The following is a 72,089-nucleotide window of genomic DNA, read 5'->3' on the forward strand; positions in this document are numbered from 1 at the left end:
ATCTTCCAACACTCCTTTAACATACTAAACTATTATGCTAGAACAAATCAGGGAAGGTGAAGTGCAGTACTCACATCGACATTAACTCAGCTCACGGGGCACACATGGAGGACCATTTATCCCAAATCAGCCGCTTGAGGAGCTGATGTTTCTTTGGGGACTGAAACCTTGTGTTTTCCATCTTCTCTGAATTAAGATTAGAAAATGAAAATGAGAGTTTTCAGGACTTCATTTAAAACATAATTTAACATTGTCAAGACGTTTGGCTGACCTCTGATTTTCTACCAGTATTTAAAGGAGAGTATTAAGCTAGAAATCATCTTTAGGCGAATTTAAAGACCATGTCAGAAAACAGGACTTTTTATGTTTTATATTTGTAATGGGATGATTTAATTTTTGACTATGACTAGTTTCCACAATATATTTCTATAAACTAAGAGAGAAAATATTTAACTTAAAAGGGTAAATCTAGCTTTTCATATTTTTAAGCTAAGACATTGAGCAGAACAGACTTGTATATACAATTTAACATTTGATTTACTTTGTTTTTTTTTCAGCATTTTTTCTAAAGATGTTTATTTTTAAATTGTCCAAATACTTTAGAATGGCTTCAATATTCTGGAAACTATGCATGCTGATTTGGGAACCGCTAAAATGCTTCTGAAACTCAAAATTGTATGTACATTTGCCAGTGTGAGAATGGGCATAGCCAAAATATTCCTAAACCAGTAGTTCTCAACCAGTGGGTCATGACCCTTTGGGGTCAAATGATCCTTTCACAGGGGTGGCTTAAGACTATTGGAAAACACAGATATTTACATTACAACTCACAACAGTACCAAAATTACAGTTATGAATTAGCACTGAAAATAACTTTATGTTTGGGAGTCACTACAACATAAGGAACTGTATTAAAGGGTCACATCATTAGGAAGTTTGAGAACCACTACCCTAAATTCTACACTTTTCCATTGAGACAAAAACGTCATTTATAGCCAGTGAATTATAAACCAATGTGATTTGTATTATGTGAGAACAGTTTGAGTAGCTATACAGAATATACCTTAGAGTTATCCTATTGAGAGACGGCTGACTCTCTTGTCTCTCATTGTGTTAACTATACACTTCCAGATTTATATGTAACTCAAAAATAGCTGAGCTGGTTCCCGCAAATGTTGTAGCAAAAATTCCCTAATGTAGAAAACAAAACTTCATTGTCATGGAAACAAGTCCTGTCACGTTACACATTTGCACAGCTGGTTGTCAGAGCAACAACTGGGCTAGAACTACAGAATAGAGGTGCCTAACCACAGTCTTATGATGTTTAGGAAAAGAAAACATGACATGATGAATAGATGTGGTTACCTGCAAATAGACCGCTAAGGTGATACAGGAATAATTACAATGTGTCAAAGTGACCCTAAGATTGGCTAACTCCAATGAATGGTACTGTGTTGGAGTGAAGAAAAGCTAGGCTATAGCTAATCTTGGTAGTGTTAAAGACTGGCTACAGGCTTTTGGGCAAATTCTTTAAGAATATAATGAGTATCTACCATACATCAGAGATGCTTTTCTTGGCAATGAACAGTGGTGAATGAGGAGATGCATGGTTGCTCAAGGTGCTGGGAATACATGATTGTTGTTTGCCTAGCTGTAAACAAGACATTTATACCACCTTCTCTAAGCCTCAGATAACACAGTGGTAGAGCGGCGGAAAGAATGTAAGGGCTGGGAGGTGGTAGGGAGAAGTGGTGTGAAATGTTATCTTCTGGGCATGACATAGCTACTGTAATAAAATCACCAGAGATGCTGCTGCTCACGCTGGCCTCCCTCCAACAAAATTGGTCCTGTTAGCAGTCATGGATGGAGGCAAGGCTCACGAGGGGGGGGGGGCTTACCCTCCCCTACTGAAATACTGGCTATTGATGAATTTTTTGCAGCAGTATCATCATTATCTTTAGTTGTGTACCCACTGGTGAGTATACTAAGCTCCACTGGATAGTTCCAAAACCTTGATTACACAGATGGCTTTGGTTAAACTTAGTGGGTCACAAAACAAAACAAAAATCCAGGCTAATAAGATGTCCCTGTGCATAAAAGCACTCGCTGCTAAGCCTGACTAAGTTTTATCAGTGGTACCCACATGGTATAAGGAGAGAACTGTCTCCCACAAACTGCCCTCTGTTCTCCTTATAGACTTCATGGCATGCATGCTTCTCCTCACTCCCATAAAGAACTGTATTTTAAAATACATGAATAGAAAGACATGACCAATGGAAGTTCATGTTGTAGTGAGGAACATGGTTTGACAGGGATAGGAGGGGATGAGAAAGGTGGGGATATGAGTAGCCAGTGTTATATGCTTGTATGAAACTGTCAGAGAACAAATTCAATTAATAAAAAGCAATGTATCAAGGATGGATGTGACAGGGAAGCCAAGATTATATAACAAGAAAATAATCATAGTAAGTTCTAGTATGAAAAGCTTTTCAGCAAAAAGTTCTAGTGGAATACCAAATGGCTTGAAAGGAGCAGAGGGGCTGGTTCTTCTTGGCTCTGTGGATAAGAAGAAGGAGGTTTGAGAAGCAATATAGTTTTTAATTAGTAGAAGAAAAAAAGTGTTTGTAAAAAGGTTCAGTACCATAGCTTGGCTAATTTGAGAGCAGAAGTGACTCTCGAAAGGGCTGAAAGCCAAATGATTAACTTTTGATTCTAACATGGTGAAGCTGTGTGTCCCTCTTCAGTTAAACCACCTCTCCAGTGGGAGGACCCTTCAGAGACTGGAGACAAAGGAGATCGCAAACGCATTTGGTAAACATAAATTAATAAAAACTTCAGCCAATGTCTCTGAAGTAAGTGATGTGTTTTGTGTGAAACCTCATAGAGGGGTTTCTTGATACATTAACATGTTTTTTTCTTATTAGCTAGGGTTCCATGGTTGGGTTGATTCACTTGATATCGATGATCTACACCGTAATAAAATTTAAGCAGAGAAACTTAATACTGTCTGAATTAGGACCCGTGGCTTCACTGAGACCTAACGTATCAGATTGCAGTACAGCATTCTAATATACATAGTTTCCTAAATCACGCATTGACTTTGGGGAGTACTTAAATATTCAGCTCACTTCTCTCAGAGTGTCCAGAACACACTTAACAACATAATGTCCTGCATGTGAATGTTAGAAAAGCTTCCACACACAGATTTTTCCAGTAGAGACAGAAAATAAAGCAATGTGTATACACACACACACACACACACACACACACACACACACTAGCTTGCTGGCAGAACTCTTTCCAGACCCTTGTGACATTACACAAAAACAAGAAGAGAACGTTTCTTGATGTTAACCTGGGTAGTATTTTGATGCATTTAACCATTAAAATTTATCTGCCAGTATAGGTATGTCTTACTGTCATGATACTTTTAAAGAAGATAGGCTCAGAGAAGGTATTAAAGTTAACACAGCTGGTGATGGAATTGAGAATGGAACACAGTCTAGTCTTGGGTCTATTTACACATGTCTGGTGCTCGTGTCTAGTATAAATGCAGAAGGCTGTCCAACAGCAAGAACTTTGGTATCATTCCTTCCCCCGACAATTCTTTGGGTGCTGCCAAAGAAGGCATGCATTCTCGAAACGACCACATCATGGCTGCTTTCTGAAAGGCATGAAGGGGATTATCAAACCAATGTTTGTTCTTGCTGGCATTGACAGAGACTCCAGGAGCCAAGTGATAACTTGCTCACTGTAAACTCCTGAAGAGCAGAGGTCATGATCTGGGCTTTCAATATCCTCTTTATACCTGCCTTAAATGAATGTTACCCTAAAGCCAAGCCACAGTAGTAGGTTAGGTTTTGTTTGGGGGAATTTTTGCTTTCTCTAAGGCAAATATTGAAGCCCCCAAATTACTTCCGTCATGCATGAAATAAACCAATGCCCATGTTAATACAGTTCTTTATTTACTTGATATTTGACAATTGCTCATTTCTACAGTGAAACTGGGTTTGGCTTGCCGACTATGTGGCAAAGGATTTGGACACGAATATTTTCAGTTGGCTGCAGGGAGGAGAAGGTTTTCCATTTTTTCTTTGACATTATAAGTTTAAGGAGTTTTTTGTGCTGTTATGCTGACAGCCTTAGAAATCAAAACAAAGAAGAAATTATAACTTGCTACTTTCCGTGGAAGACAAAGTGGGAAATGATGAATATATTTTCATTCTCAAAAGTCTGAAATCTGTCAAAGGACAGAAGCCTGTTATTTTTAGGCTGAAGTACAAGCTTCACATACTTTCCCAGGCAGTTTGGAATTAATGTAAATTTCACGAGGGAGTCACTGACTACATGTTAAAATGAAGGCGACTGCTCCGATTAATAATCAAGGAAGTATTGTGCAAAGCAGTGTTTTGGATGCAACGTCTAGAACAGCCCCAATGGACCGAGACTGCTGCTGCTGTTGTCCTTGTGTGAGCCACTTCACTGCCTATGGGCTAGACTTAGTTAACGGAGTAGAATAAGGCTGAAGACATGGTGTGTAATATACAAAGGATAACGTATTCTCCTTTGTTCCTCTACTCCTCCTACATTCCCACTTCCCTCTCCTTTCTTGTCTCCTGACCCACCCCTTGCCCCGTCTTTTCTCCTACGCTCCCTACTTCCTTCCTTCTCCAAAGTGTGTCATTCTTGTTTTAAACTTTTAAAATTTATTCTTTGTGGCTTTCACATCATGCACCCCATCCCACCTATCTCCCCTCCTCTTGCATCTGCCCTCTACCCCTGCAACCTCCCCCCACCAAAAAAAACCCCTCAAAATAAAATTTAAGAGAAAAAGGGGGGAGATATCTTATCATGAAAGCTGTAGTGTGACACAGTGAGTCATGCAGCAATTCCCTTTATCCATACATATTTTCATGCAGGTGTTCATCCCAAAAATTCATTGTTCTGGTCCAAAGCCCCTGGTCTCTGCTACACCATCAATATTGGGTCCTCACTGGGACTCTTCCTGGACTTCCCATTACTGTCCATTACTGTTGTGGAGATCCTAAGCCCTGGGTCTGAGTTGCCATGCTCCAGCAGGTGTGGATATTGGGATGGGCCAACATATAGCCCTGGTACTAGGCCTGGGTAGTTGCAGGGTTGATCAGCCTGCCAGCTCTCCCCTGTCTTCGCCAACAGGGTGAGCTCTCCAGCCTTGCATTGGCTAGTTTACCCTTGCAGAGATGAGCAAGGGGTGGGGCCAGCTCTCCAGCTTTCACATCCTCAGGGTCAGCTCTCCCACACCTACACCTTCGGGGGCCAGCTCTACTATGCTGCCCAGGTGAGATGTAAGGGCCACTCTCCCAAGTGCTGCAGCTGATGAGGGGCAGGGACAGCTCTCCTGCTCTTATGACCTCAGGCATTGATGGGCAGGGAGGGCATCTCTCCCCAACTCATGTCATCACGTGACAGATGAGTAATGGGAACAGGTCTTCCATGCTCACAACATCAGGGCTGGCTTACCCACACCTCCAACAGGTCAGCTGTACTGTGCTGCCCAGGTGAGGTGCAGGGTCCACTTTCCCAAGTATTACACCTGGTAAGGGAGATCAGCTCCCTCACCCACCACAGGTGTTAGGGTCAAGGGGAGGGGAGCATCTTTCCCTTGCCCTCACCACCACATGGCAGATAAGGAGAGTGTGGCCAGCTATCCCACGTTCACACCCTCAGGACTATCTTACCACCCATGCCTCTGTCAACAGGATCAGCTCTACTGTGCTGCCTAGGTGAGAAACAGGGCCTGGTTTCCTGAGTGCTGCAGCTGGTAAGGGGGAGGGTCAGCTGTTGTAGTAGGTGAGGTGTGAGGGGTAAGGATGGGTATCTCTCCCCCACCCACACTGCCACATACAGACAAATAATGGAGACAGCTCTCCCACACTCACAACTTCGGGGTTGGCTCACCTCCACCTCCACCAACAGGAGAGGTGCAGGGCCTGCTCTTCCACGTGTCGCAGTTAGTTGGGCACAGGGACAGCTCTCCTACTCTTAGGACCCCAGGGCCAGCTCTCCCACCTGCCTCAGATATTTATGGGTGTGGGTATGGCAGGCATCTCTCCCACACCCATGCCACCATATGGCAGCTGAGGGGTGGCAAAATGTGTCATTCTTGGGGAATCCAGTGGCTAGATCACATGCAGAGACTCATGTGGTGAGAAACTGAGTTGACTAGCCAATACCCATGTAAATAAGCTCAGAAGTGGGTCCTCCAGTCCCATTTATACTTTTAGGATGACTACAACACCAGCTTATTGTCTGCCTACAGTCTCCTGAGAGACTGAACTGAAAGAACACAGCCACAATCTTCTCAGACTATTGATCCTGAGAAACTATGTAAGAAAATAATTATTGGGGATTTCAGGGAGACTTAATGTGCTGCAATACAAAACTAATACAAAGGCATGAACCTCACAACATGCTAGTTTAGTCTGGAAAATATGGCTGAGAATTCATTTCTCTGGGAGGAGAAACATGAACAGTACTGTGGCAAGGGAGGTCTGTTAATGTGTTGATCAAACGGTCAGGAACGAGCACACTGCAGCCAAGTTGGTACCTAACTATTTAATCCTGAAGGTTAGTAGAGGATGCAAAGTGAATTGGACCCTAATGGACACAGCTGGAAAGAAGTTATAATTACCTCACAGATTTGTGCAAGTCTTAAGACATTTCGTGTACGTTGTCAGAATTAACACTTTAACCAATTAAACAGGCATAGTTTTTAGTCATTGCAAATTTGTGTTTTAGTGGCTAAATCGACATTGGAAAGCACATAAAAGAATGTAACTACAGATTCTAAATGGATGTTATTTTCCATTTCATTCACTCTTCTACCATCACAGTTTAAGCTTTGAGTCCTTAATAACTAGTACTTAATTCCTGTCAGGTTTTTTCCTGTTCCTTAGTCTTGCCTCCTCAGCAAGACTGTAGGCTGCTTACAAAAAGGAGCATGTCTCCTTCAATAATCCCCTTCCAACCAGAAGTTCTTCTCTTCTCAAATGTGATTACATGTGGATTTACTTCTGTATACCTTCTCTGCGGCCATAAGAATCTTGGAACTCTGTATAGCAATCATTTCAAGTAGCCACTGTTTTTATCTCTAGTGAGATCCAGGGTCCTTTGGGTTATTTACTTCCATCACATTCTGCCTCTCTATTTTATTACCTTTGTTATTTAAAGACTCCTTGTTATTTCTTTTGTATGAGTCATTCCCACATAGAGCAAAGAATGGTGCTAGGTGTTGAAAGGACATGTGTCACTGGACAAGGTAGACTGGACTCCACAATCCTGTCATTTACTTCTCATGAAATTTGCCTGTTACAGAAAAGGTAATTAAACAGTAATGTATTTATGCTGTGGCAGGTCCTAGGAACACTTGCAGTCAGTGCCTATGATGTGTTGTGATATTCCACAACTGAATATCCAGATTTAGATCTAACCTTATCCACTAAGTGATACTTCCTTCCAAAGAAGAATTTTTAGGATGGAAAAGTTCACTTGAATTAAAGAATACAAAGCACATGGATGCTGGGAAGACAGGAAAATGCAATATCTTTAATGACAGCAGCTGACAGTTGTCAGAGTGCATTAGAGGGAAGGAAGGCTTTAGAGAAGACTCCTAAGGGCTGGAGCTATAGATCAGTCAGTAAAGTCTGCCTTGCAAATACAAGGACCTGAGTTTGATCCTCTAGAAACCACATTTTTAAAAGTTAGGTATGGTGGTGTGTGTTTATAATCTCAGAGCAGGAAGGCAGAAACAGGAGAATCCCAGGGACTGTCTCATCAGCCCAACTGCCCTACTAAGTAAACTACAGGCCAACAAAAGACTCAGTCTCAAGAACAAAGTGGATAACATATGAGAAATGATAGCTGAGGTTATCATTTGGCCTCCACATCCATGCACACATATGTCATCTGCACAGACACATACACACATGTATGAAAAGTAAAGAAAATAGTTCCTAAAACTTTGAGATATAAAGCTTTAAATTTGAACAAGTGGGTTTATTATTAAAAATAAAAAAATGTTTTTCAGAGACCTTGTTATAATGCATATTAAATGATTATATAAAAGAACTAATTTTGAATTTAATAGGTACCTATTTAAATTTACTTCTAGAAATTCCTACTGTATAGTCAGATGGCATCTTGTTTGGTTCTTAGTACAATTTGAAGTCTCTTTATATGTAATTATTTGTTTCCACTAATAAATTCTGGCTTTTAATAAAAACAGAGATCTTTCTTTGTACTGCCTATACCCAGCACATAAAAAGTGGTATAAGAGTATTTGTTGAGTGAGTAGAGGAAATACAATATCAGTAAAACATTCTATACTTCTTTTTTTTAATTTTATTTATTTTATTTTACAATACCATTCAGTTCTACATATCAGCCATGGGTTCCCCTATTCTCCTCCCTCCCACCCCCTTCCCTTTCCCCCAGCCCACTCCCCATTCCCACCTCCTCCAGGGCAAATCCTCCCCCAGGACTGCGATCAACCTGGTAGACTCAGTCCAGGCAGGTCCAGTCCCTTCCTCCCAGCCTGAGCCAAGTATCCCTGCATAAGCTCCAGGTTTCAAACAGCCAACTCATGCAATGAGCACAGGACTTGGTCCCACTGCCTAGTTGCCTCCCAATCTGATCAAGCCAATCAACTGTCACACCTATTCAGAGGGCCTGATCCAGCTGGGGGCCCCTCAGCCTTTGGTTCATAGTTCATGTGTTTCCATTCATTTGGCTATTTTTTTTCAATAATTGAGTAAAACCGAAATTTATTATAAGCAACAGTCGTCCTAGGGACCTCCATGCTATATATATAGCCTTCATGGTTCTATGGGTTGTGGTCTGATTGTTCTTTATTTTATATCTAGAATCCACTTATGAGTGAGTACATACCATGACTGTCTTTCTGGGTTTGGGTTACCTCACTCAGGATGATTTTTTCTAGTTCCATCCATTTGCCTGCAAATTTCATGCTTTCATTGTTTTTCTCTGCTGAGTAGTACTCCATTGTATATATGTACCACAATTTTTTCATCCATTCTTCAGTTGAAGGGCATCTAGGTTGGTTCCAGGTTCTGGCTATTACAAATAGTGCTGCTATGAACATAGCTGAGCATGTATCTTTATGGTATGAATCAGCATTCCTTGGGTATATGCCCAAGAGTGGGATGTCTGGGTCTTGAGGTAGTTCGATTCCTAATTTTCTGAGAAACTGCCATACTGATTTCCACAGTGGTTGTACAAGTTTACATTCCCACCAACAGTGGAGGAGTGTTCCCTTTGCTCCACATCCTCTCCAACATTGACTGTCATTGGTGTTTTTGATTGTAGCCATTCTGACAGGTGTAAGGTGGTATCTTAGAGTCGTTTTGATTTGCATTTCTCTGATGATTAAGGATGTTGAGCATTTCTTTAAATGTCTTTCAGCCATTTGTGTTAGCTCTTTAGCCCATTTTTTAATTGGACTGTTCAGTATTTTGATGTCTAGTTTCTTGAGTTCTTTATATACTGTGGAGATCAATCCTGTCAGATGTGGGGTTGGTGAAGATCTTTTCCCATTCTGCTGGCTGTCTTTTTGTCTTATTGGCTGTGTCTTTTGCCCTGCAAAAGCTTCTCAGTTTTGAGAGGTCCCATTTATTAATTGTTGTGCTCAGGGCCTGTGTTGTTGGTGTTTTATTTAGGAAATGGTCTCTGGTGCCAATGTGTTCAAGAGTGCTTCCTACTTTCTTTTCTATTAAGTTTAGTGTAACTGGATTTATGTTCAGGTCTTTGATCCACTTGGACTTGAGTTTTGTGCATGGTGACAGATATGGATCTATTTGTAATCTTTTACATATTGACATCCAGTTATGCCAGCACCATTTGTTGAAGATACTTTCTTTTTTCCATTGTATAGTTTTGGCTCCTTTGTCAAAAACCAGGTGTTCATATGTGCATGGATTAATGTCAGGGTCTTCAATTCGATTCCATTGGTCCATATGTCGGTTTTTATACCAGTACCAAGCGGTTTTTATTACTATAGCTCTATAGTAGAGTTTGAGGTCAGGGATGGTGATGCCTCCAAAGGTTGCTTTATCGTATAGGATTCTTTTAGCTATCCTGGGCCTTTTGTTTTTCCATATGAAGTTGAGTATTTTTCTTTCCAAGTCTGTGAAGAATTGTGTTGGGATTTTGATGGGGATTGCATTGAATCTGTAGATTGATTTTGGTAAGATTGCCATTTTTACTATGTTAATCCTACCTATACATGAGCATGGGAGATCCTTCCATTTTCTGATATCTTCTTCAATTTCTTTCTTTAGAGATTTAAAGTTCTTGTCAAAAAGGTCCTTCACTTGTTTAGTTAGTGTTATCCCAAGGTATTTTATATTATTTGTGGCTATTATAAAGGGTGATGTTTTTCTGACTTCTTTCTCAGCCCTTTTATCATTTGTGTATAGGAGGGCTACTGATTTTTTTTTTTAGTTGATCTTGTATCCTGCCACTTTACTGAAGGAGTTTATCAGCTGTAGGAGTTCCCTGGTAGAGTTTTTGGGGTCACTTATGTATACTATCATATCATCTGCAAATAGTGAAAGTTTGACTTCTTCCTTGCCAATTTGTATCCTTTTGATCTCCTTTTGTTGTCTTATTGCTCTAGCTAGAACTTCTAGTACTATATTGAATAAATATGGGGAGAGTGGACAGCCATGTCTTGTTCCTGAATTTAGTGGTATCGTTTTGAGTTTCTCTCTGTTTAATTTGATGTTTGCTGTTGGCTTGCTATAAATTGCTTTTATTATGTTTGGAAATGTTCCTTGTATTGCTGATCTTTCTAAGACCTTTATCATGAAGGAGTGTTGGATTTTGTCAAAGGCTTTTTCAGCATCTAAGGAGATGATCATGTGGTTTTTTCTTTCAGTTTGTTTATATGGTGTATTACATTGACTGATTTTCATATGTTGAACCATCTTTGCATCCCTGGGATGAATCCTACTTTGTCGTGATGGATAATTGTTTTGATGTATTCTTGGATTCGGTTTGCCAATATTTTGTTGAGTATTTTTGCATCAATGTTCATGAGGGAGATTGGTCTGTAGTTCTCTTTCTTTGTTGCATCTTTGTGTGGTTTGGGTATCAGGGTAATTGTAGCCTCATAAAAAGAGTTTGATAGTGTTCCTTCTGTTTCTATTGTGTGGAACACTTTGAAGAGTATTGGTATTAGTTCTTCTTTGAAAGTCTGGTAGAATTCTGCACTAAACCATCTGGTCCTGCCTGGGCTTTTTATGGTTGGGAGACTTTTGATGACTGTTTCTATTTCTTTAGGGGTTATTGGTTTATTTAAATGGTTTATCTGGTCTTGATTTAATTTTGGTATGTGGTATTTATCCAGAAAATTGTCCATTTCTTCCTGGTTTTCCATTTTTGTGGAGTACAGGTTTTTGAAGTATGATCTGAAGATTCTCTGGATTTCCTCATTGTCTGTTGTTATGTCTCCCTTTTAATTTCTGATTTTGTTAATTTGGGTGCTCTCTCTTTGCCTTTTGGTTAATTTGGCTAGGGGTTTGTCTATCTTGTTGATTTTTTCAAAGAACCAACTCTCTGTTTCATTGATTTTTTTGTATTTTTCTCTTGTTTCCTATTTCATTGATTTCAGCCCTCAATTTGATTATTTCCTGGCATCTATTTCTCCTGGGAGAGTTTGTTTCTTTTCGTTCTAGAGCTTTCAGTTGTGCTGTTAATTCATTGGTATGGGATTGCTCCATCTTCTTATGTGTGCATTTAGAGCTATGAATTTTCCTCTTAGTACTGCTTTCATAGTGTCCCATAAGTTTGGGTATGTTGTACTTTCATTTTCATTGAATTCTAGGAACTCTTTAATTTCTTTCTTTATTTCTTCCTTGATCCATTGATGTTTCAGGTGGGCATTATTCAGTTTCCATGAGTCTGTGGGTTTTCTATAATTTTTGTTGTTGTTGAGGTCTAACTTTAAGGCATGGTGGTCTGATAAGATACAGGAGGTTATTCCATTTTTTTTTTTTATCTGTTGAGATTTGTTTTGTGGCCAAGCATGTGGTCAATTTTTGAGAAGTTTCCATGGGGTGCTGAGAAGAAGGTATGTTCTTTTGTGTTAGGATGGAATGTTCTGTAGATATCTATTAAGTCCATTTGAGTCATAGCATCTGTTAGATCCCTTATTTCTCTGTTAAGTTTCTGTCGGCAGACCTAGCCATTGGTGAGAGTGGGGTGTTGAAGTCTCCCACTATTAGTGTGTGGGGTTTGATGTGCGTTTTAAACTTTAGTAGTGTTTCTTTTATGAATGTGGGTGCTTTTGTATTTGGAGCATAAATGTTTAGAATTGAGACTTCATCTTGGTGGATTTTTCCCATGATAAATATGTAATGTCCATCCTGATCTCTTTTGATTGATTTTAGTTTGAAATCTATTTTATTAGATATTAGGATAGCTACACCAGCTTGTTTCTTAGGTCCATTTGCTTGGAAAGCCTTTTCCTAGCCCTTTACTCAGAGGTAGTGTCTGTCTTTGAAGTTAAGGTGTGTTTCTTGTATGCAGCAGATGGATGGGTCCTGTTTTCTTATCCATTCTGTTAGCCTGTGTCTTTTTATAGGTGAGTTGAGACCATTGGTATTGATGGATATTAATGGCCAGTGATTGTTAATTCCTGTTATGTTTTGTGGTTGTGCTGTGTTGTCCTTCTTTGGTGTATGTTGGTGTGGGATTATCTATTGCTTGATTTTTCATGGATGTGTTTAGCTTCTTTGGGTTGGATTTTCCCTTCTAGTGCTTTCTGTAGGGCTGGGTTTGTGGACAGGTATTGATTAAATCTGGTTTTATCCTGGAATATTTTGTTTACTCCGCCTATGGTAATTGAGAGTTTTGCTGGGTATAATAGTCTGGGTTGGCATCCATGGTCTCTTAGTGTCTGCATAAGATTTGTTCATGATCTTCTAGCTTTCATAGTCTCTATTGAGAAGTCTGGTGTTATTCTGATGGGTTTGCCTTTATATGTTACTTGGTCTTTTTCCTTTGCAGCTCTTAATATTTTTTCTTTGTTCTGTGTGTTTAGTGTTTTGATTATTATGTGGCAAGGGGATTTTTTTTTTTTTTTCCGGATCCAGCCTATTCAGTGTTCTGTAAGCTTCTTGTATCTTCATAGGTATTTCTTTCTTTAGGTTAGGAAAGTTTTCTTCTATGATTTTGTTGAATATATTTTCTGTGCCTTTGAGTTGGTATTCTTCTCCTTCTTCTATCCCTATTACTCTTAGGTTTGGTCTTTTCATGGTGTCCCAAATTTCCTGGATGTTTTGTGTTACGACTTTTTTGTCTTTAGTGTTTTCTTTGACTGACGAATCTATTTTCTCTATTGTGTCTTCAGTGTCAGAGATTCTCTGTTCCATCTCTTGCAATCGGTTGGTTATGCTTGTTTCTGTAGTTCCTGTTCATTTAGTCAGGATTTCTATTTCCAGCATTCCCTCAGCATGTGTTTTCTTTATTGTCTCAAATTCATTTTTCAGATCTTGGAATGTTTCTTTCATCTGTTTAATTGCTTTTTCTTGGCTTTCTTTGATTTCTTCCCATTTTTTGTTCGTTTTTTCTTCCATTTCATTAAGGGAGTTTTTTATTTCCTCTTTAATGGTGTTTTTCATTACCTCTTTAAGGGAATTTTTTATTTCTTCTTTAAGGTAATGTTTTATTTCTTCTTTAAGAGCCTTTATCATCTTCTTAAAGTCGTTTTTAGGTTTGATTTCTTCTGTTTCTTCTGTCTTGTTATGTTCAGGTCTTGCAGGTGTAGAATCACTAGGTTCTGATGTTGCCATATAGGTCTTTATGTTGTTGCCTGTATTTTTGCTCTGGCGTCTACTCATCTCTTCCTCTGCTTGGTGCAGGTGGTGTCTGTGTCTGAGAGTGCTTCCCTTGTTCTAATTTTTAGTCTTGGTTCAGTAGGAGTTCTTGGTTAAATTGGTACTATTGGGCTGTTTCTTCAGGGGCAGCTAATCAGTCGGTGAAATATATACTTATTCTGGTGATCTGGTTTGGAGGCTGGGCAGCGCCTTCTGTGTTCCCAGGTCATGTTTTGTTCATTCGTCAACTCCTCAGCTGATCTTGTTTCTTCAGACTTCAAACTGTAGGGATCTGAATCCTCTTCTGGGTAGATTTCAGCTGAGTGAGGTAGTCTCACCAACACTTCCAAGTTGTTGGGTTTTGCAGGATCAGCAGCTGGGCCCTGGGTTGCCCTCAGACGGAGTGTTCAGATTCGTTCTGGTTCCGTCCCATGGAGATAGTTTCTTCCCCCGGGTGTTGGGGTTAGAGGCATTCCTGCCTCTGCTTGTCGCTGCTGCCAGGCCCGTCTACCTCTGTGGCCCGCCGCCGGGCCTGTATGTCTCTGCTGGCTGATGCGGCAGGCCTACCTGCCTCTGCTTGTCGCTGCTGCCAGGGCCCATCTACCTCTGCGGACTGCAGCCAGGCCTGTATCGGCCTGGTTCTTTTGTCTCTATACTTTTTAAAATCTGGTAATTAGCCTGGCAGTGGTTGTGCACGCCTTTAATCCCAGCACTTGGGAGGCAGAAGCAGGCGGATCTCTGTGAGTTCGAGGCCAACCTGGGCTACCAAGTGAGTTCCAGGAAAGGCACAAAGCTACACAGAGAAACCCTGTCTCGAAAAACCAAAAAAAAAAAAAAAAAAAAAAAAATCTGGTAATTATATACATGCATTCTTAAAACCACGTAATTGCAAGAAATACAGCCAACATAAATGGATGTTCAAGAATCTCTGTTGATATTTCTAGGACCACAAGCATTCATAACTATTTTTCAGTCATTTAATAGTTTATTAATAACTTTCACACTCATTGAAGCCAGATTTTTCCTCTCTCTCTCTCTCTCTCTCTCTCTCTCTCTCTCTCTTAAGCCTCTGGCACTTGCCCTGAGAACTCTTTTTCGGATTGGTCCTGGAAGAGAGTCCTAGTCATGGGACTCTTTTTCTTATCATTTGCTCTACAGAGTCTGATGTTAAACAATCCATCTTGCTCAATTACAACAGGTCAACATGTCTGAACTTTATTTCATGTAGCAGTTCTTGTCATAAAAGGCATATAGAAAGGAATCAACTTCCTAAGCAAGGTTCAAGAAGATGCTTCTTATTGAGAAATGCAAAATGGCTGTAGCAGTGGTTCTCAATCTTGAGTTCAGATTTGAGGGTTTGGTAGTTTGAATGAAAATGGCCCTATAGGTTCATAGTGACTGGCACTATAGGGCAGTATGACCTTGGGTGTGGCTTTGTGGGAGGAGGTGTGGCATTTGCAGTGGGCTTTGAGGTCTCAGAAGCTCAAGATGTCTGAGTCTGTCCCTACTGCCTATAGATCTAGCTCCTTCTCCAGCACCACATCTACCTCCATGCCATCATGCTTCCCACCATGATAATAATGGACTGAACCCCTTAACTGTAAGTCAACCCCAATTAAATGTCTTTCTTTATAAGAATTGCCATGGTCATAGAGTCTCTTCACAGCAACAGAAACCCTAAGACAAGGGGTTCAGTAAAATGCAATTTTATGTGATTTCTCAAATGCCCTCCACCCAAAGTTGTTGAAGTCTGATTTTTTTATTAACTTCAAATAGAGAAACTACACACTATTGGAGAACAATGAAGTATCTCACTAAAAGGATGCTATAAAGGACTTAAATTTGTATTACATGGCTTGGTGAGAGTCTAAGGAAACAGGGCTGTCCCCTGGATTAGACGTTGCCAGGAACCAGGGGTAATTCTATGAATGGGTCCCTTAATATCTAGTAAGTGGAAGAACACAGTAATATTAAAACTGTAACTGACAAAGGAGAATCATACTGCCAAGAATGGAAGCTATATGACATTTCTAGTGGTATGGTCCTAGACTTACACATTTATACTTGATTGCAGATTGGCTATCACAACCTCTGAGTGACTGATGTAGGCCTTTTGTGGGATTGCTTGTACTTAACAGGAGAATACCACAGCCTAGCTGTGAGTGCCAGGTCAGCTCTTGGGTGTCCAGGGCTGTTTTCCAGGTTCTCAGATGCATGCTTCATGCTTATTCACTGGTAGACCAGAGATTCTTATCTCTAATAAGATACCCATTGACTCCCAGTGAAGGAATCTGAAGGAATGCTTGAGAGGCATGACTATGCAGGAAACAAGGCTGCAAAAGGAGACATAGATTATAGAGTCTAATAGGTCTGAACACGGTTCCTCCAGCAATAATCACTCCTTCAAATATAAACTAATGGGTCTGAACATGGTGCCTCTAGCACCAGGCAACATTAAAGTCACATGAACAAAGACCAACATGGCAGAGTAAAACTTGGAAGGACCCATTGTTGGTAGTGAATAGGAAGGTTAGGTAGGGCCTCAGAAATGGAACAGGCCTGGTGTGAGCAGAGAGGAAGAAGAGGCAGGCCACCAGATTGGGACTTCTGTTTGACAGGACAATAAAATGAATATATTGGAAGTGGGAATGGAAAGTATTAGATGTGAAAGACAGTAAATAAGAGTCTGAAATCCAGTCACAGTGAGACTAAGAGGCAAGACTTATTTGGATATTCCTAACTGCCAGATCTAGCCTTGGAAGCATAGAGAATAACCCATAAATATTTAAGGACTACATTAATTAACCAGTGATTAAGAATACAAAACTGACAGGATGTGGAGGAAGAGAGAGAAAAAGAATCCACAGCAACTTTGATGCCGTATGGAAAGGAAAAATATTTCAGAAGAGGCAGCCCAATTTGGTCATGTGATGATATAACATTAAGGAGAAGACATCTAGCCAGAAGTCAGCAATGTGGTTTGGAATTTGTGTGCCAGATAGAGGTCAAGGTAAGGCCTCATGATGAATAAATGGGAAGATGGAAGTCATTAGAGCATATAGAATTTCCAAGGCTGGGTAAATGAAGAAAGGGTAGAGGGAAGAGGCAGCTTCCTGCTGATTTGCATGGCCGTTCTTGTTTTCTAGGAGGTGAGCCGGCATTAAGGGAAAAAAGCAGAAACACTTAAGTTCATTATAGGAATGCAATAGAGGTCTTATGAACATGAGTTCTAGAAGTATCTAACAGCCTACTGGGCTTGCAACTTTTACATGTGTTTAAACTTTCTAAGCTGAGTTTTCATTATCTGTAAAATATTGATAACTAATGTGAAGCTAACTCCTAAAGAGGGTCCAGAAATTAAAATACAAAACTTGGGCTGATAAGATGGCCCAGTGCATAAAAGCACCTGCCTCTGTACAGTCCTGATAACCTGAGTTTGATTCTCAAAACATAAAAATACCAGATGTGATGTCTTATGTCTGTCATCCCAGTCCAGTCCTCCTAGGGGAGATGGGAAGTGGAGATGGGGCAACAGCAGAAATAACAAGAGAGAGCCTACCTCAAAAACAAGGTGGAGGGAGATAACTGATTCCCGAGAAGTTATCCTCTGACTTACACACACACACACACACACACACACACACACACACACACACACACACACACACACACTGCACATGCATACGCACACACACACAAACAGAGAGGACGCACACTGAATAAACAAAACTAAATATTAAAAGCTTCACAAAACTCATATGGGAGTGATATTTAATAAAATATAATATGTATGGTGAAGCTTTAGTTTGCTGTTTAAATATTTGTTTCCCCAAAGCATGATCTTTCAAGCAGAAGTGTGTAGCAGCAGTGTAATGTGCCCCTTGCAGACACCTCATTCCCGCCATACTGCAGGTCAAGCGTGCATTCCAGGAACCTGCCATAGTAGCTCAAACCCACAGGCTGCTGCTAACTTGAGAGAGACAACTAAGAAGTTGTTTTTAGCTCTGTTTTAGAATCTTCTTTCTCAGGTTTTAGGTGGAAACTCTTGCCAACCCGTTGGGTGCCATTTATAGCTGGAGTTTTCTCCATTCCTGCCCAGCACCACAGACCCTGAAACCACTTATAAAATAATCACTCAGAAACTTATATTAATTAAACTGCTGGGCCATTAGCTCAGGCCTACCACTGACTAGCTCTTGCATTTTAACTCAGCCCATTTCTGTTAATCTATATGTTGCCACGTGTTCCATGGCTTTACCTGCTGTCTTTACATGTTGCTCCCTGGACAGGCTGGCGTCTCTTCCTGCTTCCACCTCCCAGCCTCTCCTCTCTGTTTGTCCTGCCTATCCTATACTTCCTACCTGGCTACTGGCCAATCAGTGTTTTATTTATCAATCAATCATAGCAACATATATTTACAACATACAGGACATCCCACAACAGAAGTGGCCATCTTCAGTGGTAATAGTCCTCCAGGTCACAGGACAGAGCCTGAGCATTTAAAAAGTGACAGTCATGGAATATCTTTCATAAAACAGGAAAGCAGAACATAGGAGAGAAAATTGTTGTGACTTGACTAGATACCACTCTCTAAAAACTAATGGATGTGTTAAACAAAAATACAGTTCAGTTAGCTTTTTCATAATCTATCCTCTGAGTTTTATAAAAAAAAAATATTTATTTTCAGACAGAGCAATGAAAGCATATGCCTTTCTCCTTAAAATCCAACCAAAAGGCTGCCGGGCGGTGGTGGCGCACGCCTTTAATCCCAGCACTCGGGAGGCAGAGCCAGGCGGATCTCTGTGAGTTCGAGGCCAGCCTGGGCTACCAAGTGAGTTCCAGGAAAGGCGCAAAGCTACACAGAAAAACCCTGTCTCGAAAAACAAAACAAAACAAAACAAAACAAAAATCCAACCAAAAGGCAATGATATTCTACAGAAGTGCCCACCAGTCATTTAACTATGTAAATATGTAAATTTATTTTCCTTATGTAAAATAAATGTTGCAACAATATATTGAAAATCTAATTACTAAGGACTAGAAAAAAGTTATGAGGCTTCATTAGGAAAATTTGAGATTAGACAAAACAAAATCTTTAAAATCGATACTAAACCCAACAGTGTATTAAAACACTGTGTATTTGCCAAAGTTCCCATGATACACTAGTGTCAGACATTCAGGGGGCTGTAGCATCATTTCTTCAATATATGTTTGGGCTCTTGTTCACCCAGCTGTTCATCTAACTTTCTGGAAATAAGGCTTCTTTTCATTTAGATACATCTTTATTTCCTAGACTTTTCACAGTAGCCCCCATCTTATTTAAAACTGTGTCATCTATGGGAAAACTATTCGTCTTTATTTAATAAATTCAAATTATAGTTAATCTTAATCATAAAGTGAAAAAGGTAAAAATCTACCAGGCACCAACTTAAAATATACATAATCTTGGAAGTGGTAAAGGAGGCTTAAAGAGTAAACATTCCACTTCATGGACAAAGGAAAACTGAGGCTTCAGAGAAGCTAATTAACATTGACTGATAACTAGGATGTAAATATTCATACTGCTTTTGAAATACCCAGTTCTTTCTATTATATCAATTTCTCTGTCTTGCTTTTGCTTATTGTTTGATACTGCAATGGGGGAAAAACTGTTACAAGTCACAAACACTTTCCAGGATTCTGGGTGTCTTTAATGATATTTTTAAGAGTTCATAGGATGAGTCAGCCATGAAGCATAAAGATCCTAATTAGCATGTTTTAATTACACTGGTATAAACTGGCTATATTGTGACATTGCTCTTTGTCAATGAAAATTCAACTGATGTGTCACAATGGGTTGATATTTTTTTCCCTTTAACTTTTCTTTGCAAGAATCTTATTTCTCTGGAATATTTAAAAAAAAAACTGTTCTAAGCACTTCCTGTTGGGTGGGATATTTTTGGTCATGTTGTTTGCTTACACTATGAAGCCATTTCATGGAGACATGTTTTATCATCTCCTTTCTCCCTTCAGAGGCACCTCCCTACAATTTAAGGTTGTTAATAACCTCACCAAAGTGACATTTCTAATTATTTATTTTCCTCATCGGAAACACTGAAGGAAGGGCAGTGGCTTTCAACAGTTCTAACTCCAACCCACTGCAAAGTTGTAATGAAAGGTGATTATGTACTCTCTCAATGAAATTATATTACAGAGGGAGTTACTTACAAATACATATAAAAAGCTAATGGTCTTTTAAATACATATTCTTTATTAACTCATTGAGAATTTGTACATACCATGTATTTTGATCATCTTTACCACTTAACTTCCCCCATTCATATCCCATCCTTGTGTCACTTCATAAATCCTGTCTCCTCCTCCTCTTCCTCCTTCTCATCCTTCTTTTCATAAAGCACTCAGTCCAGTAGTTGCTGCTCATATACACATGGGTGTGGGGCCATGCACAGAAGAGTGATTGACTTGCCAGGAACCACACCCCTAAAGAAAATAGACTCTCCCTCTACTAGCTGCCGTCAACTGTCCATAGCTCCTCAGCTAAGTGTGTGGGTTCGTAAGACTCTCGCACCTCTATGCTGGAAGTTTGACCAGATTGATCTTGTACAGGCAGTGACAGCTGCTGTGTGTTCATGAGTTCAGTGGTCATGTCACATCCAGAAGATCTTGTTTTACCTCAGTCTTCTCCAACCTTTAGCTTTTAGAATCCTTCCGCTCCCATTTCTGCAATGTTCCCTGAGCCCGAGGGAGAGGGAATGTGATATAAATGCCCCATTTGTAGCTGAGCACCCCATAGTCATTTGTTCTCTCTACTTTGACCAGTTGTGGGTCATGGCTGGGCACTCTCTACCACACAAAGAAACTTCTCTGGTGAGTTCTAAGAATGGTCTTATCTATACATAAAGAGACACATGTTTATAGGACAGTTTGATACCATGTCCTCTTGGTGAAATAATAGTATGTTCATTCATAAAGCCCATGAGATCCCCAGCCATGAATTTTTGGTCAGATTTATAGCACCACACATGTGGAGTGGGCTTTAAATCTGAATAGAAAGTGGTCAATTACTCCATAATATTCATATTTCTATTACACCAATGGACATATCTGGCCCAGCTAGTCATTATTGCAGCTTAAAGGGCTTATAGCCAGGAAAGATCATTGATTACTCCTCCCCCCTAAAAAAAAAGCCTATAAAGCGTTTTCTGGTACTATGAAGCTAGCTAACAGGGAGGAAGTGTCCTGCTTAATACCAACTTTATTTCTCCATGTCCTGTGACCAAGTGTGGTGTCTTCAGCAATAGGCTCTCACAATCAAGTTCTGTTGGGGAAAAAAGTTAATAATCTCAAGATACACGAGAGAAATGATGAGTACAAAAAAGGTTTATTTAATGCTTTAAAACATAGATCATCCATTTAGAATTGAAAAACTAAAACACATTTCCAAAATTTCTTTGGGAGAGTAAAAGGTACCATGAAGAAATCCCTTACACAAGTATTTAGGATACATTTGGCATTCTCTTTCCCGTCATCATTAGCAAGGCACTGTATTCACAGCAAGAATGTGTCACATGTGCTGATTTACACATCATCTAATTGTCAACTCTAATACTTCACTCTTGGGGAAATATGTCAATAATGACAGCCAAGAAACACGGGACTAGTGCAGGTGGAAGGCACAATCATTCTTTCCCTTTTAGGTATACAAACTAGAATGTTTTTTCACAACATGATTCCAGTATTTCCTGCTCCATTGAGAGAGATATTTACTATTTTTAGAGGAGAGGTGGGCGAGTTATTCCCACCCACAGAGGAGGAACTATTTATCAGCAATCAGTAGTTGCTGGGAGAGGAAGAATAAGTTTCCGTTAAATGTGTTGCTACAGGTGGGTCGACTGTGCTCCAGAGAAAGGCCACATATCTATGCAGATATGGGCAGCGAAACTTGGACTTCATACTTGAAAACAAAAATGTAGAGCACAAAGTTGAATGGGTAGGGAAAAGGGGGTGAATGAGTTGAGTTGGGAGGGAGGTGAGTATGATCTAAACATAGTTCAAAATTCCCAAATGACTAATAAAAAATTCCTTGCAGTAGTACCCTGACTTATTAATACATTATTATGGGCTGCAAGCCAACATGGTAACAATGAAAGAATATGAATTCATCTTCCACTGTACTCTTCAGCCACTGGGAAAATAGTCATGGTATGTGTGAAACCGATGTGAGTGAGCAGTCTTCTTACTCAGTATCAGTGGTTCTCAACCTGTGGGTCACAACCCCTTGGGGGTCAAATGACCCTTCCATAGGGGTCACTTAAGACCATTGGAAAACACAGATATTTACATTACAATTCATAATAGTAGCAAACTTACAGTTATAAAGTAGCAATGAAAGTAATTTTATGGTTGGGGTCACCACAACATGAGGAACTGTATTAAAGGGTCATAGCAGTAGGAAGGTTGAGAACCACTGCTCTTTATAGTATACTCATTTGTGTGTACATGTGAGTGTAATATGCACATGTATCAGTGTGTATGTGTTGTGTGTGTGTGTGTGTGTGTGTGTGTGTGTGTGTGTATAAATTGTGACCAAGATGTCCTGTGGCTTTCCCATATTGTTTTCTGAGATAGAGTCTCTCATTGAACCTAGAGCTTTCAGCTGTTTCAGTGAGACTGGTTGGACAGGAAACCCTTGAAATGCATCTGTTTCCAACCTTCGCTGCTTAGATTTCAATCATGTTCACCCATCTCTGTTACCTGCCCCTCCCACCCCCGCCTTTTCACATGGATGCTGGGGATTCAAACTCAGTTCTTCCTGATTGTGCAGCAGATATTTTATCCGCCATGGCACAGTATCCTTATCCTCAGTATGTTCCTTATTTATTGAAAACATAGGACCAGCACTGGGCATACAGTCAGTAAACTGCCTAGTTTAAACTCCATGTGTAACTTCCTAAGCAGAACTTGGCTTCCTTGGTCTCAGTTTCCCCAAAGGCAAAATGAAAAGCTTTTAAGCTGTGTTGTCTCTAAGACAGACATCTTTCAGATTTAAGCCTTAAACAAGGCTCACAAAATCTGTATTTAATTACATTAGAATAACTACAAACTCTGCAAATAAAATGCTGAGTGCCAGCAATGAGTCTGTACTCTTCTTCCGAGTGACATTTACCTATATAAGAGCAAGAATACAACCTGTATCCTGTTAGCATGGATTCTGAGAATGATAGAACCTGTATTCTGTTAGCATGGATTCTGAGAATGAGTGAATTTCCTGTTTATTAAATGGTTAGAATTCTTTGCCAATCATCTATAAACCTTCAGTGTATAGCTAGCCACCTAATAGAACAGCCAATCAACTTTTCCAATGATCCAAGAGAGGTATAACATGAAAGGAAGAAAAAAAAGTTAAAAGCAATTGTATTTATTTTAGAAAAGCTTCTAATGTTTCTCTTGTTTTTTTCTTAATTTTTTTCATATATTGTGTTTAATCATGTTTTCCTGTCCCCACAATCATCCCAGATCCTCTCTACTTCCTTACCTACCCAACTTTATGTTCTCTCTCTCTCCTGCTCTCTTTATAACCACCCAAACCAGAAAAATGAAAATAAAAACAAATAAACAATAAAACCAATAAGAAAAAAATACTAAAACAACATAAAGCAAAATGCTCCCCTATATAAAAACAAAAACAAACAAACAAACAAAAAAAACAGATATGGAGTCCATTTCATATCTGCCAACTACTCCTGGGCATGAGACTTGTCCTGGAATGTGGTCAATATATCACTGTTACTTCCTGGAGAAAATTAATTTTCTTTTATAATTGCAGGTATCAACTGCAAATAGCTTCTTGGATACGTGTGGGACTCTGTGTCTACTTCTTCTTCCCAGTGATGGCATTTTGTCTGTTTTGACCTTGTTTTTGAAGACTTTATTTTTTATTTTTGAGATTATTTTAAGAGCAGTTTTAGATTCACAGTAAAGTTAAGAGAAAAGTAAAGATATTTGCTGTAATTATGGCCCCATTTTCTCTCTTCATTATTAGATAGCCTCCTAGTTATCAACATCCTCTCACCACATTGGTACAGTGCCACAACTTATAAAACTACATTGACATTGTAATCACCAAAACTACAGTTTACATTTGTATATGCTCATAGTTTTGTACATTTAGTGGATTTGGGCACATGTATGATGGGACATATCCATCAACATCGAATCTTACGGGGTGTTGTCGATTACTATAAAGGTCTCCTGAACTCTCCAATTGTTTATTTCTCTCCTACCCCAACTTCTAGAAACCATTAATATTTCTACTTTCTTTACAGTTTCATCCTTTCCAGGATGTCATAGTTAGAATTACAAAGCATGCAACTTTCTATAAATGGTTTCACTTAAGAGTGTGCATTGAAGTTTACTCTCTTGACGACATTGAAGTGTGTTCATCCTTGGAGGCTCATTTCCTTTAGTGCTGAATAATCTTCAATTATTTTGATCCATCATGAATTATTTATCCATCCACTTGGAGAAGGGCATCTTTATTGCTTCCCAGTTTGAGCAGGTGTGCATGAAGCTGCTACAGACATCCATGTGTCCCACTTCCCATCCTTTGGCTAAGATCAAATGATACTCATGGGCACACATTCTTTTTTTCTTCTGCATTTTGGATAAGTATCACAGATCACAGATAACTACAGCCAGGTTCTATAATAAGATTTCTATTTTGAAGAAACCACCAGCTGCTTTCCAAACTATCAGCACCATTTTACACTCCTGACAGTAACAAAAGAGAACTCTTATTGGTTTGATATCAGGAATCAGTATTCCAGGCAAAAGTTGATGTGTAGCAATAGCTACTTGTTCAAAGTTGTGATAAAATATGCAGAGCATATTTCTATATGCCTATTTGTGAATAGTATACCATCATTGGTAAGCTGTCTGCTAAGGGCTTTGATTTCTTTTTAATTGGATTAATTCCATATTTCTTTAAACCATGTGTGGTTGCACAAGCATGTTATTATCTCAGCATTTGGGAGGCTGAAGCAGGAGGATTATTAGTAGTCCAACATTGTAGTCCAACATTGACTATGTAAGTCCCACCTGTCAGGGCTACCTAGTGACCTATATTGCTGGATTTGAAGAGTTCTTTGTAAATGTAGGAAAGCAAGTCTTTATCAAATATGTCATTTGCAAATACTTCCTCCTATTCTGTAGCTTGTCTTATTTCCATGACATTACTTTTCAATTAACAGCCTTATAATTCTTTCTTTCACAGTTCATTTTAATGAGGACCTACTTAGCAATTTTCTCAAGGACCATGATTTTTGTGTTGTCTAAAAAGTCCTCACCACACCCCAGCTCGCCTGAGTTTTTCTCTTACTTTATTTCTTAGGAATTTTATTGTTTTACATAGTCCTATGATGCTTTCTCATCTATTTTAATTTCTAAAAAATTCTTATTGGCTTACAAAGAATTAATGTATTACGGGACTTTTAAACACAAAATTTTGTGGTTGTTTTTCTCTCACCCTCTTCCGCATTTTCCCTCTCTTTCTCCAGTAGCCTTGTTTCCATTTTCATGTCACATATGACCTTTGGCCCCACCACCCTTTCTCAACCCCTGCTATTCTTTCTCATCTAGACAGGAGTCTAGATGCTGCAGACTGTGTCCATGGGGAGAGACCAGGTGGTGAGTGCTTCTCTAACTGGAAGTGCCAGGAATGGGCTCGTGGCCAATCAAGTGAGTTCTTTCACTGTATTTACAATCCATAATAAGGAACTATCCATTACATGCAATAAATTTAACAGTTTGCAAGGAAGAGCACTGATACAGAATAAACCAAATAAAAACAAAACAGATAAAGACATTCACAGAGCCACATAAATAGGCAAAGAAGCTGAGAACAAACAGATGGACAAGGGAAAATATCTTCAGAAGGACCTCCTAGAAGTTAAGTGGCAAAGCAAATAAAGATGAGGACCCTGCAGAGGGCTACAAGTCACATTCTAAGGGATGGTTTGCATGGAAAACATCTGGATCAATGGCTTTTCATGAATAGGAAGATTTCATGATTACCCCAGGGTTAAGTAATGACAGACACCTATAGAATGACAATCTTTTGGTACTATTTTGGGTCAAGTGGGAATTTTTGGCCCAGCTTACAGGCTTCACATTATGTTACTAATTAATACTCACTTTTCAGTGGTGTTCCTGATGTTACTATGAAACAATAAGGACAAACTGCAAGTGTGTGTGCCTCTTTCACAAAGAGGAAGAGGGGAGCTACAGTTAATAAAAAAATGAGTTTTAAAAAGCATTTTGTTTTCACAGGAAAACACATCTGAAATTTTACATAAATATGATTACTTATAAGACATTTACATAATATATAGCTGTTAATATCAATTTCTCTTATAACAATTAATGAAAACACATTTATAATAGTAAGACCTGTTAATTTCTTAATACGAGAATATAATTGTTATATTTAACATATTCTATCTCTCAACTGGAGATATGCTGTGTATTTAGTAGTTTAATTATGATTTACTTTAATGTAACTTGACAAATGTAGTGTGGAATATGTAGACAAAATTGTTTAGATGGAAGCCCCACCTAGCCCCACCTCTCTCTCTAGACCCCGCCCCAAAGAAAGCCTGCCAAGCAGTGGCCCCTCCCCTGGAGCTGTCCTCCCATTCCAGACCCCGCCCCTCAGAAAGCCCTGAAAGGGTCAGCTCCTCCTCTGAAGCTGCTCAAGATTGTACCTACAGGTTGTTTAAGTCCTAGTTGACAGACCTGCCATATGCTCTCTCTCCTGCCTTCCCGAGAGTCACCCAGGAGTTGTACTGCTCTGTTTAATTAAACCTGGACTTACTAATTTGGCTTGATTGGCGTATTGCATCAGTGGAGGATGCCCAATGACTAGGGATCCAATAACCAAAAACATGTCAAAATATTTGAAGAATCTATTAGATGAGTACAGAAAGACCTGTTGTGTTATTCTCTTTTTATGTATTTGAATTTTCCATAACAAAAGACTGAAGCATCTTTTCATTAACTGAGCCAAATATGTCTAAAAGATGTAGCTCAACTCATAGCACATCCTTGTTTTCAGAAAATCATGGAGCTTAGTGAATTTTGTCACAGAATTCTCTTTGGTCCTTCTCTTTCACAGCAACTTCTACAACTTAATTTCTTATCTTTGTCTATATTTTAGTTTCAGAACATACAAACCATACACTTTCCACTCCAGGAGACAGGCAATGTTAAGTCATGGATGAGAACCAGAACTTTGTGTGCATTTTCCACTGTGTTTCATTTAACCCAAGTTCCAGATTCTACATGCAGAAGTGGAAGTGTCTGTGCCTTCAGCAAAGAAGCCTAAGTTTTTCCATGAGAAACCTGGACAAAGTGTTTCTTTGGAAGCTGTGTTTTGGCTATCACCTGAGTCTGCTGTCCTAAAAGTGAAATGTGTTTTGTCTTCTGGATAAGAATTCTCTCCTCCTACTCATGCTCTCGGCCTTATTTGCAAGTTGAAAGCTCAGAGGAGACTCCCTGTCTACCCAGCTGCAAAATGTGTATGCTATGATTGCATTTGTTGCCATGGAAAACAAAATATAACCGATAAACTATACACCCTAAACAGATCAAAACTGACTTAGGAAAATTATATAAGGTTGTTATAAAATTTATGATTAAATTATCTGTTTACTACCACTTTCTAAACTTAAGTGATAGCTTAGGAAATGTATAGAATCCCTTCTCTAGAACAGTGTCTTGGTGGCATCAAGATTACTGATGAATAAATTCTAAATCTGGTCTAATATAGTTTTACATCACAACAACTTATGAACATTATAAAAACAGAGATGTTGAACATAAGAAATGACATATTTATGAGAAACTGTAAGTTCCTAAAATGCATGCCTAAATGTATGTAAATGCATTAACAGTAAAAATGATACTTTTTTTTTGAGCTGAGGATCGAACCCAGGGCCTTGTGCTCACTAGGCAAGCGCCCTACCACTGAGCTAAATCCCCAACCCCAAATGATACTTTTATTTCAAGCATATTTACCTATGTTTTGTTTAACTACTGAATTGGCCTAAATGTAACAGTAGCTACAATTTATTCAGCATTTATCACTAATGGGAAGCTATGTTAATTTATATCATTTAATTCTTGCCATTGTCTAGGAATTGGATCTTTTTATTTTCATCACCAGTGTTGAAGAGAGCTGAACCCTTGGGAGATGAAATATGATAGGACATATTTTGAGATTTTAGCCTTCGTCTGAGGAACTTTAGGTGGGAGCCGTGTGAACCCCACTGGATTCTCACTTCTACTGCTTTGATAAAAGCACATTTGTACAAGTCACAGCAGAATTTCCAATGGTACAACTATTAATAGTTCCTACTGAACCCAGCTAACACTGGGTTTCTTAACAAATCACACTGTGAATTCTTAGGATATAGGAATTAAAACTTCTGTAGTTCTTAATTAAGGGTTAAGTGTTATGTGATGAAAACTCAAAATCAGAGCTATGAAGAAGCAAAGATAATATTCTTATAGATAAGTAAAAATGTATGCCCTCCACAAATGTGACTGTCATATCCAGGTAAGTAAAACTGGTTATTTGGAGAACCTGAAAAAGTATGGAAAGATAATTCTTTAATTTATATGCATTTATATTATTTATTTATGCTAGTAGTTAAAGTAACTTGACCACAAGCAACAATTAATTGTTTTTAAACTTCCTAGGAAAACTGATGGTAGTACATGCTAAGCTAAAAGAGGAAGAGAGAGAGAGAGAGAGAGAGGCAGACAGACACAGACACAGAGACACAGAGATAGAGACACACAGAAAGATAGAGGCAGAAAGAGAGAGAAACACACAGAGAGACACAGACCTCTCTTACACTCAGAACTTTGCCTGTGTTAGTAAAGCACCCATCACAGAGTTCCAGCTCCAGCCAGAAGAGCGAACTGGGAATGTACTGGAGCACAACAGGACTTTCACTGCCTGCTGGATTCATCCTGAGTTAGGGTTTAAAAAAACCCCACACCAAAACCTACAATCTTTTGTGGTACATAGAGTAAGGGAACAACTGATGAAAGACACGTCCCATGGAAATTTTGAACGGATTATCTTGTCATAGCTTTCCTACTTCTTGGTCTGTTTCCCCATTGGCTGCTCCTAAAGTTATTTTTAGAGACAGTTGAAACACCCCCTTTCCAAAGACAGAATTCAAAATTCAAAATTCTGTCTTTGGAAAGGGGGGTGTAGCTGTTGAAACAGATTTTTCAAATGATGCGTGCACAGATATATGAAATATGCAATATCCTAGAAATTCAAAAAGCTGGATCTTAGTCTAGACTCTGTTCTGCCATTGTCTGGCTGAGTATATCAGACATTGCTGGACCATGGTTTTCTCATCTGTCAGATCTCAGTAGGGGGTGCCAAATAATTTTTAATGTTCCTTTCGATTCTAATTAGTATCAAAAGTTGTGGTACAACGTGTCTGGCAGACACAAATATCTTTTCCAGTTCTTCTCTCCTGAGCTAGTTCCAAGTATTGGTCTTCGGGCAAATATGTGTCCATTTCCCATCAATGAGCTGCTACTGGCTTAGGGACAGAGGGTCTACAGCATTACTTTTTGTTCTGTTTTCCTTTGGAGACCAGCCTTTCCTCCCTTCCTTTCCTTCTTTCTCTTGAAACAGGGCTTTGTCATGTAGCCCACAATGGCCTTGAACTTGCCATCTTCCTGCTTCAGATTTTCAAGTGCAGGGCAGGCAGTGATTTCAGGGCAGCACTTAATAATGATCTACAGGGACAGGATGGTCTCTTGGGTCTGTAGAATCTGTTTCATTCTTTTGTTTGTTTGTTTGTTTGTTTTTTTGAGACAGGGTTTCTCTGTGTAGCTTTGTAGACCAGGCTGGCCTCGAACTTACAAAGATCTGCCTGCCTCTGCCTCCTGAATGCTGGGATTAAAGGCATGCACCATCACCACCCAGCCTGTTTCATTCTTGATTGCAAAAGTTTTCAATGCCTAGAGAGGTGCAATAACCATTTCATGACAATGGGCTGACCACCTAAATACAAAAGATGGTGGAAGTAGAATAATGGAAAGGGCAGAGATCCTCACTGGCTTTCTTGAAAAGTTGCACCAACCACAGACTGCCTATAATTGAATCTTTTATTCTATGAGAAAAATGTACTCTTTAAGCCACTATTGTAAGGTTTACCATTCTTTGCAGCCAAGCTTGTATCTGTTTGATACAAAAGCAATACTAAATTGCTTCAACTGAAGAATGGTTATGAGAGGATAAATAGCACATCTGCTATCTCAAAGAACTTACAATAAATAAAAGGTAAGAGATATGCACTGTATTAGCCACATTGCATAACAGAATACATGAAGAGAATGTATGATATGGACAGAACCAGGGTGAAATCATATTTGATGTCAGATAAATAAATGGGGAAGTTACATCTCATAACTGATAGAGGTTTATTCTGCCTTCCAAATAATGTCATTATTATTAATTAAACTATTAATAAAAATTAGTAATCAGAAATTGGGTTAAAAGCACTTGCTTGATTATGTTGGTCTGTTATGTTCCTCTCACTAGGATGTTCTAGTTGTCTAGCTGGCATCTGGTACTGAAATTCTGGAAAACTCTTTAACAAAGTGTCCTTCTAATTAAAGTTTCATCTTTTTTTTAAATGAAATTGACTGTAATCGTCTATTTCTTCCTCATAGATTAGCTACTCTCTTATACAGTTATTCCAGGACCATCATACACTGTTGTTTTATCAGAACATGTTCTAAAATGAGTTTCCCCTCCACAGACTGTCCTACGCTGCTCCAAGTGTCCCTATAACCAGCTGGTGCATCCTGATAAAAAATTTTGACATGAATGAATTCCTGAACAAAAGTGACTTGGCATGCTCTTTCCTTTGATACTTGTACATTAAACATCTTCCCTAATTATGGTAAACTCATTCTATGTTAGAATTATCAGGGAAATGTCCTAAGATAACAGAGCCTAAGCCCTACACCACTTGAATGTAACTGGCTTGCAGTAGCTTGCAAGCAGAGGGAGATTAAGAAGCATCTCAGTGGCTGTCAGTGTGAGGAAAAGTTTACCAAGAGTGCTATAAATGACCACTAAATCTATTTCCATCAGGAGCCAAATATTTCAAGTCTCTATTCTATTCTTGGCTTTGAGGTATTAGATGATTAAAAAAAATTTTTATTGTCTTAATCTGAGGAGGTTTATTTAAAGAGAACTGGAGGTTTTTGAGGAAACACTTAGGGAATAGTGATTCTACCTGCATCAGGGTATCAGTCAAGCTAATGGAAACCAAGATGTTCTCTCTCTCTCTCTCTCTCTCTCTCTCTCTCTCTCTCTCTCTCTCTCTCTCTCTCTCTTTTTCTCTGTCCATCTGTCTGTCTGTCTGTCTGTCTCTGTCTCTGTCTCTCTCTCTCTCTCTCTCTCTCTCTCTCTCTCTCTCACACACACACACACACACACACACACACAAACACACACACACACACACACCACCACCACCACCACCACCACCACCAACCTCTCTGCAGATTTTAGGTCTATTCTTGGTTCTCTCTTTGTGTAACCTTGATCTCATTGCTTTGCTGGAATGCTGCTCGCATTGAGATGTGCATTTGTACCCCACTTCTGCAACTGCACCAAGCTGGAGAGCTGGTTTCTTTTTGTCTTTTCTTTCTATGTTGATGAATTCTCTCAAATGTTTAATAAAGAAATGATACCAATCACATGTAAGCTATTTATTTTTTGTTAAGTTTATTATTTGAGAATTTTGTACATGTATGTTATGAAAAATGATCATATTCACCCCCATTACCCCTTTAGCTGTTCACTCTCTCAAGTTTATGTTACCTTCTTCACTTTAAAAAATAGCCTCACTAAGTCCGATTTGTCTGTTTATAGGTATGGGTATGGAACCACCCTCTGGAACATGGAAAAACTACTAATGGCCACACCCAAAAGAATGATTGGGGCGGGGGGTGGGTGGGTGGGTGGAGGACACAAGGGAATCTGTGGCTGATATGTAGAACTGAATTGTATTGTAAAATAAAATTAAATTAAATTAAAAAAGAATGATTGTATATCCCCACAGCAATTAGAAACAATAGCTCTTCAGTTGGAACTTGTAAGCTCCTCCCTATATATGCTGACAATTTGGCTGGTTTTATCTTGTGTAGATCTTGCACAGAAAACCACAGATATTATGTGCTCAGGAGTGCAATAATCTCACCATGTCAGAAGACAGCATTTCATAGCATTCCTTTCCATTTCCCAACTCCTAAACTCTTCATTTCTTTTTCAAAATGTTCCTGGTCCTTGAGGGAAGGGTTAATACATTTGTCCCATTTAAGGATGAGCACTCACAATCATTTATTCTCAGCATATTGACCAGTTATTATGAATCTCTGAATTGACTGCTGACCACTGCAAAGGAAGTTTCTCTCACCAAGGTTGGAAATAATCCAGGTTTATGGGTAAAAACACAAATATTTAGAAGGCAATTTGACAGCATGCCATTTAGGATGATAACAATAATAGGGTCTCTGACCTCACCAGCCATGGACCTTTGACCTGTTTTACAGTACCAGGAATGAAATTCTTCCTGTGGAGCAGACCTCAGATCCAATCTGACAGTGTTGGTTACCCCAACACATCCATGCCACCATTGCACCAATACTTGGAGGCCATTATTATAGCATGCAGGTCCAGCATTGTGTAAGACCATAGATGACTTGAATATTACCAGTACTCCACTATTTCCCTTCTTCTTTTTAATATAAACAAAGAGCTCCCTCCATAGGGACAACCTCAGAAGTATATGAGGACTGGTTATGGACAACCATTCCCTGATTCCAAATGTCTCTGTTGATGAGCTACATCCAGGTTAAGAGGCTTTAATGCTATGAGGATACAGTCTCTGGAGACAGTCTGTACCCTTGGTATGGTCAGCTGCTCACTACTCATCTAAGTGTGTGCACAGAAGAGGCCAAGAGGGCAGAAGCACAGTAGCAGGTGACTTGTTGCTTCATGGAGAAGGAGAAATAACAAGAGGAGCACTTAAAAGGTTGGAAGTTAGGAAAAGACCTCAAGAATTAACGCTACTGAATATGGGAGTTAAGTTTCACACTTAGGCAGTTTCTCATGCATTTAACGTCAGTAGAATTAAGTATGCAGAGAGAAAGTAGTATATTTGACTGGTGCAGTCTTGGCAATCAGCATGGAAGGGAATGCATTTTATAAAAGTGAAAAGAAAAAGGCAACAGAAAGATGGAGGTATTAAAAGAACAAAGACATGTAGTTGAGAAAGGCAATGATGTTAGACTGACTTGGGCTGTAAATGAGAAGTCAGAAGACTGATTAGGGAAAAGATTTTGAAGACTTTTGAAATTCAGTCTCAGGAATAGATATTTCTGTAGATATAACCAACGGTTTTATTAAAATAAGAAACAGAACCAATGTAAAAGAGAAAGCCGAGAGGTCAGAGTTCAGAGTTACCTCCTGCAGTGCTCCTAGCTTCCCTGAAAGAGAGCTACTTCCTGTGTGTCTATCTTTAAATAGTCTTTCTGTTCTGCCTTCTCATTGGTTGTAAACCCAAACACATGACTGCCTCGTCACTGCCTGTAAGTACCACCCTCCAGGTCTTAAAGGCATATGTCTCCAATGCTGGCTGTATCCCTGAACACACAGAGATCTACCTAGCTCTTCTACCAAGTGCTGGGATTAAAGGCATGCGCCGCCACCACCATGCTCTTGCTATGGCTCTAATAGCTCTGATCCCTGGGCAACTTTATTTATTAACATACAATGAAAATCACATTTCAGTACAAATAAAATACCACCATATATTCCTTCTAGGGAAAAAAAAAACCTTTCAGAGTTTTTGAACTGCATAAATATATGAACAGACCAGAATTTTAGAAAGATGAATTTTCTCCCAGGGTACATAGTTTTAAAACAAAGTGGAAAAAATCTGAAAGGATCTAATCTTTCCTGGTGATAACAAGAACAAAGAGAAATCATCTTGAGAGCCATGGGGGTTCCAGACAGAAGACCAAAGAAGAGAGAAATGTGAATTAGCATGTTACACATCCCCAGTGTTCCTGCTGCGAAAGTGTGGTAAAAACCACTTTTCTACCATGTTACTTTTTAAAAGTACCTCATTAGGCTTATTTATTTCACCCCACTCCATCATTCATTCACCCAGTAAGCCCTGATTGAACTTCATTAAATCACATTTTAGTATTAGATGATTGTGTTAAGATGAAAAAGCCTGGTCTTTTGCAATGAAAAGATAGACATGAAAACAATGAGTGGGAAGGCCCCATGAAGAGTGCCACAATTACCTCACAGGACTGCTGGGTAGATTAAATGAGGTCGTGTCTGTAAAATGCTTAGTTAGGCACAGTGCCTGGTACCCAGTAAGCACTCAATAAATAGCAGTTACTATTCCACATGAAATCCCATGAGAATAAAAAGAGAGACTGATGAACTGCTGAGGATGTTGAGGACAGCTTCAGGGAGGAAATGGCATAATCAACCAGGCAGAGACAATGATGGCTCTTCTAGACAGAAAGACCCTTAGAAAACCTCTGCTATGTTCTAAAAGGACAGAGAAGTATGGCTTACAGGGAGCATGGATGTGTATTTTGGAATGGTGGAGTGGAGTGAAGACAGGTGAGGTAGGTTTGGTATAGATTCTAGAGGCTTTCAACATGCAGTAAGAATTAGCCTTTATATTTTAGGAAATCAAAAGCAACCAATGGTTTTTCACCAGAGCATGAGAAGGCACATTGCTCAATGGAAAGACTCTGGGAACAGGTCAGAGGTTGTATGATGTAGGGTTGGGCAGTGAGAATGATCAGAGGCAATGAAACAACTAAGTTACAAAATTGTTTTGGCAAATCACATGAAGTAAAGAATTTTTTTGAAATTTTGTTTAAACTGCTTCACTTTGAAAACACATTCCCCCAAAACATTTGTAATGACCTGTATTCTTCTAAAGTTTTAAAAATTTGAGATTATGTTAGAAAAGTTTTTATGTAATTCAAAATTTACTGCATTTTTACCAGTCATTATCATCATAATAATATAGAAGTTAGAAGTCCAGGTATATAATATGTAGTATTCTAAAGCCAGAATAATAACTTAATTATTAACTTTTAAATAATCTTATTTTTTGAGATGGACTTGTACCATGGTATCAAGGCTGGCTTGAAGCAATCCTCCTACCTCAGACCCCTGGGTAGAAAATACAAGGATATACTATCATGCTTAATTCCAGTGATGCCTCATAAAACACAGCTAATACCACAGTTTAGCAATAGAAACAAAACACAATAAAATAAACTTTACATGTGTAATATTCATTATAATATTTTGTTTTGAAATAATTGTTCATATAGAGTGTCAAATGATCTCAGGCAAATGTTTTAATGTGTGTCCATATCCAATGGTAGGTAACATCTTGTGGAAAAACAGTATATGAACCACAATATAGCTCCTGGAATAGTGTAGTCTATATCTGAGTTTTTTTTCTTTATTCCACTGACATTAGTTTCTTTCATCATTTTCGAATGTACCAGCTATGGTCACTACTGTCTTAACATGGTGACTGGGTGACTTCCTTACACTTTCTTCCTTTTCAGTATTGTTTTAAGTATCCTAGGGTCTCGTTTCAGCTCTTAAAAATACTCACTCCTGTGAAAAGCGAGGAGTGTTGCTATATAACGTATGTTGAGTACATAATATACTAACTGGCTACACACTGCGATGGTTAATATTGTCAAGGCGACAGGATCTTGAATCTCCCAGGAGATATGCCTCCAGGCACAACATGAAGAATGGTCTAGATTAGATTAGCCTCTGCTCAAGCCTGTGAGGGATTATCTATCTTAGATTAACTGAGGTGAGAGGAGCAGCCTAACACTGAGGCACTGTGTTGTGGGCTGTAGTCTGGACTATATTAGAAATGAAGAAGCAAGCTGAGCACGAACGATTGTGCTTCCTCACTGGGTGCAGCATGACAAGCGCCTCACATTCCTTGGTGTTGAGGGACTGCACCTTCTGACTTTGAGCTCAAATAGGCCTTTCTCCCTTAAGATCTTTTACCGAGTTATTTTATCAGAACAAGAAAGGCAAATACAACAGCCAGAGTATTGTTAATTATTAATATTTTTTCCTCAAAATTAAAGTAATTACATAATTTTTTAGCTTTTAGTGTTAAGGCAGAATTGCCATAAGGTAAATTTAAAAAGAATTTATTTATTTATTTATTTATTTATTTATTTATTTATTTATTTATTTATTTATTTATTTTTGAGACAGGGTTTCTCTGTGTAGCTTTGATGTCTGTCCTGGATTTCACTCTGTAGACCAGGCTGGCCTTGAACTCACAGAGATTCACCTGGCTCTGCCTCCCGGGTGCTGGGATTAAAGGCATGTGCCACCACTGCCTGGCTTAAAATGCATTTTATGGAATCCTCTCTGTAAGTATTTGTAAAACATTTATTCCAATTTAGATATGTCATGAATATTTCTGGTCAAAAACATTTAAGCTGTTTATCTTTTAGAAGAATTTTAAATGTCATCACTTTTAATATATTGAACAAGTGGAGGTTTTCTGTGAGATGATCTGTTAGCCATGTTTGCCTACCTATAACTTCATAAAGTTATTAACAAGCAAGTAATGGACATGAACAACTGCAAAGACCAGTTCGCTGAAATGCTGCTTTGTCTTTTAAGAACCTACTGTTCCATTTACTTTTGGAGAAGAAAGGCCAAGAAAGATTTAAAAAAATGCACCAGGAAAAGGTACTGCAGTGTACAGTATGTATCTTTAGTCACAAGAATGTGTATTTCACTGTTGCAAAATATTTCTTTAAGTATGCAAAGATGTGTTGCATTTGATTAACTATGTAAAAATGTGCTGTGTTTGTTTATGTTGCAAAATATTTGTTTATCTATGTAAAGATTGTTTAATTATATAAAGATATGTTGCTGTTTTACCTTGTCTGCCTAAGGCACCTGATTGGTCTAATAAAAAGCTGAATAGCCAATAGCAAGGAAGGAGGTATAGGTGGGACTTCTGGGAAGGGAGAATAAATAGGAGGAGGAATTCAGGCTCCGGAAAGAAAGAAAAGAGATGCCAGGGGCCAGACAGACAGACATGGAGGAAGCAGAAAAGTAAGACATACAGAATGGAAGAAAGTTAAAAAGCCCTGAGACAAAAAGTGGATAAATAGAAACAGGTTAAATGAAGTTAAAAGAGCTGGTCGGTCAGCGTAAGCTAAAGCCGAGCATTCATAATTAATAATAAGTCTTCATGTCTTTATTTGCGAGCTAGTTGGTGGCCCAAAGAAAATGCCAACTACATTTCACCATGAGTGGGATTTTATAGTTGTTTGTTTTAAGATGAAAGTTTGGAAAGATATTAAATTTGCAAAATGTTGGAAATGCTTTTCAATATTGATCTTTGAAAGCAGTTGACAGTGTAAAATTTTATACAACTTTCTTTATCACATGATATTGCTAATTTTTTTTGAAGCAAAAGTTTTTAGTTTTCCTCAGCTCACTAGTGACAATATCTGTGATTATTTGAATAATGAAGCAATCATTTGGCAAAGTAATCTTTTACTGTTGAAAAATGATACAGCTAATTGCATTAAAAATGATTGCAGAATGCTGCAGAGAACTCAGAAGGTAACAGAACTTAACTTGTCTAGAAGACTCACGTGCAGTTCTCAGCACCCACATCCAATAGCTTACAGTGTTCCATAACTCTGGCTTCATGGCATCCAAAGCCCTCTTCTAGTCTTTACTGGCACCTGTACACACATGACATACACATGTGTGTGCATGCATATGAGTGTGTGCATACACACAGACACACAGACACACAGACACACACACACACACACACACACACACACATTTGAAATTCACCAGATCATATAAGCAAAAGAAAGGAATATAAAATACAACATTCAATACCTCTTATAGATAATGAAATGTTTATGCAAGGAGATAATAATTTTTGTAATTGTTACTTTTGACAGGTATGGAGCTAGAGTTGATTTAAAACAAACTCCACAACAAAGTGTATCATAATCCCCAGTAATTTATTACACGCTTAAAAAGTGTTAAGATTGTGAATCTCATGGTGTCTTTTTTACCACTATAAAAATGTAAAAGTATGTAACTTTGATATCTCCACTCTCTGAAACTATCACCACAAGCTATATAATAACTACATTCATTGCTTATTTTTCTCTTTTAGTTTTACTTCTCATTTTTTATTTTTATATGTATGGATGTTTTACCTGCATATATATCTGTGCACCATGAGTACATGCAGAGGCCAGAGAGGGAGTCTGATTCCCAGGGACTTAGTGAGAGATGGTTGTGAGGGGTTATATGGGTGTGGGGAACAGAACCCCAGTCCTCTAGAAGAGCAGCCAGTGCTGTTGACCTCTGAGCTGTCTACTTAGTCACTCCATTTCCATTGTTCATTTTTAAAAGTCTCTATTAGCCTATATTATTAGAACATATTAATTATACACAATTATTATACATAATTATTGTGTATAATATACACAATATTATACATAATTATTCATTATGTCCCTTCAACTCCTGCTGATTCTATTTTTTCTCCCCAATTACTTTCCCTTCTTTCTAGTGTCCCCGTTTGTTTAATTAGTTTAATTGTGTAGAATTATGTGAATGAGAGATTATTTACAGGAGCATGGGCAGCTTGCTAGTGACTACATCACTGAAGAAAATGTGTTTCTCTTCCTGGTGAACCGTTAATTGGCTTTAGTTCCTCAGGAAAGTCTGAGGTTTCATGTGCCCTTCCCTCTCCATGATGCTAATTCAATCTCCTGAGAACTGAAGAGTGCAATGACCACGTCTTGCCCAAAAGACAGTGTTCCAAACACTGTTCTCATCTTTTGGCTCTTATCTGACTCTTCCCACGCCCCCTTTGATGATGTTCTCTGAACCTTGGAGGGGTTATATAGATGCCTTCATTTAAGGCTGAGCATTTAACAGCCAACTATTCATGATGCTCTGGACAGTTTTGAGTCTCTGTGGTAATGTTGCCCACTGCAAAAACTTCTCTGATATAAGTTGATGTCAGCACTAATTCATAGCTCCTCTCTTCCTCTCTTTCTTGTCCCTGTCTAGGCAACCAATGATCTGCTACATATTATAACTATATATTCACTTTATTTTCTAGAGTTACATGTAATTAAAATCATACAACATTTACTGCTTTAATTGTTTGGCTCCTTTTATTCAGCTTAACAACTTAAAAGTTTAACTCTGTTGCTGCATGTATTAAAAGATCATTACTTTTATTATGAAGTTTTAAATATACCACTATTTGTTAATCCACTCATGTGTTCATGACGTATTTGGGTTATTACTAGGTTAGGGTTATTACAAATAAACCTGCTAGGCACATTTGTCTTTAAATCTTTGTTTATACAGAAACTTTCATTTTTTAATTTAAATACCTAGAAGTATAATGGCTGGATCACATAGTAGGTGTATTTTTAACTTCTGAAAAAGTTGTATAAAACTTTTGAGTGACTTGGAATTTAAATTTCCATCAGTAATAAATGAGAATTCAAGTTGTTCTACATTCTTGTCAATGCTTTGTACAATGTATTATTTTAGCCAGTGGTATCCCATTGTAGTTCTAATTTGTATTTAATTAAGGTCTGATATTGTTAAGCATTGCTTTCATGCTTTACATTATCAATATATCTCTTTGATAAATTATATGTTCGAACACTTTCTCTTTTTTAATGTCATTACCTTATCAGTTTGACAGGTCTTTATATTAGTCCTATATAAGATTTATGATTTCCAAAAATTATATCTTCCCTTGGCTTGCCATTTTATTTTATCAGTGTCATTTTATCAGAGAAAGTTCCACTTATTTTAATTTTTAAGGAATATACGTTTAATATTTGTCTAACATAAAGTCAACATCTCTTTTCTTCTATACTGTTTACTAAAAATTCCATATTTTAGATTTTCATACTCTATTTGTGATCAGTTTTAAGTTGAACTTGGAGGGAAGAATAAAATCAAGTATAATCCAAGGATATTTCAAGTTAAGCAGCATTTACTTAAAAATTCTTTCTTCATTGAGTTGCCTTAACTTTGTCAAAAATTAATTCCTTGTATTACACATGGATCTATTTTAAGCTGTCTATTTCAATAAGAAATTGGCTATCTTTATGACAATGATGCAGTCATAATTAACATAGTATTATAATATGTCAGTCTTGAAATCAAATAGTATTTACCCTCTAACTTTTTCTTCTTTTCCATTTAGTTATTATATATCTAATGGTAAAAAATAAAATGTAAAAACTCACTCTGTTATTCTAGTTCACTCTGAGAAGATAAAGGTAAAACTTCAATTCAAAGTAGTTTTATGTGAGGTGTGCTCACAGTAGATATATAGTGGTGCTTTATATTTCTATTCGTATCTTGGGCTTTAATCATTATTGGGTATGTGTCAATTATCAAGGCTAAAACTATTTTAGTTCAGATCTCGGCAAATGCTTTCAAAGCATAGGTAAGTTTCAAACAAGTGCTATGTATAATTTCCAAAACCTATCCTTTCCCTTGAATTCTTATTTTATATAGAAAAAAATGAGTGAATTTTCATATAAAATTCCATTAAAAACTCTGCAGGATTGAACACCACTATCTACAAGAGATGAGAAATAATTTTAATAAAACATAGTTCTTTAAGACAACTCTCAGTCGTCTCTCCTGTCTGTGGTGCTTAGTGGTGACTGTCCATTTGCCAAGATCCAAAATCATTAAGGGGCAAATCTCCAGGCACACCTGTGAGAGATAATTTAGATTGCACTGGTCTCTGGGTATGCTTATGAAGAATATCTTGACTGGGTTAATTGACATAGAAAGATCCACTGTGAAGGAGGGGCCAGCACCTTTCTGTGTGCTTGTGTACTATCTCTGTAAAAGGAAGAAGCTCCTGAGCATACACCTTCATTATCTCTGCTTCCTGGTTGTTGATGGAATGCGACCAGCCACTGTGACTTGCCCACCATGATGGGCTGCACCTTTACACTGTGAGCCAGGAACAACCGTGTCTCCCTTAAGTTGCCTTTGTCATCACGTATGGAAGCAAGGAGACAAGTAACTAAGACAACGCCCTCTCATTTTCCCCATGTATTCTAAGCCATTCTGGGATGTGATCAAACATACCTATAACATATCAGGTATGTACTATTGTAAGCTCAGGTACCTTTGAAATTTTTTTTTCACTCTGATTTGTACAAAACTTAAATTCTCAGCATACTATATGTCAACTGAATCTGTAGAATTTATATATAGAAACTTCATTTGGAACCAGAGAACATTATAACTGAAAGCTATGGATTTGGATTCAGACAAAATGAGTTTGTTTCTTGAGTCTACCATATACTGGCTAGCTGGTTCTGATTTTGTTACTAATAGTCTCCAGGCTTCTGCTTATAATTATAAAATTAGGAATAATATATGTTGGCTGACTCTTAGGATGTTACAAATATGGAGTTATATAATGTTTATAAAAGTATTAAACTATAATACTAAGCTGTCTGTAGGTATAGTTATGCTTAGTCATGAACTCACTGTACTAGTGATTCCTAAATGTATCTGCATACCAGCATTATTTAAAGATCTTCAAAAAATTTCAAACTATACCTTTACTGAGTAAATCACAATGTCTTTAGAAGGGACACAAGGCCATTTTTTAAAAAATTAAATCTCTGTATAAACTAATCATTAAATGATTTATATAAGTGTTCATATTTAATTATACAATTCTCTGAGTTACAGACAAGAAAGCTAACATTAATCGTGAGAATGCTGAGAAAAATATTCTAAAGAATCCAAACTCAAGCTAGTCTGACTTCAAAATCCTACTGTTAATGACTTTGCTGTAGTCAAGTTCTTAGAGATCCCCAAGTTCAATTTTTTAAAAAGTGAACCCCTGAATAGAGCATAGGTACAAGGTTGTTACTGTCCCATATAATACAGGAGTATACTCTCTATTGCAAACATCTGACCCACCAATGTGAAGAAAGAATTAAAGGAAATAGGGACCTTTTGATGTTATTTGTGAAGGCGTATGCTATAACTCATTTATAGTTTGTAAAATCAATGAGAATTTTAAACTGAGTTTCCACTATCTTATGTCAAAGAGTTAGAGCTTTGGCATATGATACTCCATAGTTTGGCATGTGCCTTATTGTTTTCTGGACTTTGGAATAGCCAAATAATAGCCAAATCACTACTCAGAGCTTCCATTCAATGTTTTCCTGGGAATAATTCCTGATGTGCTGCATGTACACCGGCCAAGATAACCTGATGACTGCTTTCTGGAACATTAAACTATTTGCTAGGAAATGCATTCCTCTGTCACATAACTTACTCTTTATGCACCTAATTTAAAGCATAGTTTAACCAGTATCTCTGCTCTAGTGGGAACACTTAGTGGTATCTAAGTGGCAGATGGCTTTGGACATGACTGGCTATTGGCCTTCCAGGCTTATAAACAAGTTACAAGAACTGAGCAAAAGAATGACACTTTTGTGGACATGATGACATAATTATGGGTGTAGACCTAATCTTAGAAAAGAATTCCCGAAGAGCTTCTGTGAGCGTAAATTATGAAGACACTGCTGCCATAGGAGTACTTTTAGGATTTCTTTATCCCCACTGTAATTGCAAAACCCCAAAGTCACTTGAAAGATTGTGAAAACTTTGGACTTGACTTGTAGGCAACTTTTCTTTAGCCCTATCTGACAATTTCTGGCTCAGGATTCTCCAGACTTCATCCTCTGAAGTAACAGTGTTTTGTTTCAGTGTAACGTAGTGATGCAAATCAAGAAGTTAGTAATATTTTGATATTTTCAAGTGTTTTCCCAGCATCACTAAACATTATGTTCCAGTAAGGCAATAAAATATTCAGCAGAGCTAATTTTTGGTGGGTTGGCTGGGGAGGTGGGAAAGGTCTCAACCAGCCCAGGCTAATTTGAACTTGCTATGTACCTGAGGATGACCTTGAACTCCTGATCTTCTTGCTGACAAGTTCTAGGATTACAGTTCATGGTTTTATGTCGTGCTGGAGATGAAACCCAGGGTTCCAGGTAAAGAGTCCCAGCTGAGTTACATCCCTAGCCACATTTTTGTTTGTTTGTTTGTTTGTTTTTTGTTTTGAGACAGAGTCTCACTATGTTGCCCTGGCTTGTCTTAAACTCACCATGTTTATCTGGTCACCCTTGAACTCCTGGGTGTTCTTACCCAGAGATCCGCCCACTTCTACTTCTCTAGTGCTGCTATTAAAGGTGTGCCACACCACAACTGGCCCCACTTTTAAAAAATACATTTTATTTTGGTCAAAGATGAAATACCAGCCACCCTGTGGTGGCGCACGCCTTTAATCCCAGCACTTGGGAGTCAGAGACAGACAGATCTCTGTGAGTTTGAGGCCAGCCTGGTCTACAAAGAGAGTTCCTGGAAAGGGGCAAAGCTACACAGACAAGCCCTGTCTCGAAAAACCAAAACAAACCAAAACAAAAACAAAAAAACCCACCTTAATTTGCATCATAAATATCGTTGCCTACTCATTGAATATATCTGTGTCATGCAGAGAGGTGAAATAAAGAAAGAGATTTTCTGATATCGTACTATGCAATGATAACCTCTCTTCGTGTAGACCTGCCTCCCTCTGGCTTCTCTCTCTTCCTATTACCCAAGTATTTGCCCATCTATGTACAAAACATGGAAATGCACATGCACACATAAAAAATGAAATGTTAACAAGTGGACATAAGAAAAAGCAATGTTCTCTAATTTTTAAAATAATCCTAAACTAGCTTCCCTGAGATCAAATGCTATGTTTTACTTATTTAATTAATGATCCATGCTTTTACCGTTATTTTTATAATTTGTCAATTTTGGATATTTTCTGTTGATTTCTAGCTCAAATGAAGAAGAATTTAGTTTACTTGTTATGATTTGAAAGAAAATGGCTCCCAAAGGGAGTGGCATTTTTAGGAGGTGCGGCTTTGTTGGAGGAAGAGTGTCACTGTGGAGGTGAGCTCTGAGGTCTCGTACATGCTTATTCCACACCCTGTGTCTCAGATCACTTTCTGTTGTCTATGAGTCAAGTTGTAAGAACTCTCAGTATCATGTCTGCCTGCATGACTCCATGCTTCCTGTCATGATGATGATACAGTAAATCCCTGAAACTGTAAGCCAGCCCCAATTAAATGTTTTCCTTTATAAGAGTTGCCATGCTCATAGTGTCTCTTCACAGCCATAGAAACCCTAACTGAGACCCTTGTGTTACTTTTTTCTTTCTTTTCTATCAGTTTCAATTATCATATTATTCTTTCATTTCTATTGGTAACTTTCTAATTTTAAATATCTAAAATTATCAACTGATGAGTCTTTATTTTTCATGTTAGATGATGATAACAAGTATTCAAACCTCCATTTCTTCTGCCAGTTTTTAAATAGCAATTTCCCTATTTTTACAATGTTGGTGTTTACTTTTAGTTTGTTCATTCTTTCAGGGTTCAAAATCAAGAGGCCATATGAAGCCATTATCTTAATTAGAGCACATCTGTGTAATATAATTGTGCTAGATTTTAGAAGTGACTATTGAGTGAAAAAAATAAAAGGAAAGGAAAAGAGAAGAGAGGAGAGGAGAGGAGAAAGGAGGGGGGGAGAGGGAAGAAGAAGAGAGGGAAGGGGAGGGGAAAGGAGAGGAGCGGAGGAGAGGGGAGCTCCAGATATGGTGGAAGAGAAAGTTTATTATAGACACGTGGGAGATCAGGGACATCTGGAAGAGGCCAGAGTGGACATGATCAGACTGATGTGGGGAGAGAAGGAGGGGAAGGGAGAGGAGAGAGATGGGAACCAGGTACAGCAGCTAGGAGGCCAAAGGTACAAAGGGGTGGGTAACCAAAATATCTAGAGTATGTAGGGAAGAGCCTCCAGGGAAGTTCAGCCCAGTCCCTGGGCTGGAGAGTTCAGGGTAGAGGGCAGGATATGCCAGACATATCCTGTAACAGGTAGGGACTGAGGGATGCTGGGAGAACCTGGAGACCAGGTCCACTTTGATTTGTTAAATAGGTACCTCAGCCATTTGTCCCGAGTTTGAAATGTAACAACTGTGTGGTTTATCTTTTCATTTTCTTAATGATGTATCTCGATGAGAAGATTAATTTTTTTCTGTGTATATGTTCATGTGTTGTGTGTGCATATGTGTATGTATGTTCACATGTATGTTGCTTATGTATCTGCTTATATGTTTATGTACATATAGAGGGCAGAGGTTGACATCTGGTGTCTTCCTCAACAGAGCTTGTGGTGGTTTGAACGAGGTATGTCTCCCACAGTCTTGAACATTTGAACACTTCCCAGTTGGTGGCACTTTTGGGGCTGTGCCTTGCTGGATAGAGAATGCCACTTGTGATGGGCTTTGGGTGTTTATAGTCTTGGCTCAATTCCTGTTCCTTCTCTCTGCTTCATGCTTACGTTTGAAGACATCAGCCTTCAGCTTCTTACTCCTGTCACCATGGCTACCACTTGCTCTCTTGCCAAGACATACTCTTGACCCTCAAGAACCATAAGGCAAAATAAACTCTTCTACACGTTGCCTTGGATATAGTGTTTTGTTATAGCAACAGAAATGTAACTAATACAGAAGTTGGTACCACAGAGTAGGCTGTTGCTGTGAAAAACCTGACCATGTCTTTTGGAAGAATGTTGGAAGACTTTAGAATGATGGACAAGAAAAGGAAAATGAGGTAACCAAAGCTTCACAATCCATCATTGTAGAAGCCTGGGTGACAGCAATGCTTAGACCAAGTAGACTGTGGAGGCCCACATTAAGAGATTTCAAAAGGGAACAATATTAGCCACTGGGCTAGAGGCCATCTATGTGATATTTTGGCAAATAATCAATCTCTCTGCCTTTTGTCCTTGTTCTAAGAACTTGTTTAAGGTTAAATCAAAGTAATGGACTAGTTTATTTGGCAGAGGGAATTTTGAGACTGTAATGAGTTTGTAAAATGGTTATTATGGATAATGCTTATGCAGGTCTACATTGAAGAAGCACAAATTGGGCTGAAAAAAATAGAAAATACACAGTTTGAAGGAGAGAAGAATACTAGAAAGTTTCATGTTACAGCCAAGGCCTGATAAAGGAGAGGCTGTAATTGCTAAAGAGGTTTGCACAATTAAGAGCAGGCTTCTCTGCACTGGAATAAAGTGAAGGTGCCCTCAGGGAAGGACCCCACTCAGATATAAAGCATTTTTTACTCCTAGAAAGCAACCAACACAACTACCACATTCCACTAATTGTCCAGTATAGACCAGGGCCATATTATAATGCAAAATGCATTTAGTTCGTCTTCAAAAGTCTTCATGCCACTCATAGTCTCAATGCTGTTTACAAATCTAAAGTCTCTTCTGAGCCTCAAGACAATTACTTAGTTGTAATCCCCATAAAATCAAAATTCAAATGAAATACTCCCAACATTTATTGGCACAGAATACACATGACAATTCCAAATGGGAGAATGAGAACCTAGTGGAGAAATATTGGATCAAAGCATGACAAACAGCAAATCCTGCAGCTCTGTGTCTGGTGTCTGGGACTTTAATTTCAAAGGATTTAGATGACTCTACCCTTTCAATTTTGCTACTGCAATAAACACCACCCCCACACACCCCCCACCCTGGCTGGCTCCAGCTCTGAGATACAGTTCTTCTTGTGAGACATCCTACAGGTCTGGCATTTCCAGGGGTCCTCTAGTTCAACTGAGGCTTCAATTTTCTTTTCTTTTTTTTTTCTTTTCTTTTTTCGGTTTTTCAAGACAGGGTTTCTCTGTGTAGCTTTGTGCCTTTCCTGGAACTCACTCTGTAGCCCAGGCTGGCCTCGAACTCACAGAGATCCACCTGGCTCTGCTTCCCAAGTGCTGGGATTAAAGGCGTGCACCACCACTGCCCGGCTTAATTAATTAATTAATTAATTAATTTTTTGGAGGCACCATTTTTCACAGAAAGCCTCTCAGGACTTTCACACAAGGACTCTACTTCCACACCCTGTCTGGCCTTAAAAACTGTCTGAAACCTCTTAGGGAGAATCTATGACCCCTTTACTCTTGCACCAAGTAAGAAAACTGCGGCTAATGTGAATAAAGGGGCCAGGGTCCATCCGAAGGTGGCAGCCAAACGTAGTATCTCACTTTGTAGACAAGCTTAGAACTTTATATCTATGGAGCTTCAAACTCACTGTCTACCTGTCTCAGCCCCAAGAGCTAGGAGTATAGGCATGGACCGCTATGCCTATCAATAAATCTCCTTTTCAATGTTATTTTCAGTTGTGTGTTCCATAGAACTTGCTGTGTTCACTTGCTGTAGCTAAGAAGGGTTTTTTTTTTTTTAATTTGTGTGAAATCATGTCTTTGAATAAAGGCAGTGTCATTTCTATGGTTTTCAATCCTTATTCTCTGTTTACCTACTTTGCATTTTATAACCATTTTCCTCTATAGATCTAAAATGTTTGTCATGATTAGTTTAAAGTCTTCCTCAGTGGAGTGTAACAACTAGGCCCTTTGTTAGTCCCTTTCTGTTGACAATAAGTCAAATTTACTCATTTCTTCTCAACAGTTTTTCTGCTGTGGGTAAAACATTTCAGGAACTGTGGCTCTTCCTTGGAAGAAAGCTGAGTTTCATTTAGAAAAAAGTTACATAACAAACATCATTTTAGTCCTGGCCAGACTTGGTCTTTTCTGTCAGAGCAGCTCTGTGATTTGGTCTGGATGCCCCTCTGTGTCTGTAGGTACTTATGTATGTATGCTGCTGTGATGTATGGAGTCCTGACTCAATGGGAAACCAATGGTCTTAGTATCCTTATAACTTAGTTAGATTTTTAAATGCTCAAACCTCTGAAGTTGCTTTTAAAATTGCTCATATTACTGTAGTACTTTCATATTCAGAATTTGCTCAAGTTGTTAAATTTTTTTTTTTTTTTTGGTTTTTTTCGAGACAGGGTTTCTCTGTGTAGCTTTGTGCCTTTCCTGGAGCTCACTTGGTAGCCCAGGCTGGCCTCGAACTCACAGAGATCCGCCTGGCTCTGCCTCCCGAGTGCTGGGATTAAAGGCGTGTGCCACCACCGCCCGGCCAACAAGTTGTTAAATTTTATCTGTGTTTTGAATTCAGAAAAGTAAATAGTTAATCCATGTCAGAAAATGCACAGCTACCAGACCACTAACCATGCCCTTGTCTCGGTATTGGCACGGAAGGATCATCTCCCACTGAAAGCATCTCTCACTGGATTGAAGCTTCAGTCTCATTCTTCTAACATTGTCTTGTCTCTGAATTCTCTTTCCCCTTTTCATTCTTTCTTGAAAACAGACCAATTATTTTTTTAACACATTGATTTTTTTTGTAGTGATTTTGAGTTTACCAACATTGTCTTGAAAATTCTTTGCCAAAGTCTCAAAATTATTAGGTATATTTTCAGCCTCCCTTGTTATTTTTGGTGTCAAGTTTTCCTTACCAAAAATTTTCATCCTCCATCTGTCTGTCTGTCTGTCTGTCTATTATCTATCTATCTATCTATCTATCTATCTATCTATCTATCTATCTGTGTCATTTTCTCGGCCTCTTGTAACAATGAGCTCATGAAACAGACATTGTGCAATTACCATATATTTTAATAATTGTAGTAGTAATGGTAGAGTTTCCTTTCTTGCTACTGATCTCATTAGCTAATTTTTATTGTGGTGACAAGCAATCATCAAATCTTAGGGACATGTAACAGCTGTTTGTTGCTCATGTTTCTGCTGGGATCTTTTGGCTTGTATTTTGCCTTCACTGTATGAACCAAATCTGAGAATATGGCATGATTTGGAAAGTGCCTTTCTGATGACAGAAGGCAGAAAGAAGAGAAAGACTATCTAAAGCTCCTGCCTTGACCTGGTGGAGGTTATACCTCCTCACATTCTACTGGCCAATCAAAGCCACATGACCACACCCAAACTTAACAGGTAAAGGGAGCATATAGTAACCATCAGACAGGATTGAAAAAGAAGAGCTATGAACAAAACTATGAAGAAAATAATTCCCTTTGGCAAATAGTTATTAAAACACAATTAATGTCCATTCTGTCTAATGATGTAAGCAAAGTAGTATCTCCAACTGATATGTGAAAATTCACGCTGATGGGGGAATTGAGAGTGAGAACTGCAATACAAGGTCAAGTTTGCTTAAGGATACTCAGCTCAGAATTTAGTCATTAGGACCAGTCTGGAGCAAGTAGTGACTGACTTGAGACCCTGATGAACAGCAGAGCTGGGTAGGGGGGATTCTTTCCTGCAGCTTGCTGTGAGCACAAGGGAGCACAGGAAAACAAAATGTTTCCGTGTGTTTGCAGCTCAGAGTTCAGCCCTGCCAAATGCACAAAATTAGGTTCGACTAGCTCATATTCAGAAGATAAATGCTGGGTTTAAAACCCAGAGGTCACAAGTCCTATAAACAGAGTCATGGCAGTAGACTGCTGTCCACTGAAAAGGGAATGAAAAAACAAAGCAGAGAATGGGAGGTAGAAAAGCCCAGATGCAGTTGGTGGTTTTACTCTTTTCTCTTTTGGGGCCCTGCCACACAGCTCTCAAATAAATACATGGAGACGTATTCTTACTTATCAATGCCCAGTCTTACCTTGGCTTGTTTCTTGCCAGCTTTTCTTAAGTTATCTTGTCTATCTTTTGCCTCTGGGCTTTTACATCTCCTTATACCTTTCTTTACTTCTTACTCTGTGGCTTGCTGTGTAACTAGATGGCTGGCCCCTGGAGTCCTCCTCTCCTTCTCCTTTTGCTCCACAATATCTCTTCCCAGATTCCTCCTCCTATTTATTCTCTCTGCCTGCCAGCTCTGCCTATCCTTTCTCCTGCCTCTCTATTGGCCGTTCAGCTCTTTATTAGACCAATCAGGTGTTTCAGACAGGCAAAGTAACACAGCTTTACAGAGCTAGACAAATGCTACATAAAAGAATATAACAACACATCTTTGCATCATTAAACAAACGCTCTATGGCATAAACGAATGTAACACATCTTAAAATAATATTCCACAATATACAAGGGTAGGGGTGTTCACACTTTTATACAGAGGTAGATGTAGTTTGACTAATTGCCTTTTGCCTGGCACTTTCAGTCAGCATACTTTGTGGGAGAAATCTTCAGTATTCAAAACGGACTCAAAACTAGGGTTATGGCTTGACTCAGAGGCAGAGGCAGGAGGCTCCACACAAGTTTGAGACTAGTTTAGTCAGCATAGAGAAACTCTGTCTCAAAAACAGAAAAAGAAGATAAATGTGGAATGAAATGCTCTTGGCGTTGTTATTTTCCTGTCGAAGGTGAGGAAACTGGGACTAGAGAGAGAAGTTGACTCAAGTTCTTGTTCATTTGTTTGTTTTTAGCTTACATAGCAGATCAGTTATTTTCCTCAATTAACTTTATTAAGCAGACACTAGAGAGAGAGCAGGAATGACAATGCAATTTTCCTCTATCGATTGTTAGAGGCCTGGATTTGAGTTTGACGTGAGCAGAGTGAAGGAGTCTGAAGAACGTCTCTGCTCTGTCTCTTAGCCCGTCATATTGCCTGGCAGCACATTTATGGTATGGACAGGCCCCTTTGTCCTTGTGAAATGGACAGCTGGGAGTGTTAAATGTAATGACAAGCATGAAACAGTAACCACACTTCTGGCTACATTTGTACTGTTGAGAATGTATTTTAAAAAATGATGAATCTTTTAAATATCAGCTATAAATTGCTCTCAGAACAGGATCTGCTAAAAAGTGCCTTTCAAAGCAGGCCTGCCAGGGCGAGGAATTTTAAAGTATTCACTGTTGATTTCCCTCAAGTACTATTACAATGCTATGCCCTCTGGTAAAGTGACCACAGGACTGGCCATAGGAAGAGAAGTGGCTACCTTCCTATTAGTAGCTACTTGATAGATATTAATAGCTAATAGCTACTTGATTGTTTGACCAGGAATTGAGTATTGCGTTAATTAATGTGTATATATCACATAACCAAAGAAGGTAAGTTTCTTCGTTAGGATTTCTATTGCTGTGAAGAAACAACATGACTAAAAGCAAGTTGGAGAGGAAAGGGTTGATTTCACTCACAGTTCCATATCACAGTTCATCATCAAGAACAGTGATGGCAGAAACTCAGTCAGGAACCTGAAGGCAGGAGCTGGTGCAGAGGGGTGCTGCTTACTGGCTTCCTTATCTACTTTCTTATAGAACCCGGGACCTCCAGCCCGGGGTGGTACCACCTACTATGGACTGGGCTTTTCCACATTGACCATTAATTAAGAAAATGCCTTTTAGTTGGATCTTATGGAAATATTTTTTTCCTCCTCTCTGATGACTCCAGTTTGTGTCAAGTTGACATAACATTAAGTATGCTTCTTTCCTTTTACAGAGGAGGAAATGCAGACAATGCAAAGGCAAATTTTCGCAAGCTCTTAAAGCTAGTGATACAATGGGGGCAAGACTGCAAACAGATCCCACTAAGTAAATATAGTCTGGCTACACCACAACCCAAAGTGCATCTGGTATAATTTTAACGTTTAATTAAGAATGAAGACTCGAGAGAGATCACCGAGTTACATTAAGGGTTGGCATTTTAATACATGTTTTTATTTTCCCGAGAAGGCATACAGGATGTTAATGATAAAGGCTAATATATTAATTCATTTTATATGAATTTGGCCTCTGATGTTACTGTAAGATTTCACAGGCTCTCGTTCACAGCTTTTAGCAACAACCTTTACTTATCCTTTATTTTCTAGCTGTGTCTTTAAATTTTTCTTTTGATCATGCTGGGAACTGGTGGGCAGTAACTAGAACCCTGACCCTTCTAACTGCCATTAATGGGAACTCTTTTCCAATCCCTTCCATGCTCTTATTCTTTGGAAACATGAATTTCACGTTATCGTGCATTCTCATAGCACTTATCTCTTCATATATAACAGTTCCTACACACTACATTACATTTTTACATATTACTTAAAAAAACTTTAATAATTTCCCAGAGTCTATGCTGATGTATAGACTTTTAATGAGAGCATCTAGCAGTGTCTGGCACTGATTAGATGCTGAATAAATAAGCATATAACTTCTGTGTCTATAGTTTGTATTTGAAAAACGATCACCAAAAGGTCAGTGTAACTTAAAATACGTCTTGGCAAAACTTGCCTTTTTATCTGTATGATAATAATTCTCCCAATGTTTCTTTCCCCTTCACTTGCTCACTCCCTCCTGCTGCCTCCACTACGGATGCCCCCAGTTTCCCCTGCTTGTTCTCCCGCCCCCTCCAACTCTACCTGTTTCTCATTACAGTTTGTCTCTGCTCAGCGTCATTCTGCAGACAAGCTGCCCACTGTGGCAGGAGGATAGCCACGGGCATAACACTTGAGACTTTCAGGCTTAACAACCTGAGCAAAAAGGAAAGTTGTTTCTTCTCTCACGATGAACGCACAATTCTGCGTGGGTGTTACTTTTCACGGAAAATGATACAATATGAGAATAAGTCAGGAAGACAGATCATAAATATCTAGAGTTGTACCTGTTACCTTTGTGGTGGAATAACTAGGTTTTCATTGCAACTGTCCTGGATAACAAACAAGCTCTAAAAACATTCAGGTCCAACTTCAGAATCTTCCGCTTGGCTTCCAAGCTGCAGCCAGCAGTTGTCAAGGCTACCTTCATCATTCCTCATCAGCATGATGGCACTTCTATTCACTTCACCTTTGATTTAATGTCTTAGGATTTATTCTCCTTTCAGTAAATTAGGTCATGCCACTACCCCTGAACTACTTCTGAACTGGTTACAATTCAGGCTTCACTAGTCTAACCTATGCCACATGTGTGCCGCTTACAGAATGGAAGTGAGGTTAGAGTTCCTGGAAACACAGAAGCTGGAGCGGTAATGAGTTGGGTGGCTGTCCAAAGACCATCTGAGACAACAGCAACAACAACAACAACAACAACAACAATAACAACAAGAAAACAGAAACAGAAAAAGAAAAAGAAAGCGATGAAAGGAAAGAAAACCAGCAAATACTCAACACAGAATAGCATGCCCTCATTTAATTAATTAATTAATTAATCTATCTATTTATTATTTATTTTTAATTTCAAGCTTACAGTGTAGTTTGGTTTGGTCCTGAAAAGGAGGGCAATGCAAGGCTCATTCACAAGATGAACTTTCTACTCATGCTGAATTTCTTTCTTGTGGACAGGGCTCCAAAGATGGGAAAGAATACATTTTCAGAGTGATAAGGAAAGATGAAGGGATGTTGAGTGGCAGATGTGTTTTGTTTCCATCACCTGACATGGAGAGAGGATGCTACTCAAGCTTAAACCTTTAATTTCCTTGAAAAGAATATCAGACATCCTGAATTGGAGCTACCTGTGTGTATATTGTTTCAATTCTAGTGATGGTGGGTGTGAGGGGGGGGGATAATAAACATTGTTAATAGTATTAGAGTAAAAAAATTTCATAATATTTTCTGGTTAAAAAAACAAAATATGCATGTTAGAAATAGGAAATACCAGATGTTAACAAAATATAAGAACTCTAAAAAAAAGTACATCTAAGTCTCCAAGGCATGATAAATACTTAATAAAGGTTAAGAAATATTAATAATTTAATAATTCTAAATTAAAGATTATTGTTACTTCTGGGGTCATACCTAGAGAGCGTTTTGTTATTAGGATTTACTCTATTATTTATTTATGAGTATGTGTGCCAGTCTGTGTGTATGTATATGCATGTACATGCTTGTACCTGTGGAGGTCAGAAAAGGGTGTTGTATCCCATGGAGCTAGAGTTGCAGGCAGCTGTGAGCTGCCTGGCATGGGTGCTGGGCACTGAACTCAGGTCCTCTGGAAGAGCAGCAAGGAACCTTAACCACTGAGCCATCTTCCCAGCCTCTTTGAGAGTGTTTTAATGGCTTGATATGAACTATCATGGAAGACTTTGCTTTTTAAAACTCACTGCAACTCTAAGGCTTCTCATCTTTTTTTTTTTTTTTTTTTAGAAAGAAACAAGATATTAATAACACACACACACACACACACACACACACACACACACACACACACACCCCTCTGCTGTAAAGGCACTTGAGTTACTTCTGCCTTTTGCTCTGTTTGTCTGAAAAGGGATTTTTGAAAGATTTAGGGTATTGTTTATAACCATTCTTGCATTTGTGTGGGGAAGGCCACAATTTTCTACATTTATAATGTTGAGATGAAAGTAAATAGTTAATAAGTTATGGTCAAAATAGTTCCAAGTCTCTGGAAAGTGTTCAGTAAATGGCATAGCCAATTATTTTTCTTAGGGCTGCTGTTATTTTGCCATAACAGTTGGATAATTTTTCCCCCCGCAGAAGCAAACTCTGCATTAAAGTTTCTGCTCCCAGAAGTAGGTGAGGAGAGACCGCAGCCCCACTGGCTGATCTTAGAAGGGCCGCTGGTCTCTGCTAACACTTTGCTTGATGGCTCCTGATGGACCAGTGCTGCACCTCACTATTGTTACTGTTGGTGGCTTTTGGAGACAGAACACTTGGACATCTCCAGAACAATAGAGTTTTCTTGGGCAACGGCATCCATGTGTCTCAAAGTGAAAATTAAATCCAAACTTCCTGCATCATGAAACACTTGCTGTTCCTCTTTGAAAACCTAATGAATCTGGTACTCATGAAAACATGGGTTAGTGAGGTTCAGTCTGAAAGGCCAAGTAACACATGTCTTTGTTCTCTGAGAGGCTTCATGTTCATGGCTCAAGAAGATCCCCAAAAGGAAGGACAGAAAACAGTGAAACATAAAGAAATAGAAATGATGCTAACAAAGCAAGGAGTCATCCTATCTATGTCTAACCACAGAGGAATGGTAGTTTAATGAAACACAGACTGCCTGGGTAAGAAGAACTGATCACTAAGTGACAGCTTTTAAGTCTCTACATCCTCACATTTTCGTACTGACTATGTGAGTAATGGTTCTGCTACATGCTTTAGCTACGTTGTTCCTAAATAACTAACATTATTTTTAGGTTTTTTAAAACACCTATATAGTGGTTTTCAAAGATTATGCTCAACATGTAAAAATTGAAACTAGGAAAATAAGTAATAGGTATTTTAATATTTATTCATGTTAATAACGATAAAAATCCACATGAGATTTGATTTTTATTTATTTCAAAGTAGTCCAGCATGGTATAATGGAGGAGGAGGAGATAAGTAGTTTTGAAGGGTGAGCCATGGAGATTTGTGGAAGAATGGGATGAGTGTAAAGGATAAAAAGGACTCAAGGATCATTCTGGTGTCATTAGCTTGAGCATCTACCAGCAAATTAAATAAAGAAGCCTAGCATGCTGGGGTAAATGCATGGAGAATTTGAATGCAATGTGGAACATAGTTGTAGTCTGTGTTTACATAATAAACAGTTTAATGTTGGGTGTGAAGATATACATCCATAATCTCACCACTCCAGAGCCGGGGGCAGGAAGACCTTGAGTTTGAGGTCAGCCTGTCCTACATAGTCAGTTCAAGGCTAGCCTGGACTACAAGACCAGCCTGCATCTTAAACAACAGACAAACAAAAATGAGTCTAAGTTATCTCCTCCTAAAGTAATTCTAATACAACTTTTGGATCCCAGACAACAGTATTTTTCAAGTCTAACCCTCCCTAATGAGGAGATCTTGTGTTTGATTAAAAACCTGGCTTTCTAGAGTTTGGAAATTATATCAGAAGATTTGAAACTGTTACTTTGGAAAATGAAAATGTATCACATAAATATAAATATAGTAACTCCTAGTTGTATTATCACCACATATTAAACACTGTGTAAGTTCTTAGATAATGTGTACAAAGCACCGTGAGATGGTAGTTTTATTTGCCTTGCTTTCCAGACAAGGAAAAGGGAAGCTTAAAAAAGATCTGGGAGCAGCTGCAGAGACGGCTCATTGGTTAAGAGCACTTGGTTTTGCAGAGGACCCAGGTTCAGTTCCTAACACCCACATGACAGCTCATAACCACCTGCAGCTCCAGTTCAAAGGGATCAAATGTTCTCTTCTGTCCACTGTGGGTACCACATACATAGTACACATATGTATATGAAGGCATTTGCACATATGTACAAAATAAAATCAAAATTTTTTAAAGGCCTAGGAACACACAGTGCTTAGTAAAGCTAGTGAGATCAATTATACTCCAAAGACCATATTAAAATCATTAAAATAGCCTTTATGCATTTATATACTTTATTTAGAATAGTATAGCATTAGTCCAGGGTGGTGTTAAACACTGTGTTGAACATGCTGGCTTTGTATTCTCCCTGTTCTCTTTCCTCAGCCTCCTGTGTGCTGGGTTTAGGTATTCATTTCTGTACACATATTCACAAGCGTTTCTAATTATCTACCACGAAACTTTTACAAGCCTATTTTGTTAAGTTTCATGTAAAACAAAAATAAAATACTCAAATATCAATCATAAAACAACAATGAACATATTTAATATGACTGGTTACAGTTCAACAAGTTATTTGATATAAGGGAGCCATACTAAATTGTCATCAGAATGTTTATCATTAAAATAAATGCCATGGAGCTAATTATATGGGTCTAAAAGCTGAGTATTTGTTGCTTTTTCAGAGGACCCTGGTTCAGTTCCCAGCACCCACATTGGCTGTCAACCATCTATGACTCCAGATCTAGGGGATCCGATGCCATCGTAGCATCTCTGCAGGCACCAGGGATGTACACATTATGTACACATGCATGCAAGCAAAACACTCATCCACATAAAATAAAATCTAAAAATAAAATAATAAATACTAAAAATATTGCCGAATAACCTGAAAAAAATACTTCAATTATATATTTTAGACAACTTCTTACTGAAAATCAAGTATGTGAGTAGTATTTTGAGTGTGTGGGCACATGTGTGTGGTATGTGGGCGGCAATATGCAGACATGTGTGTGCAGATGGGTGTACCTGGGCACTTGCATGGGAAGACCAGAGGAGGATGCCAGTTTCCTATTCTATCACTTATTCCCTTGAGGCAGGGATTCTCACCCAATCTTGAGCTGGGCTTGCTGCTTAGCATCCCCTGCCCCGACCCCACCCCCACCTCCCTGACAGCAGACATCAGTGGGATTACAGGTGTGCACATAGCCATTCCTGCTTTTATGTAGGTGCTGGGGATTTGAGCTCAGGGCCTCATGCATGTATAGCAAGTGCTCTCAAGCTCTGAGCATCTCCCTAGCGGGAGTAGTATGTTTTCCTCAAGCTGAAAATGCGGACATTCCAACAGGGTGAGTCTGATTGCTTATAGGTACTTTGTCTAAATATTAAAATATCTTTGTAGGTACCTTAGTTCTTAGGGATGAACAACAACAGCTTAAGTAAAGGAAAGGAGATTGGTTAATTAATTAATTAACTAATTAATTAATTACCAATTTACCTTACAGAAAAGAATAATCACTGGATTTTTTTTTTTTTAACAGAAATGACCATATCTCCATTTCTTCTAAGCAAACCAGACCTGAGAGGAGTCTTGTAGTGGGTAGCTGTTCCAGCTTCGCCCTGGAAGTACTACCCCCATTGAGGCTTTCAGTAACTGTTACGCCTATGAGGCAGGGCCAAGACAGGAACCCTTAAGACCTGAGATCCGGATGTGCCAGCTCTCTTGGTTCCTGGATCCTGGACGCTGGAGGTAGACTGAGCAGAGTTCTCCAGAGAATACTGCTGGACTGCACTACACCTTTCCCAGACCCTGTAACCTATCCCTTTATTTGTAAGTTACCCCACAAAATAAACCTCCCTTTTAACTACGCAGAATTGCCTTAATATTTAAACCAATAGAATCTTGTGGCATAAAAATGTCAGTGACTAGTTCTTTGATGTTGTACCTCTCTGTTCTGCATTTCAATCCCTCCCATAAAGGCCAGAGACCATCACCTCTGTATCTCATTCCACGATATCCCTTTATTATAGTGTTTTATGCAGATAAAGTTATATTAAAAGGATCATCACTGGAATGCCTTTGAAACGTCAGAGGTGAAAAAGGCAGGTTAGTCATTATTTGGGGAGTTCTACTGTTCTGCCCTGGTGATAATGTAGCTGCAAGCTGACCCTCTAAATAGAACCTTTGTTATGAAAAGTCTTCATATTGAGTGTAAATTATAGGATTTTCTTTGAAAAAATATTTGTTCCATGTCTGTGACAGGTATTATATCACCAAAAGTAATGCAAGACACTATCCCAAAGAATGAATATACAGGTACCATGGTACCAATATTTTAGGCACCCACAATAGTGAGCACAGCTGTGAAGACAGGCCGCATTTGTGTCTCTGGCTTTGGCTTATGCACATATTCTGCTGTGCCTGTTGGAAATGGAATTGTCATAACCAGACAGATTCTTCGAGAGTTCATCCTTGCTGTCCCCTCTTCATAAATAAATCTTTATATTCTATTCTTCCAGATTGTCTCCTGCCCTTTCCAGTTTGAACTGGCTATGTCCAGTCAGGTGAGGCAAAATAGAACACCGCTCCCTTCTCGAATAGTTCCCAGCCTGTCAGGGTGTGCTCTAGTAAAATTAGCCCGTTACACATCCTCAAAGATCATTTTTTTTGGAAAAGTGAAAGAAGTGATTATATTGTAACCTTATTCTTATTCGTTAGTGAGTAGGGGATTGGGAAAGTCTGTAAATGAGATTATTCCTCTTTAAGCTTTAATTAATATTAATCAAGAAATGCTCATGTGCCTGACTCACACAAAATTCTATGATTATGCTTTTGTTTGACATGTGAAATCAATCTTGAAACCAAACTCTCTCTTACCCTCTGTCCATTCCTCACCTCTCTCTCTCTCTCTCTCTCTCTCTCTCTCTCTCTCTCTCTCTCTCTCTCTCTCTCTCTCTCTCTCTCTCTCTCCCTCTCCCTCCCTCTCTCTCTGTGTGTGTGTATGTATGCATGCATGTACTGCTCATGCCACAGTGCACATATAGAGGACATAGATCAGCTTTGGATGGTAGCCTTTACGTTCAGGGTCTTTCTTTTGTTATTTGCTTCTGAATGTGCTGCATTACCTGGCCTGTGAGCTTTTGAACATTTTCCTGTCTCTGCCTTCCAGTCCACCTTAGGAGCACCGCGGTTACAGACACAGATTACTTAATGTGAATTCAGAGGGTCTGAGCTCTGATCCTTCTTACACTTGCATTGCAAGTACTTTAATTACTGCACCATCTCTGTACTGAATCATTTTCTTAAGCTTTTCTTACATTTGAGTTGAAATAGTAAAATAAAAGGAAAGTTCAATTTTCTCTTTTTGAAAAAAACTAATTTAGAAATAAAAAATAGTGCTAACTAGCAGGTTAATGAAATCCTCTTTGCAAACTAATGTTGTTGTTTTATTTCTCCTTGAGGGTTAATGTGGTACATTTTTAGCTTATTTTTTAGAAGAAGTTATGGAGAGGGAGGGAAGTAGAAAGAGAGAGAGAGAGAGAGAGAGAGAGAGAGAGAGAGAGAGAGAGAGAGAGAGACCCATTAAATGTGGACATGGTTTATTTTGGGAACATCAGTCTCTGGTTTATTTTCTAATTTCCAATTTCAATTGTTAGAATAACTATACGTTTCTATTCTTAATTTGAAAACAACTCAAGATAAAAAAAAAATGTTGTGCCAATGCACAACTTAGAAATCTGGTGCCAGAGAAATGGCATTTGCAACACTGTCCTCACTTGATTCCCTTTTGAAGTTTTGATGCCTAGGTTGATGATTTACTGCCAGCCTCAACTAAACTTGGGCTTTGTAGAGAAGATTTATTAGTATTATCATAAAACCATAATTATCCCAGAGAAAACATTTGTGACTATAAATGCTTGTTTTCAGATGCTGGACACTTTTCTTACCTAGAATTCAAGTAGAAAAGAATGTCGCAGTTCAACTGCTTTATGGGCGAGTTTCTCAAATATGTTTGAAAAGCCCATCATTTCTATGAGCTTTACAGATGTACCAAAGCAGTGCTTCTGGAACCAGTACCTCACAGTCTCCTTGAGACTACAGAGGGAACTGCAAATGTATATTTTAAAACAATGGTCCGAGGAGATTCTGCAGCAAGAAGACTGAGAAACATGGTGGGAAAAGAGTTTGCAGGTTTGTGTATAAATTTGGCTCCATGTCTTTATGCATAACTCTGAGTGAGTTACATAGACACTCTGTCCTATTGATTTTCTCTTGCATAATTCCTTATGTGCTTTAATCAGACAAGTTATAAAAACAAGTTTTTGTTCACAAATATAAAGTTTCAAGAAAATAATGTACCTAACATGAGGCACATACACAAAGCATGTGATATATTTTAATTCTCTACAGCTTATGGAAAAGAAAAGAAATACAAACAAAATTACATGTGCCTACAAGTTTTTCTAGCAATCATGATTCGATCTCTTGATCAGAAAGGAAGATGAGGCCACATTGGGGCAAACAGTCAAGATTAGGAGACATAAGCAAGGGTTAATGTTTATAGGATGTGGAACAATCAAAATCCACTCACAAGGAAGTCTAAGAAGATGAAAACACTCCTGAAGTGTCAATGACAGGTCCTCAAGTTTGAACAGAGTTTAAAGTGCTAGATGCACTTAAGGTAGGCTGAAATGGCCATCTAGTTACCATATTCGTTAACTTGTCAAGATGTGGAGACTTTAAAAACTGTTCACAAATTAATTAGCCCATCGTTTATTCTTATCTGTGCCACAAATCAGAGGAGTTCAAAAGTCACTCTAAATGGCACTCATGCATTTCAATTGATTCCAAATGTTGGTTTATTATAGCATTAGATTTTTAATAAAATAACTTATAGCACACATCCTTTGTAATGCAAATTTGTGAGACTGAAGTGAGGTCATTAATTTATCATGTATAAATATTTTATTTGTTATAATTTGGAGATCAAACCTAGGACTTTATATGTCAGATAAACACTCTACTATGGAGCTATATCCTTGCTCTCTGGTTTTAATGTTTATGTGATTGCTGTATTCTGGTTCCTATTTGAAATTTAAAACAAACAAGATTCCTTTAGTCAGATATAGTTTTTTAAAAAGTCTATAGTGAAGAATGTAAGATACACAAACACACTGGGTTAGAAGTGGATAGGGAGCTGTTGAGTTAGGCATTATGCATATGCTGTTATGAATTTAAAAATGGTTTTACAAAAACTTAATTCCATGGAAAACATTCTTTGAGAAAGAATAGGCAATTTTCTTGGATGAACCAAGAAGGCAATGGAGTGTATTAGGTGTGGAGAACTTGAACTAAGCCATGAGAATGCATGGTTCGATACACATAGCAAACAGTCCTCCAGTGGGCACAATAGATACCTTGTAATTTAGTGCAGCTTTTACATTGTCTGATGTTGGTATCAGGTCTCACACGTTAAAAGCCCAGTCCCATAAGCCTGTTTACTTTAGATGTCATTGTGAAGTCTGGGCATCTATTTCCCTGTGATAGGTTATAAATCATGTTTCCATGAAGCTTCCTCTACTTCTCGTTAGATAATTTGCTGGGTTAGCTCACAGAAATCAGGGAAAGGCCTTACTGAATATCTACCAACTAACTGAAGAGGGTTCAGCTAAGAAGCTGCAAAAAGAACAGCTGCACAGGGCAAAAAAGGAGGGAGGGATGGGGGCTGGATCGATAGCTTAGTAGAGCCATCTCTTAAGAGCACTTGCTGCTCTTCCAGAGGATACGGTTTAATTCCCAGCACCCATATGATTGTTCACAACATTCTGCAATACAGTCTCAAGGAATCCAATGGCCTACCTCTTCTGGCTGCCACGGGCATAAGGCATGGAAGTGGTACACAGACATACATGCAGGTCAAACATCCATACAAATAACATAAAACAAGTTGTTAATGTGAACTACACATTTGTTCTATTGTCCTCTTTTTTCATATTTTTTACTTGGTTGAAAGTAAATACACACACACACACACACACACACACACACACACACACAAACACACACAATTTAAGCTTTCCCTAGCCCTCTTGCTTCTCTAATCCTGTTCTCTACTCTCTGTTTGAACCTTCTTCCTCTATTATTTCACCTCTACCTTCATCTCACCTAGAATCTGCTACTACCCTCCCTAAAGCATCCGCCAACCCACTGGCCCATTACTAGAGTTTCCTGAATTGCAAATGTACTTGAGGCTAAACACACAATACGGTATTTGAAGCTAGAAACCACATATGAGCAAGAACATGCAGCATTTGTCTTTGTGGGGATGGAAATTTTTAAATGATTTATGTGCTTACTTTGAACCCATTGTTTATATATACGTGTGTGTGTGTGTGTGTGTGTGTGTGTGTGTGTTTAAGAAGAGGACAATAGAACATATGCAATATGGAGAATGGTGGGGGAGACTACTGGGAGCTAAAGGTTTACGTGGGCATGGGGAAGGGAAATATGTAACTAAAACTAAGGGTGTAGGAAGAAGCCTTATAAAACTCCAGTAGCTCAACACATAATAAGATTTTTAAGAGTTTGAACAGAAATATTCTACATGGACTAACAATGCTACTCCCAGACGACATGGATTTATTAAATGAAAATCTCAGTGTCAGGCACAAAGTATCTCTATACTAGTTACTGCATAGGAAGACCTCAGAGGCACATAATACAAAACTATCATCATTGCTCTTGATTGCGTATCATAGCTAGATGATAAGATCACGTTGCTGATGACAATACACTTTTATTGCAGGACATAGAGAAATTAGTCTTGAACTGACTAGAAAACATTTTCCTGGCTGGCCAGTTTTCATGATGCTGGAAAGAACAATGTAGGGAGAAAAGTCACTGGTGATCTTATGCAGTGTTGAACCTGAATGCTGCAATCATGACCTACCAGGTAAAATGTGCCAAGTGGTATAATGATGGCAAGACCGCTTATGGTTGTAGTCAACCATGCTCTTGACTAGATTTGAGACCCTCTCCACAGGACAGGAGTCATGATTGGTACAGTAAACATGGTTAAAAGCCATGGTTAGGGAAGCCATAGCCCTAGGAGAGAACCTGTTGATGTTTTGCTAAATGGTCATGTTGTCAAACTCCCTTTTAAATATTTATGATTCTATTCAGTAATATGTGCTACTCTCAGCACTGGTCAGACAGGTTTCTTATTGCCATGGGTATTGGTTAATGCAAAGACTCATAACTGGCAACTGTATGGCTCAGGACATGTTGCAGAAGAAGGTAGGCAAAAAGAACAGATGATCTGGAGGATAGCAAAGATTACTGTAAAAAGCTGACTGCTGGGCATGACATGGCTGGGGAACATAAACTCACAGTAACTGTGGTTGTCCATACAAGACCTCCACAAGATCAAGAGTGGTAAAAATTCCAGCATGGATGAGAGATACCCTCCCTAGTTGAAGAGCTAATGGCACTTGACAGCTGCTGAGGGTCACTTTTCTTCAGGGGCAGCCTTTGGTAGTTTACCTATATCCCAGTGACCCCACATACATTCGTATGTGGGCATCATTGTTTGCACTTATTGTGTTATTTTATAAAAAGACATGAAGTTGGGGGGGGATGGGAGGTATGGTGGGGAACAGATAGAGGAAGCTGGAGGGAGGGATTAAAGGATGGAATGACCAAGATACATTGTATACATTCATGGAATTTTCAAAAACAATTAAATTAAATAATTAAAGAACAAAACTGATGTAAACAGATGCAGAGATCCAGGTCCAAACCCCAGGTGGAGCTCCAGGAGCCCAATTGGTAAGAGAGAGGAGGGATTATATGAGCAAGAGAAATTGAGACCACGGTGGGAAAAAGTGCAGAGACAACTAGCCAAACTAGTGGAAACACATGAACTGTTATCAAATAGCTGAGGAGGCCCCATGGAACTGGACTAAGCCCTCTGGATAAGTGAGACAGTTGTTTAGCTTGAACTGTTTAGGGGACCCCCAGGAAGTGAGACTGGGACCTGTTCTTAGTGCATGAGCGGGCTTTTTGGAACCTAGTGCCTGTGCTGAGACACTTTGCTCAGCCTTGGTGCAGGGAGGAGGGGATTGGACCTACCTCAAATGAATGTACCAGGCTCTGCTGACTCCTCAGGGGAGACCTTGCCTTAGAGGAGGTAGGAATGGGGGGTGGGTTGGTGGGGGGAGGCCGGGAGGTGGGAGGAAGGAGGACAGGGGAATCCATGGTTGATATGTAAAATGAATAGAAAATCTCTTAATAAAAAAGAAAAAAAGAGAGAAAACATAACAAATAATTAAAGGACAAAATAAGAACAAGGCTAATTGGCTTTTTTATTTTTCAAAGTATCAGGTGTATTACTTTTATTGATCACACACATAGCCATTATAACAGTGATGCTGTCTAGTAGAGGCCAAAAAACTAAGTGTGGTACCATGTACTATTTTTCCTGGTATAAAATAAAAATGAAACCTCGTATCAAGGTGCAGATTCTCCAGAACCAGATGCATTCCTTCTCTCCAAACTTTAAACAATTTACATATCATCCTCTCTCTGTCTTGTAGCTTGAGTTTTTCTGCCTTGCCCACAGTCAGGACAAATCTTTGTCACCCGCCGGTCCCACAGCCGCTCAGACCCAACCAAGTAAACACAGAGACTTATATTGCATACAAACTGTATGGCCGTGGCAGGCTTCTTGCTAACTGTTCTTATAGCTTAAATTAATCCATTTCCATAAATCTATACCTTGCCATGTAGCTGGTGGCTTACCGGCAACTTCACATGCTGCTGGTCATGGTGGCAGCTAGCAGTGTCTCTCTGCGTCAGCCTTCCACTTCCCAGAATTCTCCTCTCTCCTTGTCCCACCTACTTCCTGCCTGGCCACTGGCCAACCAGTGTTTTATTTATTGACCAATCAGAGCAATTTGACATACAGACCGTCCCACAGCACTGTCTCTTAGGCCAGATATAAGAACACAAACAGGGAAAAGCTACTAATTTCATTTCCTGAAATTGTCAATCATTTACTGAAGTAAAAGCAAGTTTATTTCTAATCCATAGTCTCTGTGTGCTTTCTGGAATTTCCTTTATCATTTAAATTATCAGCACATATTTTCCTCTAAACTATAATATGACTGATATTTTATTTCTAGTTCATGAAAAGAATGCCTGAAAGATGTTAATGGTATCAAACTCAAACTACTTCCTGTAGATGTAACCAACCGTCTTATTAAAGAAACACAGAACCAATGTAAAAGAGAAAGCCAATAGGTCAGAGCTCAGAGCTAAAATATCACCCTTCCTCCTGTGGTGGTCCTAGCTCTCTGAAAGAGACCTGTTTCCTGTATGTACATCTTTAAATAATCTTTCTGTTTTGCCTTCTCACTGGTTGTAAACCCAAACACATGACTGCCTTGTCACTGCCTGTAAGTACAGCCCTCTAGGTCTTAAAGGCATATGTCTCCAATGCTGGCTGTATCCCTGAACACACAGAAATCTATGGTTTTAAAGGCATGTGCCACCACCGCCACTGTTCTTTCTATGGCTCTAATAGCTCTGACCCCCGGGCAACTTTATTTATTAACATACAATTAAAATCACATTTCAGTACAAATAAAATACCACCATAACTTCCAAAATGTGCAGTGCATAAATTTCCAGTATTAGAAAACAATACGGGTGGTGGCGGTGGAGGGCAAGGAGTGGGGCATGAGAACATAGGGCAATGTGAGGGTAGAGCTGGAACAGGGACAGAGTGGGAGGGCAGGGAAGGAGATACCATGATAGATGAGGACATCATGGGAGTAGGAAGAGGCAGGGTGCTGGGGAGGCTCTCAGGAATCCACAAGGATGACCCCACCTTGGAGTGCTGGCAGTGGTCTAGAGGGTGCCTGGACTGATCTACTCTGGTGACAGGTCTAGTGAATACCCTAACCATCATAATAGAGCCTTTGTCCAGTGACTGATGGAGGCAGATGCAGAGATCCACGGCCAGGCACCAGGCTAATCTCTGGGAATCCAATCAATGAGACAGAGGAGGGATTCTGCAGGCAGGGAACATCGAGATCATGATGGGAAGACATGCAGAGATGACCGGTCACACTAGTATAAGTCCATGAACTGTAGACTAGAGGCTATGGAACCCCCATGGGACTGGACTAGGCCCTCTGGATATGGAAGATGGTTGTTTGACTCGAACTGTTTGGGGGGCACCCAGACAGGGGAATTGAGGTCTGTCTCTGGTGAATGGGTAGGCTTCTGGGAATCAGTGCCTGTGGTGTGATGCCTTGCTCAGCCTTAGTGCAGTGGGGTGGGGGCTTGGACCTGCCTAGGCTCAATGTGCTGGGCTCTCCTGACTCCACATGGGAGACATGATTTGGGGGCTATGGGGATGTGGGGTGGTTTGGGAGGGAGGGTTGAAGGTGGGAGGAGGGAGGAGGGGGGGAATCTGTGGGTGATACGTGGAGTGAGTAGAAAATTTCTTATTAAAGAAAAATGAAAGAAAAAAAGAAAACAACACACAGTCTCTCTATATGTATGGGGGATGGTTTGTAGGTTATATTTTTAAATATTGAAGTATTATTAAAAACCCACACATACACAAGCAATATAAAATATAACAAGAAACATTATCCAATAAACATACAAGATTTGACCATTTTAATACTTCATTTCACTCACAACTGTCCATTCATCCATCCATCCATCCAATATAAATTTACTGGAGTAGCCGGGCGGTGGTGGCGCACGCCTTTAATCCCAGCACTCGGGAGGCAGAGCCAGGAGGATCTCTGTGAGTTCGAGGCCAGCCTGGGCTACCAAGTGAGTTCCAGGAAAGGCGCAAAGCTACGCAGAGAAACCCTGTCTCGAAAAACCAAAAAAAAAAAAAAAAAAAAAAAAAAAAAAAAAAAAAAAAAAAAAAATTTACTGGAGTATTATTGCAAATAGAAAAGTCCAGATTCTAGAACCAGATTCCTTACATATAAGTCATATTTAATCCATTTGCAGATTGTGGGGTCTTGGGAATGGCATAGTTTCCTCACAGCTAAAATAAGGATAGTAATACTATCTTTTTAATGGAATTATTAAAATGATTGAATTAAGGGATGACAGAATGGCCAAGAGGCTAAGGAACTGGACTCAGGACTGAATTAATGTATGTTAAATTCTTAGATCATCACCTAGCACTGTAAGTGCTCTATTTGTGTTTTTTTCATATATATATATATATATATATATATATATATATATATTTAGAGAGAGAGAGAGAGAGAGAGAGAGAGAGAGAGAGAGAGAGAGAGAAACTGAGAAACTCTCACTATATAACCTTTGCTGTATTGAAACTCACTATGTATACCAGGTTTGTCTGGAACTCACAGAGGTCTGGCTACCTATGCCTCTGCAATGATGGGATCAAAGATGTGTGTCACCGTGCCTGGACAATTTGTAAGACAAACACAATTCCTTTAAAACTTTCCTCCCTAAAATTAATTTTATTTTATTTATTTTTTTTGATTTAATTTTTTATTTTATTTTTTTCCATCACAGGCAATTTATTTTGTTCTATTCATTCACAGTTAATACAGAAAATACTTGGAAACATTTCCATATAATGTTTGACACAGAAATCATCAAATAGAAGTATACAATGTTGACAGGAGGCGGTACATTTATAATTTATAACCCCAAATGTATTTATAAATTAGAAATGGAAAGATCTACAAATGAAATTATGAAGGTTCACCAAAGTCATTTAATCTGTCAGTTTCTCATTCATTTTTATGTCTTAATAATATTCTATTGTATGAATAAGCCACATTTTATTTCTCTCCAGTATTTGATAGCTATTTGAGTTGTTTTAACTTTTTTACTATTAGCAACACACTGCTGTAAACCTTCATGTACATGTTTCATAGGTGCACATTTTCAGTAGTTTGAGGATATATTCCTAAGGGTAGAATTGTTGAGTAACAGAGTAACAATGTTTTGCATTTTGACCAACCACCAAACTGTTTTGCCAAAGTGGCACACCATTTTACATTCTCACCAAATCCTTGTTTTTAAGGCTCTGATTTTTATACAAAAGCATTCAATCATTCTGTCAGACCAAACCAGGAAAAGTAAGCTATAGTTCAGAGCTGTTCTATTCCATTTACTATGCAAAGCCATTCTTGGCGTTTGCAACTCTCAGCCCTTTTGAGTATTCTTGCAGTGTTCACCTTTTCCTCCACCTTTTTTTTTCTTCTTTTTTTTTTCTGGTTTATTTCTATCTATTACAAATGTATAAAAAAATCCTCCATCAACGCTGCTGATAGCAGCAGAACCTTGAGAAATATACCTTTGGTTTGCCTCAGAAAAGGAACACATATTGCACTGTAAAGTTTATAAAATTGGCGCAAAACATTGTGATGTTACAGTACCAGTTTTAAGAGTTCAGTGACTAATGGGGAGCCGATGGGATACATGCAGAACTGTAAAAGCAATCTCACTTAGCCAGCTGTACACGTAGACTGTAAATCTACATTGAGATCATTTCTGAACTAAGACTATCATCTCAGTTTATCTGTTGAGGTCAACCAGGAAACCCTAGAATATACCTTGATTTTTGAAAAAACACAAAATAGGGGGAGGGGTTTCTTCAGCATTTCAGTCCACAAGTAACAGTATCCTAACAAGCAAAGTGTTCTCTCACTGTCAACATAGAATGAACTGCTGCTGGAGGTCAACTTGGGCTTTAATTTGCATTAGCACTTACATGCATAGTAGTCCAAGTTGTTGATCTCATGACTTTTAAAAGTAACTCTAAAAAAGTAAAATGGCCCTTCTTGGAAGACTAAAGAAAGACATCCAGCCACAGTTTAATTTTATTTTTAAAATTGTGATGTATGGCAAACATTTGGCAATTACTTGCTTCTGAGAGAGACTTTGATGAAATGGTAAATTTTATTAAAGTTTTGACTTGTTGAAAGCATTCTCCTCAGGCATTGGATGTTCTGCAGCCTCATAACATCCAAGTTTTATCAAATTTATATCACTTCAATATCTCTAGGGTGCCAATCATCATATCAGAGGGTAATAACCATTACATGTTTTATAACATGGAAGAAAATGAACTTTCTGGACAAAACTAGGAAGACAAAATTTACATATTTCTGGGCCAGTTAAAGAGTGTCTCTTGTTACTAAAAAATCAATTCTCCTAATGCTACTAGCTTTGGCTCAATGAGTAGGAGAAGGAAGAAGTGTACGGGGTAGGCCAAGGGCAAGCACTAACCTGCCTCCTTTCCAATAGCTGCTTGGAACTCCTAAAGATGGCAGTACAGTTACCTTCTATGTGCGGAGAAACATAATTAGACTATCCTTTCTGATTCTTTTCAGACTCCTTTTCCCCTTCCTTCTTCCTACTCTTCTTGTTTGCAACACGCATTTTATTGAAAGAGCAGGATTAAGGCAGGCAAACCATCTATATTTTTCAACCTCCTTTTTTCCTCTTTTCTCAAGACTGTTCTGTGTTCTGTGCCTTTTGTTTCACAACTGCGACTCTCTCTCACAGTTCAGTACGTCTAATAAGTGTCTGTCTTCAATGTCACATGAACGGTACTCTGAGAAAAACCAGGACTTGCAAAGGGAGTGGTTCTGGGGCTCTCAAAGTGCCAACTGACTCAGTAAACTGGTGGGAGAAAGTGTGGGGGATCTAAGCAGGGCAAAATCTTGACGGCTTCTATTCGGTAGTCATTAAGTCCCTCTTGTGAAAATGCCATTTAAAATATGAAATGTTGACACCACACTTAATTATCTCCATTGTATAACTTTCAAACTGACACTTAAAATTTCCCTAGACTGGCATTCTGGTGGTCAAGGGAAAACAATGTCCTCACAAGGTTAGCATCGTAATGTGGCTCCAGGCTCCTTGTTCTGTCATGGTCTGTGCTTCTCTGGGGATTTCTGGTGCTTCCCGAGGTTCAAGCCCTATTCTGTTCATCCTACAAACCTTAGAAAACAATTGGCAGACCCAACAGTCTTATGGAGTTGGAGTCATTGTTATTAAATCAAATTCAATGGGTCACTTCAGCATGACAAGAGAGGCAAGTAATCCCTAAGCAAAATTATTGCTTTTATTGTACTCTTCAAATGACCGGTTTTTTTTTTTTTTTTATAATAAAAAGAGGGGTGGAAGCAACTTGAGTAATTTCTAGCTCTAGGCACTGACCAACATGATGTGTCAACTGTGGTTTGAAGTATGGTGAAGTTTTATTTCCTTGTAATTGAGGGAGGATAGGCTCTTTAAATTATTTTGATGTGTTACTCGAAGCATGTTCAACTGTGTTGTCTCTGCTATGCCAAACCTTAGAAGGAGGACGATAGAGATTTTTAGAGCCCAGTCATCCTCCCATGTCATTCTGAATTCTGTTGAGTAAAGAAATCAATATGAAAAACAAAGCACAAGGGGCTGATGAGATGATTCAGTATGTAAAATGACTCCATGAAAATATGAGGACCTGAATTCTGATCCTCAACAACCATGTAAAGAGGCTGACATGGCTGCATGTGTCCGTAATGCCAGCTCTGGTGGGACATAAACAGGCAGACCCATGGAGCTGCTAGCCAGTCAGTCTACCCAATCAATGAGCTCCAGATTCTGTGAGAGATATGCATAAAACATAAGCTGCCGAGCTAAAGAGAAAGACACTAACAGCTCTAGCATCCATGTGGATATAAACAGGCACACACACATGCACTGCATCATTTGTGAATGAGGTAAGAGATAGATGAATGGTTATTTTTGATCTTTCTCACTCACATTTCCTTTTGCCTAAGCTTTATTTTTCTCACTGGGAGGCAAAGAAGCAAAGAAAAAGGCAGAAACCTCGATGTCCCCAAAGTCTTTATTCATATAAAAGTCTCTTTTTTTTCCTACATTCAATAACTCTGAAAATATATGCTGATGACTATGGGAAGAGAGATGCTGTATGCTAATATATATTATTTGGAGGTGATTCCAAGGGGCAAAGATGGTTTGAAAGAATGGTTACTGAATTATCTCTGGGAGAAATGGGCTTGAAATGGGAATGTCACTTAGGGTTATCTAAGAAGGAAGAAGCTTTTCTAAAATATTAATGAAACCTACTTACAAAACAAAACATTTCAGAGTAGGCCTTCTCTTCCATATTAGTATGATAGAACATTTGCAGGTCTCTGGAAACTATTTGAAAATAACATAATTGCTTCTTTATTTAAAAATATATCCAGTGTATTGTGCCAAAATGAAATTATGATGAAATTGGAGATCCAATTAGGTTTAGGAGACTGGGGTGGTGGAATAAATGAAATTAAGCAAGATGTGAGGTCATTACCCATAACACATTTGAAAAGTTCTGTACATTTGCTGCAGTGAAGATGGCTGTGTGTGTGTGTGTGTGTGTGTGTGTGTGTGTGTGTGTGTGTGTGTTTGTATTCATGTATTTTAACTTTGCTTTTTCTTTTAGAGTCAGATGCATGGGCCTGCATCAACTAGTCATCCATGACCCCCTTTTGTATATAGCTAGCATGTAGGTTGCTGCTTTAGATAATGGAAGGAGCAGCCATGAACTAGCCAATCCCAGATGCTCGAAGCCAAACCAAACAGAAACAAACAAACAACAAAAGCTAGAGGCTCTCATGTGGTTCTAAGCTACCTGGCAGCCAAAGAGAAAGGGGGACTCACATCAGAAATATTATTTTCAATAGTCAGAAAGTAATGACAAGGATTATCTCTGGTTAGACTTGTAAGATTTTTCTCCTGTTGTGCAACCGAGAGGCTGAATTTTCCTGGGAGCTGAGTAGATTTTGCAGAAACCACTTAAGTATCAACATTGCTTCTGTCTCTTGTGTTCTTAGCATCTAGTCTCTTTCCATTTTTCTTTTATTGAAAATAGATTTTTTTCAATACAATCCATCCTAATTATAGTTTCTCCTTCTCCAGCTTCTCTGAGTTCCTCTCCCTTTCTCCTCCTGTCTGGATCCACACTCTTTCTGTCTTTC

The sequence above is a fragment of the Peromyscus leucopus genome, chromosome 20 (genome assembly GCF_004664715.2).
Source record: "Peromyscus leucopus breed LL Stock chromosome 20, UCI_PerLeu_2.1, whole genome shotgun sequence".
Lineage (NCBI taxonomy): Eukaryota > Metazoa > Chordata > Mammalia > Rodentia > Cricetidae > Peromyscus > Peromyscus leucopus.